The sequence below is a fragment of the Electrona antarctica genome (assembly GCF_951216825.1).
Source record: "Electrona antarctica genome assembly, chromosome: 8".
NCBI classification, from domain to species: domain Eukaryota; kingdom Metazoa; phylum Chordata; class Actinopteri; order Myctophiformes; family Myctophidae; genus Electrona; species Electrona antarctica.
In genome coordinates this window covers 37,797,410-37,867,409 of record NC_136789.1, presented here as the reverse complement: position 1 = coordinate 37,867,409, position 70,000 = coordinate 37,797,410, and the positions used below count along the sequence as shown (strand labels likewise).

Below are 70,000 nucleotides of genomic sequence, written 5' to 3'. Positions count from 1 at the left end.
CCAGATAAACTGTTTGAGGTATTGTGGATAATTAAAATAATGTAATAATGAACTGCACCAGTGCGGCTGTCGTGTCACCGAGGGAGAAGGCAAGTTACGGGTTTCATACATGATGCAATGATGAGTCATGTATGGACACTAGACAGCCTAGGATAAATCTGCATAAGCGCTTGTAAATAATATTGAGTGGAAGAAGGTTATTTTTAGGTGCAGTCTGGTAAACAACATTGGCATATAGTCCATGATGGTAGTATGAGTTGGAGAACCAGTCCATGATGGTAGTCTGAGTTGGAGAACCAGTCGATGATGGTAGTATGAGTTGGAGAACCAGTCCATGATGGTAGTCTGAGTTGGAGAACCAGTCCATGATGGTAGTCTGAGTTGGAGAACCAGTCCATGATGGTAGTCTGAGTTGGAGAACCAGTCCATGATGGTAGTCTGAGTTGGAGAACCAGTCCATGATGGTAGTCTGAGTTGGAGAACCAGTTCATGATGGTAGTATGAGTTGGACAACCAGTCCATGATGGTAGTCTGAGTTGGAGAACCAGTCCATGATGGTAGTATGAGTTGGAGAACCAGTCCATGATGGTAGTCTGAGTTGGAGAACCAGTTTCTTTCTGACTGTAAAGGTGGTTGCACACTGGACGCCTTTTTCGGAGAAACACTGCTAAAAATCCGAAAAACGCGCTCTGTGTGCAGGACCTTAATGGCTCTGTGTGCAGGACCTTAATGGCTCTGTGACTACTACTTCATAAAAGTTGCGTGTGTGTGTGTGTGTGTGTGTGTGTGTGTGTGTGTGTGTGTGTGTGTGTGTGTGTGTGTGTGTGTGTGTGTGTGTGTGTGTGTGTGTGTGTGTGTGTGTGTGTGTGTGTGTGTGTGTGTGTGTGTGTGTGTGTGTGTGTGTGTTTTCTCCAGGCCTGCAGGAACAGCCAGACTGAAGCAGCAGCTCTACAGGCCATCCGTAACGCTGAGGGGAACAACTTCTGTGTGGACTGTGAAGCACCCAGTGAGTTAACACACCTTTACACTGTGTAGCACCCAGTGAGTTTTAACAGACCTTTACACTGTGTAGCACCCAGTGAGTTAACACACCTTTACACTCTGTAGCACCCAGTGAGTTAACACACCTTTACACTCTGTAGCACCCAGTGAGTTAACAGACCTTTACACTGTGTAGCACCCAGTGAGTTAACACACCTTTACACTCTGTAGCACCCAGTGAGTTAACACACCTTTACACTCTTTAGCACCCAGTGAGTGACACGCTGCTTACATCCACTGTTGTTTTCGTCGACTAAAACTAAGACGAAAAATTTTCATCGACTACCTTTTTCTACTGATGGAAACTAAATGGAAACTAAATGAAGACTAAGCTATGATGACTAAAACTAAGAATAAATATACGACACTATCGTCAACAAATAAAAACTAGACTAAAATGTTAGGAAGGGACTAGTGGACAAGAGATCCAATATAAGTCATTTTACACTTGGTTGCATGCTGAAAATAGCAGATCTACAAGCTCACAACGAGTCGCGCTGCGCCTTGTGAGCTTGTAGATCTGCTATTTTCAGCAAGTAAAAAAACAGTCATTACTACAGTCACTACTCTAGTGGGTTTCAACCACTGGTCCTTGAGGGGGTTCCTGGTGGTCCGGGGACTGGTGGTCCGGGGACCACCAGGGGTCCTTGAGGGGGTTCCAGGTGGTCCGGGGACCACCAGGGGTACTTGAGGGGCTTCCAGGTGGTCCGGGGACCACCAGGGGTACCAGGGGTCCTTGAGGGGCTTCCAGGTGGTCCGGGGACCACCAGGGGTCCTTGAGGGGGTTCCAGGTGGGGTCCTTGAGGGGCTTCCAGGTGGTCCGGGGACCACCAGGGGTACCAGGGGTCCTTGAGGGGCTTCCAGGTGGTCCGGGGACCACCTGGGGTCCTTGAGGGGGTTCCAGTTAACACACCTTTACACTCTGTAGCACCCAGTGAGTTAACACACCTTTACACTCTGTAGCACCCAGTGAGTTAACACACCTTTACACTGTGTAGCACCCAGTGAGTTAACACACCTTTACACTGTGTAGCACCCAGTGAGTTAACACACCTTTACACTGTGTAGCACCCAGTGAGTTAACAGACCTTTACACTGTGTAGCACCCAGTGAGTTAACACACCTTTACACTGTGTAGCACCCAGTGAGTTAACACACCTTTACACTGTGTAGCACCCAGTGAGTTAACACACCTTTACACTCTGTAGCACCCAGTGAGTTAACACACCTTTACACTCTGTAGCACCCAGTGAGTTAACACACCTTTACACTGTGTAGCACCCAGTGAGTTTTAACAGACCTTTACACTGTGTAGCACCCAGTGAGTTAACACACCTTTACACTCTGTAGCACCCAGTGAGTTAACACACCTTTACACTCTGTAGCACCCAGTGAGTGACACGCTGCTTACATCCACTGTTGTTTTCGTCGACTAAAACTAAGACGAAAAATGTTCATCGACTACCTTTTTCTACTGATGGAAACTAAATGGAAACTAAATTAAGACTAAGCTATGATGACTAAAACTAAGAATAAATATACGACACTATCGTCAACAAATAAAAACTAGACTAAAATGTTAGGAAGGGACTAGTGGACAAGAGATCCAATATAAGTCATTTTACACTTGGTTGCATGCTGAAAATAGCAGATCTACAAGCTCACAACGTGTCGCGCTGCGCCTTGTGAGCTTGTAGATCTGCTATTTTCAGCAAGTAAAAAAACAGTCATTACTACAGTCACTACTCCAGTGGGTTTCAACCACTGGTCCTTGAGGGGGTTCCTGGTGGTCCGGGGACCACCAGGGGTCCTTGAGGGGGTTCCAGGTGGTCCGGGGAACACCAGGGGTACCAGGGGTCCTTGAGGGGGTTCCAGGTGGTCCGGGGACCACCAGGGGTCCTTGAGGGGGTTCCAGGTGGTCCGGGGACCACCAGTGGTCCTTGAGGGGCTTCCAGGTGGTCTCTGTCTGTATAGAGTGATAAGGTCTCTCTCTCTCTCTCTCTCTCTCTCTCTCTCTCTCTCTCTCTCTCTCTCTCTCTCTCTCTCTCTCTCTCTCTCTCTCTCTCTCCAGACCCCACCTGGGCCAGCCTAAACCTGGGGGCTCTGATCTGTATAGAGTGTTCAGGCATCCACAGGAACCTGGGTCCAGTGGGCCCGCCGCTGTCCCGGGTCCGCTCCCTGGACCTGGACCACCTGCCCCGTCAGACGCTGGCGGTGCTCAGCGCCATCGGCAACCACACGGTTAACTGCATCTGGGAGGGGCGCACCATGGGCCACCACAAGCCCCTCCCCCACGCCACCCGGTAAGACCACAAGCCCCTCCCCCACGCCACCCGGTAAGACCACAAGCCCCTCCCCCACGCCACCCGGTAAGACCACAAGCCCCTCCCCCACGCCACATGGTAAGACCACAAGCCCCTCCCCCACGCCACGCGGTAAGACCACAAGCCCCTCCCCCACGCCACGCGGTAAGACCACAAGCCCCTCCCCCACGCCACGCGGTAAGACCACAAGCCCCTCCCCCACGCCACGTGGTAAGACCACAAGCCCCTCCCCCACGCCACGCGGTAAGACCACAAGCCCCTCCCCCACGCCACGCGGTAAGACCACAAGCCCCTCCCCCACGCCACGTGGTAAGACCACAAGCCCCTCCCCCACACCACGTGGTAAGACCACAAGCCCCTCCCCCACGCCACGCGGTAAGACCACAAGCCCCTCCCCCACGCCACGTGGTAAGACCACAAGCCCCTCCCCCACGCCACGTGGTAAGACCACAAGCCCCTCCCCCACGCCACGTGGTAAGACCACAAGCCTCTCCCCCACGCCACGCGGTAAGACCACAAGCCCCTCCCCCACGCCACGTGGTAAGACCACAAGCCCCTCCCCCACGCCACGTGGTAAGACCACAAGCCCCTCCCCCACGCCACGTGGTAAGACCACAAGCCCCTCCCCCACTAAGACCCAAGCCTGTGAAGTGCAGCATAACTATTTTTTTCTTCCCATTTTATTTTATTAATTTATTCATGTATTTATTCTTGTCGTTTCGACCAATCAGAGAGCAGCGTGAGTCGTGGATCCGGGCCAAGTACGAGCTGAGGCTGTTCGTGGCGCCGCTGCCTGCAGGCCCCGCCCCCGGCCACGATGACATCACCAGCACCATGCCGGGCCGCCTCCTATTGGCCGTCATGGAGAGCAACCTGCCCCGCCTCCTGCTGCTGCTCGCCCACGCCTCCAAGGACGACCTCCAGACTCCGCCCACTGGCGCCGAGCGCCTGGCACTCTCCTCCCTGTGGTCGCCTCGCAGCCCTCCTCCCCCTCCTCCTCCCCCTCCCCCTCATCTTCATCATCTTCATCATCACCACCACCTGGCCTACAGGCTGCCTGCGTCCGCACTGCACGCCGCCTGCCAGCAGGCGGACGTGGTCATGACACAGCTCCTTATATGGGTAAGTTTAACTTCATGTCACTTTACAGTACAGTAGAGGGTCATGCCAAATAGCACTGAAAGCAGTCTTACTCCAATTGGCCAAAGGGGGGCGCTATAGCAATTTTTTGAAAATGAAACCTTTGAACAGGCATAACATTACATTACATTACATTACATTACATTACATTACAGTCATTTAGCAGACGCTTTTATCCAAAGCGACTTACAATAAGTGTATTCAACATAGGTAGGGAACAAAAACTACTAATCACCAGAAGTTTTTAGTGCATTTTCTGCAAAAACAAGCAACCAAGAGTATACCTAGCGCTAAGGTAAAAGTGCAATATATCAGCTACCTATTTCCTTAACCAGATGAGACAAAATAGCTAAATCAAATGAGCATGAGCTAAAACAATTAAGTGTATCGACTAAACAAGATCCAATAAACAATACAACAATAGAAAACAAGCGTTCGTACAACTAGTTAACAACAAGTAGGTCAGGCAGAGAGGAAGGGTAGTGTTTCCTGAAGAGGTGGGTTTTCAACCTGCGGCGAAATATGGGCAGTGACTCTGCTGTCCTAACATCAGTGGGGAGTTCATTCCACCACTGTGGGGCCAGAACAGAAAAGAGTCGTGACCGTGTGGATCGGCCAGAAGGACCCTTGAGTGACGAGGCAATCAGTCGCCCCGAGGTGGCAGACCGAAGTGGTCGGGCAGGGGTGTAGGCATCGACCATAGCCCGGAGATAGGAAGGAGCTGTTCCTTTCACTGCCCTATAGGCTAACACCAGGGTTTTGAACTGGATGCGGGCCGCTACGGGGAGCCAGTGTAGAGAACGGAGAAGGATGGTTGTGTGGGAGAACTTGGGGCGGTTGAACACCAGACGAGCCGCAGCTTTCTGAACAAGCTCCAGAGGTCTGATGGCAGATGCCGGAGCACCAGCAAGGAGGGAGTTGCAGTAGTCCAGGCGGGAGATGACGAGAGCCTGGATGAGCACCTGGGCTGCCTTCTCCGTGAGGAAGGGGCGAATCCTCCTGATGTTGTAGAGGAGGAATCTGCAGGACCTTGTCACTGATGCGATGTTTGCCGAGAACGTCAGTTGATCGTCCAGGGTCACACCCAGATTTTTCGCAGTCCGAGTTGAGGTCACCACAGCATTATCAATGGTGATGGCCATGTCTCGGTGCGGACAGCCCTTCCCCGGGAGGAACATCAGCTCGGTCTTGTCCAGGTTGAGCTTCAGGTGGTTTGTCGACATCCACGCCGAGATGTCAGCCAGACAAGCAGCAATGCGTGCCTCCACTTGGGTATCAGAGGGGGGGAATGAGAGGATCAGCTGGGTGTCATCGGCATAGCAGTGGTAGGAAAAGCCATGGGAGTGGATGACAGCACCCAGAGATGTAGTGTAGAGAGAGAAAAGAAGAGGACCCAGAACCGAGCCTTGGGGAACCCCAGTTGTGAGCCTGTGTGGTTCTGACACAGACCCTCTCAGCATCACCTGGTAGGAGCGACCCGTCAGGTAGGATGCAAACAGGGAGAGTGCAGAGCCTGAGACACCCATCCCCTCGAGGGTGGAGAGGAGGATCTGATGGTTCACCGTGTCGAACGCTGCAGACAGGTCCAGGAGTATCAGGACGGAGGAGAGAGAGTTCGCTCTAGCGGCATGGAGCGACTCCGTCACTGCCAGCAGGGCAGTCTCTGTCGAGTGACCCACTTTGAAACCAGACTGGTTGGAGTCCAGGAGGTTGTTCTGGTGGAGATAGGAGGACAGTTGTTTAAAGACAGCACGTTCGAGAGTTTTAGATAGGAAGGATAGAAGGGAAACCGGTCTGTAGTTCTTGATCTCAGAGGGGTCAAGTGTCGGTTTCTTCAGGAGGGGGGTGACTCTGGCAGTCTTGAAAGTAGAGGGAAAGTAGCCAGATGTCAGAGAGGTGTTAATAAGGTGGGTTAAGAAGGGAAGAAGTTCAGGTGCAATAGACTGCAACAGAGTGGATGGGACCGGGTCCAGAGAGCATGAGGTGGGGCGACTAGAGGTAACAAGGAGAAGGACCTCGTTAGGGGAGAGGGGAGAGAAGTGGGATAGAGAGGGGATGGGGGGGGGAAGAGGAGTAGATGAAGGTAGAGAGGGGGGGGTGGCAGGCAGACGGGTGTGGGCAGTGCGCAGGGCACCAGCCGGGGGAGGAGGGAAGGAGGATCGGATATCGTTCACCTTCTTGTCAAAGAAGTTGGCGAAATCGTCAGGGAGGAGGGACGAGGAGGGAGGAGGGGGTGGTGGTTGTAGGAGAGAGGAGAAAGTTTCAAAGAGTTTTTTAGGGTTGGAAGCAGAAGCCTGAATTTTAGTGCAGAAAAAAGCAGCTTTAGCAGCTGATAGAGAGGAGGAAAAAGTAGAAATGAGAGATTGGAAGGTGAGAAGGTCCTCCGGGAGGTTGCCCTTTCTCCATTTGCGCTCAGCCGCTCTCAGGCTCCGTCTCTCAGTCCGCACTGAGTCCGACAACCAGGGGGCAGGTGGAGTTTGGCGTGCAGGCCTGGTGGTGAGGGGACAGAGATGGTCGAGAGAAGAGGATAGAGTAGAGAAAAGAAGATCTGTGGCGGTATCAGGGGATAGAAGAGCAAAGGATTCAGGGGCAGGGAGAGCAGAGAGAACAGAAGAGGAAAGATCAGTGGAGGAAAGTGAGCGAAGATTGTGACGTGAGGAAATCATGTGGGTAGGGAGGGGCTGTGAGGGGGGAGAGGAGAGAGAGAGAGAGTAGGACATGAAGTAGTGATCAGAGAGTTTCTTACCCTTTTCACTGGAAAGAGGAGTGACAGACAGGTTAGCAATAGAGCAGCCTCTGGTGAAGATCAGGTCCAGTTGGTTGCCCGCCTCATGGGTAGGAGGAGATGGGGAAAGAACTAGGTCAAAGGCGGCGAGAAACGAAAGTAGTGGGTCTAGCTGCTTCTCAGTCGGGAGGTTGAAGTCACCCAGAAGGATGAATCCAGAGCCATCGACAGGGAAGTGGGAGACTAGATGGTCCAGCTCCTCCAGGAAGCCACCAGCAGGGCCCGGTGGGCGATAAACAGCTGCAATGGTGAGCTTGACTGGATGAGAAACAGTGACCACATGAAATTCAAATGAGGTAGGAGAGAATAGTGACAGTGAAACAGGAGAGTATTTCCATTTTCTGGAAATGAGCAGACCAACCCCACCACCTGTCCGCACGGCTCTGGGAGTGTGAGAGAAAGAGTACACATCTGACAGAGCCGCGGGCGTAGCTGTGTTTTCTGGTCTGATCCAGGTCTCAGTCAGAGCAAGGAAGTCAAGGGAGAGCAAGGACGCGTAGGCTGAGATGAAAGCAGATTTGCCTTCCACCACAGCTGAGTGGCAATTCCAAAGCCCTCCCGTTACCACTTGCTCGACGTGAGTGGAAAGAGTAGGATAGATGAGATTAGTTGTGTCGCGACATCTGGGTGGAACCCAGTGTTTGTGCGACCGCCAGGAAGAAGAGAGGACAGGAATAGGAAGAAAACACATTGTAGATCACTAAACATATACCACAATACACTACTATCACACTACTATATATGTCACTAATCAATGCTACAGCTTATCGTTCAGTGACGAAGTCGGACTTTGACAAAGTCGCCTGTCGCCTTTGTTCGAGTCGGACTTTGACAAAGTCGCCTGTCGCCTTTGTTCGAGTCGGACTTTGACAAAGTCGCCTGTCGCCTTTGTTCGCCTGGCCTTCGTTTGCTGGCCGCCGCTTAACAGCTGACGCTTTCACCTGGTGGTATAAGGCCACTCCAACTGATTGCTAATCGTCTGCCAGGAGTGCTGGCTAAAGCACTCACTTCACACTTCACAAGGAAATCAAGTGGCCTATACTACTTATCAAGTGGCCTATCACAGGGTGAAACTAGTTACACTAGTCCAAAGTGTCCAAAGCCTACTGCTTCAACACAAACAATACAACTATAAACTACTGACTACCACACAAGCTAATAATATAATACTAATACAAAAGTACTTAGAGTAACACTAACAGCAGTTTGCTAAAATACAAAAGAATGCTACTTACTCAACTAGACAGGGGCCAGGAGCTCCGTTCACTTCAAATGTTGGTTTGAAGTGGCCACATTGTGGCCAAACTCATTCTTTGTTTGGCCAAAATGCATGGTACATGTTCCTTGACTCATGGGGAACACATCTGTCACTTTGACAAGTAAGCTCCGCCCTCAGATTTTCCGCCATTTTGAGCAGTTGTCTGATTTTCTGCCTTGATTTTTGACCAATTTGCGTGAAACATCCTACACACAATGTATGGACCATTATCTGAACTCCCGGTTGAAGAGAGGTTTGTACGTCGTGAACACATGAACATCGAACACACTGGAGAAATGGATAATGACATGCCCAAAATGAGGACACACATACGTGTTACCAAAACACTGAGACCCCTTTTCCACCGGTTGGTTCCCAATGGGAACCGGTTCAGTTCTTTTTGGTTCTTAGTCCATGAGCCAGAGCTCCAAAATTGGTGGGCAAACTATACCCTATATTAAATTGTTTATAGGATCAATACAAGTAAATTAATACATGATAACCCTTCCGCAGTAGTAGCTTTTTCATATTTTCGATTATTTTGCATGTTTTCCTACATAATGCCTCATTTGCATATTTAAAAATGTAAATAACAATCTAATATAGGTATGGTTTTTATGGTTTTATACGTTCCAATTTTGGAGCTCTGGCTCATGGACTAAGAACCAAAAATAACTGAACCGGTTCCCATTGGGAACCAACCGGTGGAAAAGGGGCCTGAATGATGTTACTGTTTACATTGAAACAACTGACTGGGTCCAGATAGCTCTCTGTGTTCAAATCCGCATACCGACAACTCTGACCATGATTCTTATTTGTGCATATTGTTCTCCCCTCCCCTCCCCCTCCTCTCCTCTCCTCTCCCCTCCTCTCCTCTCCAGTATGGTTGTGACGTGCGGTTCCGTGATGCCCAGGGTCAGACTGCGTTGGCGTTGGCGCGCCAGGCGGGCAGCCAGGAGTGTGTGAACGTGCTGTTGCAGTACGGCTGCCCCAACGAGCCCTGCCCCCCCGCCCCCCCGGCGGTGCCCCCCTACCACCGGACCCCCCCGCCCCCCGGCCCCCCCCACGCGGCCAGGACGCCGGGCGCCTCGCATAGAGGGGGAGGAGCCAACACGCTCATTCACGTGGGCTCCAGGAGAGCCATGTCATAACCACGTCGAACTGTTGATTCTCAGTGGAACCCCCCCCTCCCCCCTCTGGTGGTCCCCCCCCCCCCCTGGTGGTGGACCCCCCCCCCCCCTCCCCCCTCTGGTGGTCCAACCCCCCCCTTCCCCCTCTGGTGGTCCAACCCCCCCCCTTCCCCCTCTGGTGGACCCCCCCTTCCCCCTCTGGTGGTCCCCCCCCCCCTTCCCCCTCTGGTGGTCCCCCCCCCCTGGTGGTGGACCCCCCCCTCCCCCCTCTGGTGGTCCAACCCCCCCCTTCCCCCTCTGGTGGTCCCCCCCCCCCTGGTGGTGGACCCCCCCCTCCCCCCTCTGGTGGTCCAACCCCCCCCTTCCCCCTCTGGTGGTCCCCCCCCCCTGGTGGTGGACCCCCCCCTCCCCCCTCTGGTGGTCCCCCCCCCCCCCTGGTGGTGGACCCCCCCCTCCCCCCTCTGGTGGTCCAACCCCCCCTCCCCCCTCTGGTGGTCCCCCCCCCCCTGGTGGTGGACCCCCCCCTCCCCCCTCTGGTGGTCCAACCCCCCCCTTCCCCCTCTGGTGGTCCCCCCCCCCCTGGTGGTGGACCCCCCCCTCCCCCCTCTGGTGGTCCAACCCCCCCCTTCCCCCTCTGGTGGTCCCCCCCCCCCTGGTGGTGGACCCCCCCCTCCCCCCTCTGGTGGTCCAACCCCCCCTCCCCCCTCTGGTGGTCCCCCCCCCCCTGGTGGTGGACCCCCCCCCTCCCCCCTCTGGTAGTCCAACCCCCCCCTTCCCCCTCTGGTGGTCCCCCCCCCCCTGGTGGTGGACCCCCCCCTCCCCCCTCTGGTGGTCCAACCCCCCCTTCCCCCTCTGGTGGTCCCCCCCCCCTTCCCCCTCTGGTGGTCCCCCCCCCCCCCCCTGGTGGTGGACCCCCCCTCCCCCCTCTGGTGGTCCAACCCCCCCCCCTTCCCCCTCTGGTGGTCCCCCCCCCCCGGTCCCCTGGGTACTGATGCTGAGAACCAGCCTGATGTCTTCAAGGAAGCCTCTTTGGCCTCTTTTCCACCAACTGAACTTTGGTTCCAGAACCGGTTGGTTCTGTTGAACCTTTGGTGCTTTGATTTACAGAACCGGCGGCGGACATTTTGGTTTTTTTGTTCCAGTTTCTCAACCGATTCATTTTCAGTGGAAACGCTCTGAAGCGGTTCAACGTAGGAAGGAACAAAGAACCGAACCGGTTTCAACCCGCCCGGTGGAAAAGGGGCCTTCCTTTGTGTGTGTGTGTGTGTGTGTGTGTGTGTGTGTGTGTGTGTGTGTGTGTGTGTGTGTGTGTGTGTGTGTGTGTGTGTGTGTGTGTGTGTGTGTGTGTGTGTGTGTGTGTGTGTGTGTGTGTGTGTGTGTGTGTGTGTTTACACCTGTTGTTGAAGCATCAAGTAGCTCTGTGTGTTCATATCTAGGCTCCACATGGAGGAATTAACGCCCCGCGATTTGTTGAGCAAGATGTCAGAAACACTAATAACACTATGTCACTGTAAATTAGGAGTAGGAGACAGCAGGCATTTTGTTTTCAAAGGGATTTTTTTTTTTTTTTTAAAGCCTGGTTGAGCCCAGCAGGAAACGTGGCGTAGTAGGAGTGGGAGTGAACCTTGTATTTCGCTAAAACCCAGAGCCATTGAAGTTCCACAGAGTTACGACAACTCCGCTCACTTCATGGGGCTTCAGTCCAATGGAGGCTCTCCTACATAGACTTATATTGGCTTCAGTCCAATGGAGGCTCTCCTACATAGACTTCTATTGGCTTCAGTCCAATGGAGGCTCTCCTACATAGACTTCTATTGGCTTCAGTCCAATGGAGGCTCTCCTACATAGACTTCTACTTGCGAAGAGGACTGGACGTTGGCAGAATGCACTGGACTCAGGGCAACAGTCCAGCTTTAATGACCTTAAATCCCTTTATTTTAAATCGGTTTTTTTTAGTAATAGTAGAACATAAACATTGCAGAGACTTTAGTCGTCACTGTACAATACTTTAAAACAGTCGTCATGTTGCACACATGCCTAGAATTGATGATATTTGCGCCGCCCTCGTTGAAAACAAGGTTGGTGAACCAATATGAAGTTGGCGGTTTCCAGCGCTAGTTTGTTTCCACCCCTCAAGCATAGATCTTCTCCAGGACGGGTAGAAAAGCATAGGGCTCATTCAGGCTACTTGTAAAGTGACATAATAGTGACATATCACATGGAGAAGCGATATCAAAGGATGATTGTCAAGGCCGGTGAGGACTACGTACCACTCGGTTGGATTTAAGGATTAAACCAACGACTCCAGAGAAAGTTTGCTAAAAAAAAAAAAAAAGCGGGTTATTGTATATTTGCCGCCAACACTGTCTGCGAATCAACGGACATCACGAACACGACTGACGACCGACCGACCGACTACCATACCATACCATACCGACCGACTACCATACCATACCGACCGACCGACTGGATGATGTGATTCTTGCATTCATCATAACTCTCTCAGCATAGAAGTAATTAAAGAACTGCAATAATTGTACTGATTTCTATACTCGTACGATGGCTGTTTCTGTGCAGTCTTACTGGACTGTCCCTCTGCTGTGTCTGTACTCGTATGCCATCGTTCAAAACACCCAGCTTCCTGTCTAGAGAGGAAGTTCAAAACACCCAGCTTCCTTTCTAGAGAGGAAGTTCAAAACACCCAGCTTCCTTTCTAGAGAGGAAGTTCAAAACACCCAGCTTCCTTTCTAGAGAGGAAGTTCAAAACAAACAGCTTCCTGTCTAGAGAGGAAGTTAAAAACACCCAGCTTCCTGTCTAGAGAGGAAGTTCAAAACATCCAGCTTCCTGTATTTATAGACGCTAACAGGAAGAGGAGCTACCTCCATGTTAAACTGGCTGTTCTTTCCAAAATGTTAAACTATTAAATATTTGGAAATGCTCCTAGGTAGCGATGTCCAATATTATCCACCTCTCGATATTATCGGCCGACATTTGCATAAGATGTTAATGTCGGAAAATACTGGTTTTAATTGATAGGTTTTAATTAATTAAAAGTTCTCCCCAATTGCATAATGTGTTAATTCCACATATATCGGTATCGGGTGATATCGGAAATTAGTTGGATCAATAAGTTGAAGAGTATACTTTACACTTCCTAAAACCATTTACCATATTTGTATTCGATATATTTCTAACATTGAAGTGCCCACTCCTGTGATATCCACCGAGACTAGCATTGTAAATGCATAGCGCTGTGATCAGTTCAGGCATTCTCCTGTCCTCCCGTCCATTCTCATCATCTGATGTTGTGCAAATCACTAAGGTAGACAAAAAAAAGAATATTGCTAAAAACAAATAGATATTAAAAAAATGTCATTGTAAAGAATTCCATTGTTGAAATACTATGGTTATTATTATAATTATGGGTATTAATATGAAGTGCTTCATGTTCCAGATTGTTATATCGTATGTTCTGATTTGTAATAGTAGCTTCGGTTTATATGAATACTCACCAGGAAACGTAGCTTTTCAGAGATAGAGTGAATTAGATTTCCTTTTTTATTTTATTTTCTCTCTCTTTGAAGTGAAAGACAGATTTGTAATGTATGTTTTAACAGGTGTGTGGACGATGCCATAAGCACTGAACATGTTGTCTCCACATCTAAGAGAATGTTTCAGACGTGTCGAGTGTTTGACACGTTGTGTAAAAAAATAATGAGAAAGTGAAAAGCCTTTGATTGTTGATGTGACTGAATGTGACTCGACTACCAATAGTCTCCGTCTCAGTTTCCCTCTCAGATCCATGTAGTGAAATGAGTGTATCATTTAAGAGCAGATTCACACGGAGTCCGATTGATTCCAACTGTTCCCGAATACGTTCGCCTGCCTGGTCCCCTGCTGGCCATGATTCACATTGGCCTTTCAGTACGGATGGCTTTCACATCGCATCGATCCGTACCCGAGTACACTACATTACAACTGTATTCAATGCTTTCACATTGCATCGATCTGTATCCCAGTACACTTCATTCAACTGTATTCAATGCTTTCACATTGCATCGATCCGTATCCCAGTACACTTCATTCAACTGTATTCAATGCTTTCACATTGCATCGATCCGTATCCCAGTACACTTCATTCAACTGTATTCAATGCTTTCACATTGCATCGATCCGTATCCCAGTACACTTCATTCAACTGTATTCAATGCTTTCACATTGCATCGATCCGTATCCCAGTACACTTCATTCAACTGTATTCAGTGCTTTCACATTGCATCGATCCGTATCCCAGTACACTTCATTACAACTGTATTCAATGCTTTCACATTGCATATCGATCTGTATCCCAGTACACTTCATTACAACTGTATTCAGTGCTTTCACATTGCATCGATCTGTATCCCAGATTCCCAGTACACTTCATTCAACTGTATTCAATGCTTTCACATTGCATCGATCTGTATCCCAGTACACTTCATTACAACTGTATTCAGTGCTTTCACATTGCATCGATCCGTATCCCAGTACACTTCATTACAACTGTATTCAATGGTGGTCCCGAATGCACATCTGGGACCATAGTGTGAATCCCCTATGAATCAATCAGACTCAGTGTGAATCTCTCTCTCTCTCTCTCTCTCACTGATCGAGCTCCGGTCTGCCGTCTCACACAACAGAAACCGTTGCCCAGTAACAACGTCAAGATTTGCATACTGTGATGATGACAGGCATTTCCATGTATGGGCGTATCATGTGCCAATGTAACGCTAACTTTTAGCCAGTCTGTTATGTGCTGGGCGTGTCTGTGCGTTATGGGCGTGTCTGTTATGTTCTGGGCGTGTGTGCATTCTGGGCGTGTCTGTTATGTTCTGGGCGTGTCTGTTATGTTCTGGGCGTGTCTGTCTGTGCGCCCGCAGCGGACACACGTCGCCTACATGGTCTCTGTCGGGTGGAAACCTCTACGTCCACCACGTTACTTTAATTTACACATATCTGTGTCGGTCAGTATCGCTATTGGCAAATAAACTGACATTAACCCAATAGCCGATAAATGTATCTGTTGTTGATAAGCATACACTTAGCGTTGGCTAAGTTGGTGTGTTGGTTATCTTTGGCCTACCAAGCTGTAGATTATATGTTGGTGTGTTGGTTATCTTTGGCCTACCAAGCTGTAGATTCTATGTTGGTGTGTTGATTATCTTTGGCCTACCAAGCTGTAGATTCTATGTTGGTGTGTTGGTTATCTTTGGCCTACCAAGCTGTAGATTCTATGTTGGTGTGTTGGTTATCTTTGGCCTACCAAGCTGTAGATTCTATGTTGGTGTGTTGGTTACCTTTGGCCTACCAAGCTGTAGATTCTGAACAAATTATTTCTTGTATTGAAGATGTATTTATGTCCCTGCTGGCATAAATTCAATACATTCAAATTGAAAAGCAGCAAAAGTAGCAGATCTACAAGCTCAAAACACGTTGCCCCGCGTTTCAAGCTTGTAGATCTGCTTTGTGTGGTGGGATAAAGTAGGACTTAGATCTACCAAACATCCGCACAGAGTTAGAATGTGGAGATCAGAGGTTTCTGCCGGACGGTAACGATGTTTAATAATTATGGATATTGAATGTTTTTATTTGACTGTCATTGAATGTATGAATAAACTATAGTAGACAGGAAGCCAGGTCTGAACATCCTGTGATGACAATGACCAAAGTTTTGCCCCCTGTCGCCACAAATGTGTTTCTTACAATATGAGGCTTGAATTTACAATATATAACAATTAAAATATTCTCAAGCATCTTATTATTATTATTATTATTATTTTCTTCTCCACAGATGTGATGTGAGCATATCGTGTTGCTGTTGCGGTTCAATCAGGACAACTCAAGAATGGATGGAATATATATGTATTGAATATAAGATGAGCAATATATTTATTATGGTTTGGCGATGTATTGGATCTGCTTTTTAGGTACTCAGATCAAGCGCATCAGTCCCGACCATAGGGACTCCGAATCCCCCGTAGGCTACCTAAACAGTAGATCCAAAACGACAGGTGGTAGCTGGGGTGGAGGTGAGTGTGTGTGTGTGTGTGTGTGTGTGTGGTGTGTGTGTGTGTGTGTGTGTGTGTGTGTGTGTGTGTGTGTGTGTGTGTGTGTGTGCGCTCGCGACAGACAGACAGACAGACAGACAGAAGAAAAGAGATGCAAATCAGAAAACAATCTTTATTAATAATCTTTGACATCAGAGATGCTGCTGGGTGGATGGGTACGTATTCAGCTACACTCTGCACATCCAACTCATTCCACCTCCCAGCTGACACCATGATGTGCATCTAGAATAATGATTATGGATTCACATTTAGAAACACATTTTGAATTGAATGCCGGCATACGGAAGAAATCAAACATTCTTGAATAAATGGTAAAATGGACTGTAATTCTATAGCACTTTTCTCCAAAGCACAGTGGTGGCAAGTGAACTTACAGTAAGTAATGTACTTAAGTACAAGTTAGAGGCCCTATAGAGTATAGGCTACAGTACATTTCGGTCATTTGAAAATATGTATCAAAAGTAGAAGATCTGCAAGCTGGAAATATATCCTGGGTGGAACATTAGCCAAAAATAACCAATACAAGCTTCATTTGTAGATTGGCTATTTCTTGACAAAGACAAGACCAACTCAGGTCCAGTTTACTGACTAGGTGATTGAAGTGGTTTTAAGGCTGTGGGTGGTTTTAATTAAGGCTGTTATTCACAGCTCTAGGTGAGAGTCAGGGCTGTGAATCAAAAAAGATATACTTTCTGGCCTCGACAGCCCATACATCCACACAGAAAAGTCACCAACATTGCAGGAAAGCTTGAATTATCATCTTTCTATCTGCAACGTGTTTGTTTCATAAAAATCCACCGTAGACATGTTATGACGTGCAGGTGATTGTTGTTCTAAGTATCGGAATTTGGAAGCGCTCGTTTTCAATAAGGCTGATGCATTATGTGACATTTAGAAACAGGTGGTACGCTGAAAAGTGATGCATGTGTGTACCATAGAGTATATAAAAGGATAGAGACTGAACTGGCGCGAAGCTCCGCCCCTCCAGCTATTCATGTCAGTGGAAGTTGCTCAGTGGCGTTTTGAAGCACCCGGAAGACTGCCGGAAGTACCGTCTCAGAACGTCTACTTCCGCATTTGACCACCACATTTTGGTGGTCAAATGCGGAAGTGCAACCGAGCGCTCAATGTTAAAGCCCAGCTGCACAGGGTTTCCCGGTCATGAATCCACGGGTCCGCCTGTAGTCCCTCCTCCTACCACTAGGCCCCAGAGCTTCAACGTTGAATAGCCTCACTGGCCCCTTGGTGCGTACTCTCTTGTAGAACTAGATTAGGGGGCGTGTCTAGTCTAGATGAGGGGGCATGTCCAGTCTAGATGAGGGGGCGTGTCCAGTCTAGATGAGGGGGCGTGTTCCCCTCATTGTGCGTACTCTCTCGTAGAACTAGATGAGGGGGCGTGTCCAGTCTAGATGAGGGGGCGTGTCTAGTCTAGATGAGGGGGCGTGTCCAGTCTAGATGAGGGGGCGTGTCCAGTCTAGATGAGGGGGCGTGTTCCCCTCATTGTGTGTACTCTCTCGTAGAACTAGATGAGGGGGCGTGTCCAGTCTAAATGAGGGGGCGTGTCCAGTTTAGATGAGGGGCGTGTCAAGTCTAGATGAGGGGGCGTGTTCCCCTCATTGTGCGTACTCTCGTAGAACTATATGAGGGGGCGTGTCCAGTTTAGATGAGGGGGCGTGTCTAGTCTAGATGAGGGGGCGTGTCCAGTTTAGATGAGGGGGTGTGTCTAGTCTAGATGAGGGGGCGTGTTCCCCTCATTGTGCGTACTCTCTCGTAGAACTAGATGAGGGGGCGTGTCCAGTTTAGATTAGGGGGCGTGTCCAGTTTAGGTGAGGGGGCGTGTCCAGTCTAGATGAGGGGGCGTGTCCAGTCTAGATGAGGGGGGCGTGTCTAGTCTAGATGAGGGGGCGTGTCCAGTCTAGATGAGGGGGTGTGTCTAGTCTAGATGAGGGGGCGTGTCTAGCCTAGATGAGGGGGCGTGTCCAGTCTAGATGAGGGGGCGCGTCCAGTCTAGATGAGGGGCGTGTCCAGTCTATATTAGGGGGCGTGTCCAGTTTAGATGAGGGGGCGTGTCCAGTCTAGATGAGGGGGCGTGTCTAGTCTAGATGAGGGGGCATGCCTAGTCTAGATGAGGGGGCGTGTCTAGCCTAGATGAGGGGGCGTGTCTAGCCTAGATGAGGGGGCGTGTCTATGAGGGGGCGTGTCCAGTCTAGATGAGGGGGCGTGTCTAGTCTAGATGAGGGGGCGTGTCTAGTCTAGATGAGGGGGCGTGTCTAGTCTAATTAGGGGGCGTGTCCAGTTTAGATGAGGGGGCGTGCCCAGTTTAGATGAGGGGGCGTGTCCAGACTAGATGAGGGGGCATGTCTAGTTTAGATGAGGGGGCGTGTTCTCCTCATTGTGCGTACTCTCTTGTAGAACTAGATGAGGGGGCGTGTCCAGTCTAGATGAGGGGGCGTGTCTAGTCTATATGAGGGGGCGTGTCCAGTTTAGATGAGGGGGCGTGTCCAGTCTAGATGAGGGGGCGTGTCTAGTCTAGATGAGGGGGCGTGTCCAGTCTAGATGAGGGGGCGTGTTCCCCTCATTGTGCGTACTCTCGTATAACTAGATGAGGGGGCGTGTCCAGTCTAGATGAGGGGGCGTGTCTAGCCTAGATGAGGGGGCGTGTCCAGGCTAGATTAGGGGGCGTGTCCAGTCTAGATGAGGGGGCGTGTCCAGGCTAGATTAGGGGGCGTGTCCAGTCTAGATGAGGGGGCATGTCCAGTCTAGATGAGGGGGCATGTCCAGTCTAGATGAGGGGGCATGTCCAGTCTAGATGAGGGGGCGTGTCCAGTCTAGATGAGGGGGCATGTCCAGTCTAGATGAGGGGGCGTGTTCCCTCATTGTGCGTACTCTCTCGTATAACTAGATGCGGGGGCGTGTCCAGTCTATATGAGGGGGCGTGTCCAGTCTAGCTGAGGGGTTGTGTCCAGTCTAGACGAGGGGGCGTGTCCGCCTCATCGTGCGTACTCTCTCGTAGAACTTAGGCGAAGATGTTGGCGATGAAGTGGAGGAAGCGCTTGGCGTACTGCTCCGGATGGACCGTAGAGATCTCGGCTCCGGCCTACAATGCATGATGGGAGGAGAACACAGTCTAGATGAGGGGGCGTGTCCAGTCTAGACGAGGGGCGTGTCCCCCTCATCGTGCGTACTCTCTCGTAGAACTTAGGCGAAGATGTTGGCGATGAAGTGGAGGAAGCGCTTGGCGTACTGCTCCGGATGGACCGTAGAGATCTCGGCTCCGGCCTACAATGCATGATGGGAGGAGAACACAGTCTAGATGAGGGGGCGTGTCCAGTCTAGACGAGGGGCGTGTCCCCCTCATCGTGCGTACTCTCTCGTAGAACTTAGGCGAAGATGTTGGCGATGAAGTGGAGGAAGCGCTTGGCGTACTGCTCCGGATGGACCGTAGAGATCTCGGCTCCGGCCTACAATGCATGATGGGAGGAGAACACAGACGTTGAATTCACAGCTTTAAGAGTTCAGTATAGGTTTTTAATAAACAGCTATAATGTTTAATGTTTGTGTTTTTGAGCCCCTCCCATAAACAGCTATAGTGTAGATTCTGTTTATAGGAGGGGCTCTTCCACGTGCTACGTCCTACCGTGAAAACTCCACCGTCACCTGCATGCAAAAGGACGCTCATGATTTATATTCAATCCATGTTTGACGGTCTTGTGGGGGTTTTTTTACTATTTTTTTTAGACCACAATTTTGTAACCCATTTTTTCACCCAGTGTCAATTATCTAATGCAATCCTGGGCGCTACACTTCCTTTGCCAACCTGGGGGGAAGCGGACTGACCTCATGCTTCCTTCAATGCATGAGGAGTCCAAGCTGCTTCTTTTGACCTGACAGGGGGGAGTTCCCCCGGCCGGACGTAGCGCGTGGAACCAGACGGTCTTTAAGGAGGCTACATAACTCACTCCATGTTTGATGGTCTTGTGTTCTAACTACAGAACTCACTCCATGTTTGATGGTCTTGTGTTCTAACTACAGAACTCACTCCATGTTTGACGGTCTTGTGTTCTAACTACAAAACTCACTCCATGTTTGATGGTCTTGTGTTCTAACTACAGCACTCACTCCATGTTTGATGGGCTTGTGTTCTAACTACAGAACTCACTCCGTGTTTGATGGTCTTGTGTTCTAACTACAGAACTCACTCCATGTTTGATGGTCTTGTGTTCTAACTACAGAACTCACTCCATGTTTGATGGTCTTGTGTTCTAACTACAGAACTCACTCCATGTTTGATGGTCTTGTGTTCTAACTAAAGAACTCACTCCATGTTTGATGGTCTTGTGTTCTAACTACAGAACTCACTCCATGTTTGACGGTCTTGGCAGCGTGAGCAGCTTTCTTCTTGGTGTCGTACTGCGTCAGCACGTCGATCAGCCCCATGAAGTACACCTCCCTCTGGGGCGCGCCTACAGGGGGCAGAGGTCAAAGGTTAAAGGTCCATCAGACCCATGAAGTACACCTCCCTCTGGGGCGCGCCTACAGGGGGCAGAGGTCAAAGGTTAAAGGTCCATCAGACCCATGAAGTACACCTCCCTCTGGGGCGCGCCTACAGGGGGCAGAGGTCAAAGGTTAAAGGTCCATCAGACCCATGAAGTACACCTCCCTCTGGGGCGCGCCTACAGGGGGCAGAGGTCAAAGGTTAAAGGTCCATCAGACCCATGAAGTACACCTCCCTCTGGGGCGCGCCTACAGGGGGCAGAGGTCAAAGGTTAAAGGTCCATCAGACCCATGAAGTACACCTCCCTCTGGGGCGCGCCTACAGGGGGCAGAGGTCAAAGGTTAAAGGTCCATCAGACCCATGAAGTACACCTCCCTCTGGGGCGCGCCTACAGGGGGCAGAGGTCAAAGATTAAAGGTCCAACAGACCCATGAAGTACACCTCCCTCTGGGGCGTGCCTACAGGGGGCAGAGGTCAAAGGTTAAAGGTTGTGGTGTCTTGTGTATACATAAGAGTAACGTATTACTTTTCGGTTTGGCTTTTCTTCAGGCAGAATACAAATATTGAAGGTGTTTCTAATTTGATGTTACTAGAGCGGTGCCCGTGTGGCCTCTACAGCGGTGCCCGTTGGGCACTGGCGTACTTGGAACGATGCAAGTTGGAAATGCATGCCCCGCCCAGATATTATGTCTGTGTCCCTTTTATGCCCAAATATGGAGTTATTTGTCAGGCATGCCCAAATATGGAGTCTATGCAGACGTCAGAATGATGTCAGAACAGACCCTGGGCAGGGGGCCTGTCCAGAGCCTGTCTCATAGGAGGGCTGTGGGCAGTTCAGAAACCAGTCTGTGTCTCATAGGAGGGCTGTGGGCAGTTCAGAAACCAGCCTGTGTCTCGTAGGAGGGCTGTGGGCAGTTCAGAAACCAGTCTGTGTCTCTGTGGGCAGTTCAGAAACCAGTCTGTGTCTCATGGGAGGGCTGTGGGCAGTTCAGAAACCAGTCTGTGTCTCGTAGGAGGGCTGTGGGCAGTTCAGAAACCAGTCTGTGTCTCATAGGAGGGCTGTGGGCCAATTATATGAAGATAAATTGAAAAGTGGTGAAGTGGTCCTTTAAAAGTAGATTTTCAGCTAAATAGTTTCATATTTTGATATAGCTTTATCTACTCTCGTAGATAGAAAGAATAAGAACCAGGTTCTCTACATTTGGACTCACCTACATCACTATGGGTGGTGTACACAGACTCACCTACGTCACTATGGATGGTGTACACAGACTCACCTACGTCACTATGGGTGGTGTACACAGACTCACCTACGTCACTATGGGTGGTGTACACAGACTCACCTACGTCACTATGGGTGGTGTACACAGACTCACCTACGTCACTATGGGTGGTGTACACAGACTCACCTACGTCACTATGGGTGGTGTACACAGACTCACCTACATCACTATGGGTGATGTACACAGACTCACCTACGTCACTCTGGATGTTGTACACAGACTCACCTACGTCGCTCTGGATGGCGTACACATCCACGTAGGGGTCGAACTCCCCGGCGCCCATGGGCTTGAAGGAGTTCATGTAGCCGGCGATGCCTTCGGGGGAGGAGCCGCAGGGGGCGGGGTGAGGGGTATCTGGCTCCTCCTCTTCCTCGTGGGAGGATGACTCCGCCTCCTCGTCCTCTAGCTGCTCCCCCTCCTCTAGCTCCTCCTCCTCAGCCCTCTCCACGTCATGGATCCCCAACAGCAAACTGTAGTCCATGATCCGCATGCGCACCAGGAACTGAAAGGGTTAATGTAGTCCATGACATGTGTGTGTTCAACAACACAGCCATGACGTTAAGCTGTGTGTGTGTTCAACAACACAGCCATGACGTTAAGCTGTGTGTGTGTTCAACAACACAGCCATGACGTTAAGCTGTGTGTGTGTGTGTTCAACAACACAGCCATGACGTTAAGCTGTGTGTGTGTTCAACAACACAGCCATGACGTTAAGCTGTGTGTGTGTTCAACAACACAGACATGACGTTAAGCTGTGTGTGTGTTCAACAACACAGACATGACGTTAAGCTGTGTGTGTGTTCAACAACACAGCCATGACGTTAAGCTGTGTGTGTGTTCAACAACACAGCCATGAAGTTAAGCTGTGTGTGTTCAACAACACAGCCATGACGTTAAGCTGTGTGTGTGTGTGTGTGTTCAACAACACAGCCATGACGTTAAGCTGTGTGTGTGTTCAACAACACAGCCATGACGTTAAGCTGTGTGTGTGTGTTCAACAACACAGCCATGACGTTAAGCTGTGTGTGTGTTCAACAACACAGCCATGACGTTAAGCTGTGTGTGTGTTCAACAACACAGCCATGACGTTAAGCTGTGTGTGTTTTCAACAACACAGCCATGACGTTAAGCTGTGTGTGTGTTCAACAACACAGCCATGACGTTAAGCTGTGTGTGTGTGTTCAACAACACAGCCATGACGTTAAGCTGTGTGTGTGTTCAACAACACAGCCATGACGTTAAGCTGTGTGTGTTTTCAACAACACAGCCATGACGTTAAGCTGTGTGTGTGTTCAACAACACAGCCATGACGTTAAGCTGTGTGTGTGTGTTCAACAACACATCCATGACGTTAAGCTGTGTGTGTGTTCAACAACACAGCCATGACGTTAAGCTGTGTGTGTGTTCAACAACACAGCCATGACCTTAAGCTGTGTGTGTGTGCCACTGACACTGAATTGAACTTTATATATATATATATATTATTTGATGCTTGATTCAAGTTGATTGATAATTGGTTGACTCCATTGCAGGGAGCAACTATCAGCTGTGCGGTGTGGGGAACATACCAACAGTATGAGGGTTTGTTTAGAGTTTATCGTTGTGTATATAATGTGTGGAATATTATGTAACACTTTAAATGTGTGTATATGAAATGTGATGTCTCTGACATTGAGTAACTGGGGAAATTGTGGAATCAATTTAGGGTTGGTATGGTCCGTGGGAGGGGCTTAGCCTATATAAGTAGGGAGACTTCCCACTGCCAGTGAGTCAATGCAGGACTGCAGAGGTGTGAGGACCTAGGGCCAACCTGCCCAGTTGCTATGTAAATACCTTTGTTCATTTTTGATGGTTCTCCAACTTTTGGCTGTTCTTCCTACATGTGCTTTATATTTTCGGCAAACACTACCCACACTATAGGGCAAAGTGTGACAAACAACACAGCCATGACGTTAATCTGTGTGTGTTTTCAACAACACAGCCATGACGTTAAGCTGTGTGTGTGTTCAACAACACAGCCATGACGTTAAGCTGTGTGTGTGTTCAACAACACAGCCATGACGTTAAGCTGTGTGTGTGTTCAACAACACAGCCATGACGTTAAGCTGTGTGTGTGTTCAACAACACAGCCATGACGTTAAGCTGTGTGTGTGTGTGTGTTCAACAACACAGCCATGACGTTAAGCTGTGTGTGTGTTCAACAACACAGCCATGACGTTGAGCTGTGTGTGTGTGTTCAACAACACAGCCATGACGTTAAGCTGTGTGTGTGTGTTCAACAACACAGCCATGACGTTAATCTGTGTGTGTTTTCAACAACACAGCCATGACGTTAAGCTGTGTGTGTGTTCAACAACACAGCCATGACGTTAAGCTGTGTGTGTGTTCAACAACACAGCCATGACGTTAAGCTGTGTGTGTGTGTTCAACAACACAGCCATGACGTTAAGCTGTGTGTGTGTGTGTGTTCAACAACAAAGCCATGACGTTAAGCTGTGTGTGTGTTCAACAACACAGCCATGACGTTGAGCTGTGTGTGTGTGTTCAACAACACAGCCATGACGTTAAGCTGTGTGTGTGTGTTCAACAACACAGACATGATGTTAAGCTGTGTGTGTGTTCAACAACACAGACATGACGTTAAGCTGTGTGTGTGTTCAACAACACAGCCATGACGTTAAGCTGTGTGTGTGTTCAACAGCACAGCCATGACGTTAAGCTGTGTGTGTGTGTGTTCAACAACACAGCCATGACGTTAAGCTGTGTGTGTGTTCAACAACACAGCCATGAAGTTAAGCTGTGTGTGTTCAACAACACAGCCATGACGTTAAGCTGTGTGTGTGTGTGTGTGTTCAACAACACAGCCATGACGTTAAGCTGTGTGTGTGTTCAACAACACAGCCATGACGTTAAGCTGTGTGTGTGTGTTCAACAACACAGCCATGACGTTAAGCTGTGTGTGTGTTCAACAACACAGCCATGACGTTAAGCTGTGTGTGTGTTCAACAACACAGCCATGACGTTAAGCTGTGTGTGTTTTCAACAACACAGCCATGACGTTAAGCTGTGTGTGTGTTCAACAACACAGCCATGACGTTAAGCTGTGTGTGTGTGTTCAACAACACAGCCATGACGTTAAGCTGTGTGTGTGTTCAACAACACAGCCATGACGTTAAGCTGTGTGTGTTTTCAACAACACAGCCATGACGTTAAGCTGTGTGTGTGTTCAACAACACAGCCATGACGTTAAGCTGTGTGTGTGTGTTCAACAACACATCCATGACGTTAAGCTGTGTGTGTGTTCAACAACACAGCCATGACGTTAAGCTGTGTGTGTGTTCAACAACACAGCCATGACCTTAAGCTGTGTGTGTGTGCCACTGACACTGAATTGAACTTTATATATATATATATATTATTTGATGCTTGATTCAAGTTGATTGATAATTGGTTGACTCCATTGCAGGGAGCAACTATCAGCTGTGCGGTGTGGGGAACATACCAACAGTATGAGGGTTTGTTTAGAGTTTATCGTTGTGTATATAATGTGTGGAATATTATGTAACACTTTAAATGTGTGTATATGAAATGTGATGTCTCTGACATTGAGTAACTGGGGAAATTGTGGAATCAATTTAGGGTTGGTATGGTCCGTGGGAGGGGCTTAGCCTATATAAGTAGGGAGACTTCCCACTGCCAGTGAGTCAATGCAGGACTGCAGAGGTGTGAGGACCTAGGGCCAACCTGCCCAGTTGCTATGTAAATACCTTTGTTCATTTTTGATGGTTCTCCAACTTTTGGCTGTTCTTCCTACATGTGCTTTATATTTTCGGCAAACACTACCCACACTATAGGGCAAAGTGTGACAAACAACACAGCCATGACGTTAATCTGTGTGTGTTTTCAACAACACAGCCATGACGTTAAGCTGTGTGTGTGTTCAACAACACAGCCATGACGTTAAGCTGTGTGTGTGTTCAACAACACAGCCATGACGTTAAGCTGTGTGTGTGTTCAACAACACAGCCATGACGTTAAGCTGTGTGTGTGTTCAACAACACAGCCATGACGTTAAGCTGTGTGTGTGTGTGTGTTCAACAACACAGCCATGACGTTAAGCTGTGTGTGTGTTCAACAACACAGCCATGACGTTGAGCTGTGTGTGTGTGTTCAACAACACAGCCATGACGTTAAGCTGTGTGTGTGTGTTCAACAACACAGCCATGACGTTAATCTGTGTGTTTTCAACAACACAGCCATGACGTTAAGCTGTGTGTGTGTTCAACAACACAGCCATGACGTTAAGCTGTGTGTGTGTTCAACAACACAGCCATGACGTTAAGCTGTGTGTGTGTGTTCAACAACACAGCCATGACGTTAAGCTGTGTGTGTGTGTGTGTTCAACAACAAAGCCATGACGTTAAGCTGTGTGTGTGTTCAACAACACAGCCATGACGTTGAGCTGTGTGTGTGTGTTCAACAACACAGCCATGACGTTAAGCTGTGTGTGTGTGTTCAACAACACAGACATGATGTTAAGCTGTGTGTGTGTTCAACAACACAGACATGACGTTAAGCTGTGTGTGTGTTCAACAACACAGCCATGACGTTAAGCTGTGTGTGTGTTCAACAGCACAGCCATGACGTTAAGCTGTGTGTGTGTGTGTGTGTTCAACAACACAGCCATGACGTTAAGCTGTGTGTGTGTTCAACAACACAGCCATGAAGTTAAGCTGTGTGTGTTCAACAACACAGCCATGACGTTAAGCTGTGTGTGTGTGTGTGTTCAACAACACAGCCATGACGTTAAGCTGTGTGTGTGTTCAACAACACAGCCATGACGTTAAGCTGTGTGTGTGTGTTCAACAACACAGCCATGACGTTAAGCTGTGTGTGTGTTCAACAACACAGCCATGACGTTAAGCTGTGTGTGTGTTCAACAACACAGCCATGACGTTAAGCTGTGTGTGTTTTCAACAACACAGCCATGACGTTAAGCTGTGTGTGTGTTCAACAACACAGCCATGACGTTAAGCTGTGTGTGTGTGTTCAACAACACAGCCATGACGTTAAGCTGTGTGTGTGTTCAACAACACAGCCATGACGTTAAGCTGTGTGTGTTTTCAACAACACAGCCATGACGTTAAGCTGTGTGTGTGTTCAACAACACAGCCATGACGTTAAGCTGTGTGTGTGTGTTCAACAACACATCCATGACGTTAAGCTGTGTGTGTGTTCAACAACACAGCCATGACGTTAAGCTGTGTGTGTGTTCAACAACACAGCCATGACCTTAAGCTGTGTGTGTGTGCCACTGACACTGAATTGAACTTTATATATATATATATATTATTTGATGCTTGATTCAAGTTGATTGATAATTGGTTGACTCCATTGCAGGGAGCAACTATCAGCTGTGCGGTGTGGGGAACATACCAACAGTATGAGGGTTTGTTTAGAGTTTATCGTTGTGTATATAATGTGTGGAATATTATGTAACACTTTAAATGTGTGTATATGAAATGTGATGTCTCTGACATTGAGTAACTGGGGAAATTGTGGAATCAATTTAGGGTTGGTATGGTCCGTGGGAGGGGCTTAGCCTATATAAGTAGGGAGACTTCCCACTGCCAGTGAGTCAATGCAGGACTGCAGAGGTGTGAGGACCTAGGGCCAACCTGCCCAGTTGCTATGTAAATACCTTTGTTCATTTTTTATGGTTCTCCAACTTTTGGCTGTTCTTCCTACATGTGCTTTATATTTTCGGCAAACACTACCCACACTATAGGGCAAAGTGTGACAAACAACACAGCCATGACGTTAATCTGTGTGTGTTTTCAACAACACAGCCATGACGTTAAGCTGTGTGTGTGTTCAACAACACAGCCATGACGTTAAGCTGTGTGTGTGTTCAACAACACAGCCATGACGTTAAGCTGTGTGTGTGTTCAACAACACAGCCATGACGTTAAGCTGTGTGTGTGTTCAACAACACAGCCATGACGTTAAGCTGTGTGTGTGTGTGTGTTCAACAACACAGCCATGACGTTAAGCTGTGTGTGTGTTCAACAACACAGCCATGACGTTGAGCTGTGTGTGTGTGTTCAACAACACAGCCATGACGTTAAGCTGTGTGTGTGTGTTCAACAACACAGCCATGACGTTAATCTGTGTGTGTTTTCAACAACACAGCCATGACGTTAAGCTGTGTGTGTGTTCAACAACACAGCCATGACGTTAAGCTGTGTGTGTGTTCAACAACACAGCCATGACGTTAAGCTGTGTGTGTGTGTTCAACAACACAGCCATGACGTTAAGCTGTGTGTGTGTGTGTGTTCAACAACAAAGCCATGACGTTAAGCTGTGTGTGTGTTCAACAACACAGCCATGACGTTGAGCTGTGTGTGTGTGTTCAACAACACAGCCATGACGTTAAGCTGTGTGTGTGTGTTCAACAACACAGACATGATGTTAAGCTGTGTGTGTGTTCAACAACACAGACATGACGTTAAGCTGTGTGTGTGTTCAACAACACAGCCATGACGTTAAGCTGTGTGTGTGTTCAACAGCACAGCCATGACGTTAAGCTGTGTGTGTGTGTGTTCAACAACACAGCCATGACGTTAAGCTGTGTATGTGTTCAACAACACAGCCATGCAAAATAACATTGACAGCTACGAGGTGACGGAAGCGTATCATCCTTAGCAACAGTTGCTATACTATTTGGATTGGCGTTGGACAGTCGCTTTTTTGGGTGGGGTTTAGCAAAGGGCTAATTAGAATACCAGTTCTCAAACGTTTTAATTTCACTCTGAGAAAGTACACATGGAATCAAACTCCACTTTGTGTGTGGAACTGTACATTTAGTCTACTAAAATCGCATGGTAACTCAAACTAGACTCAAACTAAAACATTTCAGATGACAAACTGTAAATGGAAATGTATTCAAAAGAATAGGCACGCACGCACGCACACACACACACACACACACGCACGCACGCACGCACGCACACACACACACACACACACACACACACACACACACACACACACACACACACACACACACACACACACACACACACACACACGTCCTCACCTCTACGTCTCTGTTGAGCTTCTCCATCAGTCTCGCTCTCTCCTCCTCATTTACATAAATCTTTTGCATTTTATTCCTGAAGTCCACGTCTTTGTACGTGGGCAACTCTTTACCCTGAAACACACAACAACGATGAAGATCACAACAACAACAACGATGAAGATCACAACAACAACATCTTCGCTTCTGCCTTCAGCCGCCGCTCTGGCGTAAGTTCTCAACTTCACTTTCAGTCTGCTTATAATCACGTCCTCCATCCTCGTGTACTGCTCAACGTCATGTATTCTTTGCTCTAGTTCTTCTATTATTTTGTCCCTCTCTTTGATGTTTGATGTTTTTCAATGATTTGACTTCATCCATCAACTTGTTGCTCGATCAGGGTGCTCAGATCAGCCGTGACAAAGTTGAGTGAGTTTTTAATTTCCTCAATGTCCTCCATTGACTTTTGGACGTCATTTTTCTTATAGTGGCATCTTCACGTAGTTAGCTTTCCACTGGATTTGGTGGTTACATTTAGTCTGGACTGCAGATCGTTCCGTGACCACCAGGGGGCCAAAGAAAGCATTTAGTCTGGACTGCAGGTCGTTCTGTGACCACCAGCTGGTAGGCTACTACACCGTAGCTACACCGTAGGCTACTACACACCGTAGCAGCCAAGCATCTCATCTGAGGTTTAGAGTAGACCATTTTTAACCACATTTAATTTGATAGGCTTTTTAACCGGGGCCAGTTTGGAGTTGCAGCCTAACCTAAAGACTTCAGGCAACGGAATATAAATCAGTTAATAGTCGTTGAGTTTCCCTCAAACTATAGCATAGGCCTGTAGCCCAGGCCTTTAGGCTACACTAATACTACACACGTGTAAAAGAGAGTCACTATAGCACAGGCCTGTAGCCCAAGCCTTTAGGCTACACTAATACTACACACGTGTAAAAGTTATTTAAAAACAACATAAAACTAACAACTGAAAACATTTTTTTGTGTGATCTCACCTTCTCTTTGAAACTTGCTTCACGTGACACCAAGGAGCCCTGTGTAATAAGACAACATTTCAATATGTTACTGTACAAAGACAACACCAATCTACGCTATAGCTCAGGGGCTAGCGCCCCTAAAAATATCAGATATCACTGAGCTGACAGAGACAGACTTCCTGTTTACCTTGAGGTCGTACTTCCTGTTTACCTTGAGGTCGTACTTCCTGTTTACCTTGAGGTCGTACTTCCTGTGTACCTTGAGGTCGTACTTCCTGTGTACCTTGAGGTCGTACTTCCTGTGTACCTTGAGGTCGTACTTCCTGTGTACCTTGAGGTCGTACTTCCTGTGTACCTTGAGGTCGTACTTCCTGTGTACCTTGAGGTCGTACTTCCTGTGTACCTTGAGGTCGTACTTCCTGTTTACCTTTAGGTCGTACTTCCTGTGTACCTTGACGTCGTACTTCCTGTGTACCTTGAGGTCGTACTTCCTGTGTACCTTGAGGTCGTACTTCCTGTGGACGGTCAGTCTGTGGCTGAACATGTTCCTCATGACCAGCAGGTAGCTGTCCTCGCCGTCCACCGTCACTCTGTACATGGCCAGGAACTGAGGCAGCAGCGTGCTGCCGTGGCACGTCACAATGTGCTGCAAAACACAGGCCGTAAACCGTCACAATGTGCTGCAAAACACAGGCCGTAAACCGTCACAATGTGCTGCAAAACACAGGTTGTAAACCGTCACTATGTGCTGCAAAACACAGGCCGTAAACCGTCACAATGTGCTGCAAAACACAGGCCATAAACCGTCACAATGTGCTGCAAAACACAGGCCGTAAACCGTCACAATGTGCTGCAAAACACAGGCCGTAAACCGTCACTATGTGCTGCAAAACACAGGCCGTAAACCGTCACAATGTGCTGCAAAACAAGGACTCGGCCAGCATGCTATTTTCAATGGACACTAACTATTGAACCCCCTCCCCCGGCCCCTCCCCTCAACGTAAGGTGCACTAGCATGCCCTAACTGCCATAAGAAACACAGGAACCCCACAGTCAATACCTGCCCCATGCACAACAATATCTCTCCCACTGATATGACTGTGATCCCAGTTAGCCTCTCAGTCTCTCCCACTGATGTGACTGTGATCCCAGTTAGCCTCTCTCCCACTGATGTGACTGTGGTCCCCAGTTAGCCTCTCTCCCACTGATGTGACTGTGATCCCAGTTAGCCTCTCTCCCACTGACTGTGGTCCCCAGTTAGCCTCTCTCCCACTGACTGTGGTCCCCAGTTAGCCTCTCTCCCACTGATGTGACTGTGGTCCCCAGTTAGCCTCTCAGTCTCTCCCACTGATATGACTGTGATCCCAGTTAGCCTCTCAGTCTCTCCCACTGATGTGACTGTGATCCCAGTTAGCCTCTCAGTCTCTCCCACTGATGTGACTGTGATCCCAGTTAGCCTCTCAGTCTCTCCCACTGATGTGACTGTGATCCCAGTTAGCCTCTCTCCCACTGACTGTGATCCCAGTTAGCCTCTCTCCCACTGACTGTGATCCCAGTTAGCCTCTCTCCCACTGATGTGACTGTGGTCCCCAGTTAGCCTCTCTCCCACTGATGTGACTGTGATCCCAGTTAGCCTCTCAGTCTCTCCCACTGATGTGACTGTGATCCCAGTTAGCCGTTAGGGCCGCTCCAACACCAACACTATCTGTGAGCGGAGCTGTTTCTGCATGCCAGCCCACTCTGGCCCGGCCCGCCGCCCGTCTGGCTTCTGCTGGGATGTCCAGATGGCCAGACGTCAGTCTGAGTCTGAACACTGTGATATGGAGGAGTGGAGAGGAGCACACGCCCTCCTCCCTCCCTCCCTCCCTCCCTCCCCCCTCCATCCCTCCTCCCTCCCTCCCACCCTCCCTCCCCCCTCCCTCCCTCCCTCCCTCCCTCCCTCCCCCCTCCATCCCTCCTCCCTCCCTCCCACTGCCCAGGACTCTTCTCTGTGATATGGAGGAGTGGAGAAGAGCGCCCTCCCTCCCCCCTCCCTCTCTCCCTCCCTCCCTCCCCCCTCCATCCCTCCCTCCATCCCTCCCTCCCTCCCCCCTCCCTCTCTCCCTCCCTCCCTCCCTCCCCCCTCCATCCCTCCCTCCATCCCTCCCTCCCTCCCTCCCCCCTCCATCCCTCCCTCCCTCCCCCCTCCATCCCTCCATCCCTCCCTCCCTCCCCCCTCCCTCTCTCCCTCCCTCCCTCCCTCCCCCCTCCCTCCCTCCCTCCCTCCCTCCCCCCTCTCTCCCTCCCTCCCTCCCTCCCTCCCTCCCCCCTCCCTCCCTCCCTCCTCCCTCCTCCCTCCCTCCCCCCTCCCTCTCTCCCTCCCACTGCCCAGGACTCTTCTCTGTGATATGGAGGAGTGGAGAAGAGCGCCCTCCCTCCCTCCCTCCCCCCCTCCCCCCTCCATCCCTCCCTCCATCCCTCCCTCCCTCCCCCCTCCATCTCTCCCTCCCTCCCTCCCCCCTCCATCCCTCCCTCCATCCCTCCCTCCCTCCCTCCCTCCCCCCTCCATCCCTCCCTCCCTCCCTCCCTCCCCCACACTGCCCAGGACTGTTCTCTCCCTCTCTCCCTCCCTCCCCCCTCCATCCCTCCCTCCCCCCTCCATCCCTCCCTCCCTCCCTCCCTCCCCCACACTGCCCAGGACTGTTCTCTGCATCACTGCTTCTCAACCCCACCAAAATAATAACATGAGAAACCAAAAATACACAGAGAAGACAAGACATATTTCAATATTCTAACTACGTAGCATTATAGCAAGAGGCCGATGCACACCTCAGAAGGCTGGTGACAGGTGAGAGGCCGATGCACACCTCAGAAGGCTGGTGACAGGTTATAGCAAGAGGCCGATGCACACCTCAGAAGGCTGGTGACAGGTGACAAGAGGCCGATGCACACCTCAGAAGGCTGGTGACAGGTTATAGCAAGAGGCCGATGCACACCTCAGAAGGCTGGTGACAGGTTATAGCAAGAGGCCGATGCACACCTCAGAAGGCTGGTGACAGGTTATAGCAAGAGGCCGATGCACACCTCAGAAGGCTGGTGACAGGTGACAAGAGGCCGATGCACACCTCAGAAGGCTGGTGACTTATAGCAAGAGGCCGATGCACACCTCAGAAGGCTGGTGACAAGAGGCCGATGCACACCTCAGAAGGCTGGTGACAGGTGACAAGAGGCCGATGCACACCTCAGAAGGCTGGTGACAGGTTAGCAAGAGGCCGAGATGCACACCTCAGAAGGCTGGTGACAGGTTAGCAAGAGGCCGATGCACACCTCAGAAGGCTGGTGACAGGTTAGCAAGAGGCCGATGCACACCTCAGAAGGCTGGTGACAGGTTAGCAAGAGGCCGATGCACACCTCAGAAGACTGGTGACAGGTTAGCAAGAGGCCGAGATGCACACCTCAGAAGGCTGGTGACAGGTTAGCAAGAGGCCGATGCACACCTCAGAAGGCTGGTGACAGGTTAGCAAGAGGCCGATGCACACCTCAGAAGGCTGGTGACAGGTTAGCAAGAGGCCGATGCACACCTCAGAAGGCTGGTGACAGGTTATAGCAAGAGGCCGATGCACACCTCAGAAGGCTGGTGACTTATAGCAAGAGGCCGATGCACACCTCAGAAGGCTGGTGACAGGTGCACACCTCAGAAGGCTGGTGACAGGTGCGTAGGGCAATAGAGCATACAGTGACAGGTGCGTAGGGCAATAGAGCATATAGTGACAGGTGCGTAGGGCAATAGAGCATATAGTGACAGGTGCGTAGGGCAATATAGCATACAGTGACAGGTGCGTAGGGCAATAGAGCATACAGTGACAGGTGCGTAGGGCAATAGAGCATACAGTGACAGGTGCGTAGGGCAATAGAGCATATAGTGACAGGTGCGTAGGGCAATAGAGCATATAGTGAAGGGTATCTTAAGACAAAGAAGATATCCTGCACACTGTCAGACACTTGCCAAAATGTTGCTCTTTATTAGGTCGACGTTTCGCTTAGACCTTCATGGCGGTCTAAGGGCGTAAAGCCCAGACGGTCAACGTGCGGTCGGTTCTCTCACAGAGCGTAAAGCCCAGACGTTCAACGTGCGGTCGGTTCTCTCACAGAACGTAAAGCCCAGACGTTCAACGTGCGGTCGGTTCTCTCACAGAGCGTAAAGCCCAGACGTTCAACGTGCGGTCGGTTCTCTCTCAGAGCGTAAAGCCCAGACGTTCAACGTGCGGTCGGTTCTCTCACAGAGCGTAAAGCCCAGACGTTCAACGTGCGGTCGGTTCTCTCACAGAGCGTGAAGCCAGAGCAAAGCAAGAACGTCAGAGGAGCTGCTGTCTGCCTTCTGAGGCTTGGATTCTGTCAGAAGAGTTCATTTGGGTTTAACCCATTTTTGACGGGAACCCCATTTTGGTGTTTTAAGGATTTAGATTATGTTAAACTTTAGCTATTGAAAAATAGCAGATCTACAAGCTCATAGCTCATAGCTCATACTCGTAGCGCGGCACCGCGCTACAAGCTTGTAGATCTGCTATTTTTTGAAAAGTCTTGAAAATGTGGCACAAATCTTTGAATATAATTATATTCTTTCAGAGCGAACGTTTTTAACTCAAATCTTTGCTTCTGGCCAAATACAGATAATTCCAGCAGTCCTTGACATGGAAAAGGTTGAGAACCACTGACACATAGAACCACTGACACATAGAACCACTGACACATAGAACCACTGACACATAGAACCACTGACACTTAGAACCACTGACACAAAGAACCACTGACACATAGAACCACTGACACATAGAACCACTGACACATAGAAACACTGACACATAGAAACACACTGACACATAGAACCACTGACACATAGAAACACTGACACATAGAAACACACTGACACATATAACCACTGACACATAGAACCACTGACACATAGAACCACTGACACACAGAACCACTGACACATAGAACCACTGACACATAGAACCACTGACACATAGAACCACTGACACATAGAAACACACTGACACATAGAACCACTGACACTTAGAACCACTGACACTTAGAACCACTGACACATATAACCACTGACACATAGAACCACTGACACATAGAACCACTGACACATAGAACCACTGACACATATAACCACTGACACATAGAACCACTGACACATAGAACCACATAGAACCACTGACACATAGAACCACTGACACTTAGAACCACTGACACACAGAACCACTGACACATAGAACCACTGACACATAGAACCACTGACACATAGAAACATACGTTTTTCAGAAAACTGCCTTTTTTTTCTCATTCCAAAATGGGTTAAGCCCAGACTTCAGAGGAGCTGCCTGCGTTCTGAGGGTTAAGCCCAGACTTCAGAGGAGCTGCCTGCGTTCTGGGGGTTAAGCCCAGACTTCAGAGGAGCTGCCTGCGTTCTGAGGGTTAAGCCCAGACTTCAGAGGAGCTGCCTGCGTTCTGAGGCTTGCATTCTGTCAGAAGAGTTCATTTGTTTTTGAGGTGTTTAAAAGTCAGTCTCATCTTTCTGCTTTGATCTCGAACAAGGAGTTGCTATGGCAACGACCAAGTCTATCATATACTGTAGGCCTGACATCGAAATGTAAAAAAATGTCTTCTAAATCATGACAGTTTTCTGAAATACCTCATGTTTATTGTCGGTGGTTCTCAAACTATCAACGACCCCAAAAACTATATGTAATTTGCCGCCGACCCCCATTGGAAAATATGTTGTTCCAGGGACCCCCAGAAGCAAAGATTTGAGTTAAAAATGTTCACTCTGTAACGATATATATTCAAAGATTTCAGGCACATTTTCACGATTTAAAAAAAATAGAAGATCTGATATTTTCCAACAGCTAAAGTATAACATAATGCTTAAAACACCAAAAGGGGTTCCCGCCCAGAATGGGTTTGCAACGCTTCCCTTTTAAAGATTTAGGTCTTTGTCGTGTTTGTTTTTACTTTGAAGTGAAATGAGGAAATGGAACTGCACAAATGGGACACATCTCTGGAGATCTGCTGAGACTAAAACCACAAACCAAATACAAACATTGTTATTAAGGATGAGTCGATAAGTATAGACCTTCAGTCAAAACCAACAATGTAATAAAGCAGAATTATTGAATCCTATCCTACTATAAATGCTCTCCGTCTGTCTGTCTGTCTGTCTGTGTGTGTGTGTGTGTACGGTTGTAATGCACGTAACTCGAGAACCGTTCGCCCCACCGACTTCACATTCGACACACACGTTCCACACCCCCAGAGGGATCGAGTCCGGTATCGAGTCGGTCGGACCCACGGTTCTCCAGAACCACCACAAAAGGCTCTGGCCATGCTCTGCCAGTGGGCCTAATGAGGCCAACTTCTTTCACCTGGTCAGGCTCTGCCAGTGGGCCTAATGAGGCCAACTCCTTTCACCTGGTCAGGCTCTGCCAGTGGGCCTAATGAGGCCAACTCCTTTCACCTGGTCAGGCTCTGCCAGTGGGCCTAATGAGGCCAACTCCTTTCACCTGGTCAGGCTCTGCCAGTGGGCCTAATGAGGCCAACTCCTTTCACCTGGTCAGGCTCTGCCAGTGGGCCTAATGAGGCCAACTCCTTTCACCTGGTCAGGCTCTGCCAGTGGGCCTAATGAGGCCAACTCCTTTCACCTGGTCAGGCTCTGCCAGTGGGCCTAATGAGGCCAACTCCTTTCACCTGGTCAGGCTCTGCCAGTGGGCCTAATGAGGCCAACTCCTTTCACCTGGTCAGGCTCTGCCAGTGGGCCTAATGGTTTACTGTTAGTCTAGTTTTAGTCGACTAAAATGTGTTTTGGCGGGCCTTGATGCCGTCGTAATGACTGATTTTACACTTACTGAAAATAGCAGATCTACAAGCTCACAACTTCTTCGCCTGGAAAGGAGGCAGCTTAGGTGGTTGAGCTTGTAGATCTGCTATTTTCAGCATGAAACCAATTGTAAAATGACTTTTATTTATACTGGATCTCTTGTCCACTGTTAGTCCCTTCCTAACATTTTAGTCTAGTTTTTATTTGTTGACGAAATTGTCAATATATTTAGTCTTAGTTTTAGTCGTCATGGCCAGTGAAAAATGCTGTTCTTGTGGTACCTCTACACCTTGTGGTACCTCTACACCTTGTGGTACCTCTACACCTTGTGGTACCTCTACACAAAAATGCTGTTCTTGTGGTACCTCTACACCAAAATGCTGTTCTTGTGGTACCTCTACACCTTGTGGTACCTCTACACCTTGTGGTACCTCTACACCAAGTGGTACCTCTACACCAAATTGACACTAATCAGCCCGCGGACCCCCATTTGAAGAGATATGCCAGGGACCCCCATGACCTTTGAACTCTGACCTCATGGTGACCTTTGAACTCTGACCTCATGGTACTGGTTCAGGATGTGGTGCATCTCCTCCACTTCCTCACTGGAGATGTTCTTCACCAGGAGGGTGTGGTCACATGATGTCCGCAGGTCCCTGTCTCTCATTGGTGGACTGCGGGTCAGAGACACCTGTCCAGAGGGAGGGGCAACACATAGATGATTCTCATTGGAGGACGCAGCTTCTAGAAGCTGCTTCTAGCCAATCAGAGCACAGCGTGGTTTGAGGAGGCGGAGTTTAGCTCATTTGACAAGAGCAGAACACCTACGAACCGAAGCTAAGCACGATGTGCTGGATATGTACATTTTTATTTCTTTCCATAAATACGTTATGCTCTTGCCAAAATAACATTAACAAAATACATACACATGGCGTTATTTCAAACATTTAATTTAATTCGATCTCGGTGCTTCAGCTGCGCTCGGAGGGTTTCAGCGGAGTGCGTGCGTGCGTGCGTGCGTGCGTGCGTGCGTGCGTGCGTGCGTGCGTGTTCTAAATAAACTTAATGTTCTCAAAGCACAGCAGACGACTGGGCTCCACCGGCCACCTGGCATATGCAAATTATTATACAAAGATATGCAAATTCAGAGAGGCACACACACACACACACACACACACACACACACACACACACACACACACACACACACACACACACACACACAGAGACTCTGAGAGTGTAAAACACGGGGCTCACCCAAGTTAAGATCATGAGGATGAATTCACATCATGTTGACAAAAAACATCACACCTTCTTTAAAGAATGTAAAGTTCCGTTCGGCTAGATTATGAATTTGAATTTGTTAGCCTGCACATCATTCTCACATCTCAATCAGTAGCCTGTAGGATTTCACCTGAAGAAATCATAACATCTCAATCAGTAGGCCTACAGTATATGATTTCAAACAATTAAATACCAAATAATTCAAATTAATGAATTAAATAAATAGGCTTTCATACCTGATAATCCTGATCTTCAATTCCAAATCGTTCCCTCAGGTTTCTGAACACCTGTGGGCAGTACTCCTTGAACTTGAACTGTCCTGGGAGGTTCTCCCTGAGGGAGAATTAATGCAACGCTGTTACATTCACTGAAATATGAAGAATACCATTAATACGTGCACGCGTCCGCCTGGGTGACAGCAGACTGCTGGGCGAGCGCTGGCGCTTTGGCATGGGGAGTCAGATCTTCATTTTCAGGCCTGTTGAGAACTCTAGTTTCCGCCGGCTGCACTAATAACTTTGGGGCAGGCCCGTCTAGAGTTTAAATGGACAGGTATCAGTCAACAGGCCCGTCTAGAGTTTAAATGGACAGGTATCAGTCAACAGGCCCGTCTAGAGTTTAAATGGACAGGTATCAGTCAACAGGCCCGTCTAGAGTTTAAATGGACAGGTATCAGTCAACAGGCCCGTCTAGAGTTTAAATGGACAGGTGTCAGTCAACAGGCCCGTCTAGAGTTTAAATGGACAGGTATCAGTCAACAGGCCCGTCTAGAGTTTAAATGGACAGGTATCAGTCAACGGGCCCGTCTAGAGTTTAAATGGACAGGTATCAGTCAACAGGCCCGTCTAGAGTTTAAATGGACAGGTATCAGTCAACAGGCCCGTCTAGAGTTTAAATGGACAGGTATCAGTCAACAGGCCCGTCTAGAGTTTAAATGGACAGGTGTCAGTCAACAGGCCCGTCTAGAGTTTAAATGGACAGGTATCAGTCGATCAACAGGCCCGTCTAGAGTTTAAATGGACAGGTATCAGTCAACAGGCCCGTCTAGAGTTTAAATGGACAGGTATCAGTCAACAGGCCCGTCTAGAGTTTAAATGGACAGGTATCAGTCAACAGGCCCGTCTAGAGGTATCAGTCAAAAGGGAGACATCGAAGAGGAAGGACGGATGGGGAAGGATCAACATATGGAATGTCAGAACAGGTCAGCTCCATATATGGAGATCTAAGGATTTTTAGGTTTGAGTTCAGATGTAGAGTTGCTGGACAATATTGACATTGTCAATATTCCTGTAGTGTAATACTGTACAGTACAGTATTACACTACAGGACTCACAAACATACCAGAGAGTCTTACATTCCTAGATGGATGGATTAAAGGACTTGGCTGAAATCCGTCCCTCAGTGACGTTGCTGTACATTGTGACCATATACTGTACCAACACACACTCTGTCCCTCAGAGACGCTGCTGTACATTGTGACCATATACTGTACCAACACACACTCTGTCCCTCAGAGACGCTGCTGTACATTGTGACCATATACTGTACCAACACACACTCTGTCCCTCAGAGACGCTGCTGTACATTGTGACCATATACTCTACCAACACACACTCTGTCCCTCAGAGACGCTGCTGTACATTGTGACCATATACTACTCTGTCCCTCAGAGACGCTGCTGTACATTGTGACCATATACTGTACCAACACACACTCTGTCCCTCAGTGACGCTGCTGTACATTGTGACCATATACTGTACCAACACACACTCTGTCCCTCAGAGACGTTGCTGTACATTGTGACCATATACTGTACCAACACACACTCTGTCCCTCAGAGACGCTGCTGTACATTGTGACCATATACTACTCTGTCCCTCAGAGACGCTGCTGTACATTGTGACCATATACTGTACCAACACACACTCTGTCCCTCAGAGACGCTGCTGTACATTGTGACCATATACTACTCTGTCCCTCAGAGACGCTGCTGTACATTGTGACCATATACTGTACCAACACACACTCTGTCCCTCAGAGACGCTGCTGTACATTGTGACCATATACTGTACCAACACACACTCTGTCCCTCAGAGACGCTGCTGTACATTGTGACCATATACTACTCTGTCCCTCAGAGACGCTGCTGTACATTGTGACCATATACTACTCTGTCCCTCAGAGACGCTGCTGTACATTGTGACCATATACTGTACCAACACACACTTACTCTGGACCTCATATAGGCTACCATGCATAATAAACACCGATAGGCATAGACGGAGTTCTCAGTCCTATGGAATAGTAACGTCCAGCGCTCAGTTAGTAACGTCCAGCGCTCAGGACGGAGATTTATTGATATCAAGCGTCTGATATTGAGCGTCTGTTGGGCAACATTCAACTCAATGGTTGGGACGTCATCCAAAATGTTACCCCCCCATTTTAGCCGATCAGAATGAAAATCTTAAAACGTGAATAACTCATTGATCGAAATCATTCCGTCCAATTCTAAGCAAAGATTATGTTTTAATGATAGCTAATAGGGCTCTGAGCTAACCCGACTGGTCACTGTGCTCATAACAACAGCCCCCACCTTCCTGAATAACCCGACTGGTCACTGTGCTCATAACAACAGCCCCCACCTTCCTGAATAACCCGACTGGTCACTGTGCTCATAACAACAGCCCCCACCTTCCTGAATAACCCGACTGGTCACTGTGCTCATAACAACAGCCCCCACCTTCCTGAATAACCCGACTGGTCACTGTGCTCATAACAACAGCCCCCACCTTCCTGAATAACCCGACTGGTCACTGTGCTCATAACAACAGCCCCCACCTTCCTGAATAACCCGACTGGTCACTGTGCTCATAACAACAGCCCCCACCTTCCTGAATAACCCGACTGGTCACTGTGCTCATAACAACAGCCCCCACCTTCCTGAATAACCCGACTGGTCACTGTGCTCATAACAACAGCCCCCACCTTCCTGAATAACCCGACTGGTCACTGTGCTCATAACAACAGCCCCCACCTTCCTGAATAACCCGACTGGTCACTGTGCTCATAACAACAGCCCCCACCTTCCTGAATAACCCGACTGGTCACTGTGCTCATAACAACAGCCCCCACCTTCCTGAATAACCCGACTGGTCACTGTGCTCATAACAACAGCCCCCACCTTCCTGAATAACCCGACTGGTCACTGTGCTCATAACAACAGCCCCCACCTTCCTGAATAACCCGACTGGTCACTGTGCTCATAACAACAGCCCCCACCTTCCTGAATAACCCGACTGGTCACTGTGCTCATAACAACAGCCCCCACCTTCCTGAATAACCCGACTGGTCACTGTGCTCATAACAACAGCCCCCACCTTCCTGAATAACCCGACTGGTCACTGTGCTCATAACAACAGCCCCCACCTTCCTGTGCTCATAACAACAGCCCCCACCTTCCTGAATAATAACAACAGCCCCCACCTTCCTGAATAACCCGGAAAGGAAACATGGATGGTAGAGTTAGTGGACGGGTGGCATTCCTTAGGTGTGCTAATGCTGCCCCCTAGTGGAAGTAATAAAGATAAAGAAGTATGGGAGACAATGTGACCAACAGTGTTGGAATCAGATTACTTGTTTGGTTGAACAGGTGGTGTAATGTAATCAGATTACTTGTGAACAGGGGGTGTAATGTAATCAGATTACTTGTGAACAGGTGGTGTAATGTAATCAGATTACTTGTGAACAGGTGGTGTAATGTAATCAGATTACTTGTTGAACAGGTGGTGTAATGCAATCAGATTGCTTGTTGAACAGGTGGTGTAATGTAATCAGATTACTTGTTTAACAGGTGGTGTAATGTAATCAGATTACTTGTTGAACAGGTGGTGTAATGTAATCAGATTACTTGTTGAACAGGTGGTGTAATGTAATCAGATTACTTGTTGAACAGGTGGTGTAATGTAATCAGATTACTTGTTGAACAGGTGGTGTAATGCAATCAGATTGCTTGTTGAACAGGTGGTGTAATGTAATCAGATTACTTGTTTAACAGGTGGTGTAATGTAATCAGATTACTTGTTGAACAGGTGGTGTAATGTAATCAGATTACTTGTTGAACAGGTGGTGTAATGTAATCAGATTACTTGTTGAACAGGTGGTGTAATGTAATCAGATTACTTGTTGAACAGGTGGTGTAATGCAATCAGATTGCTTGTTGAACAGGTGGTGTAATGTAATCAGATTACTTGTTTAACAGGTGGTGTAATGTAATCAGATTACTTGTTGAACAGGTGGTGTAATGTAATCAGATTACTTGTTGAACAGGTGGTGTAATGTAATCAGATTACTTGTTGAACAGGTGGTGTAATGTAATCAGATTACTTGTTGAACAGGTGGTGTAATGTAATCAGATTACTTGTTGAACAGGTGGTGGCTGACTTTGATCTTGCTGTTGGCTTTGAAGTCGTCTGGAAGCAACATGACGGGCACAGGCAGCTGGCTGAGGTCGTTGATCTGAGAGGCAACACGCACGCGCACACGCACACACACACAAGACACACACACGCACGCGCACACGCACGCACACGCATGCACGCACACACACACAAGACACACACACGCACGCGCACACGCACGCACACGCATGCACGCACACACACACAAGACACACACACGCACGCGCACACGCATGCACACGCATGCACGCACACACACACAAGACACACACACGCACGCACGCACGCACATGCACACACCCGTACGCACATGCACAAACACGCACACACACATGCACGCACACACGCGCACGCACGCACACAAACACGCACACACATGCACGCACACGCACGCACGCACATGCACACACATGCACGCACACGCACACACATGCACACGTGCACACACACGCAGATTGGGAGTGAGTCTGTAGTTCTGACTGCGATGGGAAGTTCATTCCATAGTTTAGATTGGGAGTGAGTCTGTAGTTCTAGCTGCAATGGGAAGTTCATTCCATAGTTTAGATTTAGAGTGAGTCTGTAGTTCTGACTGTAATGGGAAGTTCATTCCATAGTTTAGATTGGGAGTGAGTCTGTAGTTCTGGCTGCAATGGGAAGTTCATTCCATAGTTTAGATTGGGAGTGAGTCTGTAGTTCTGACTCATGGGAAGTTCATTCCATAGTTTAGATTGAGAGTGAGTCTGTAGTTCTGACTGTAATGGGAAGTTCATTCCATAGTTTAGATTGGGAGTGAGTCTGTAGTTCTGACTGCAATGGGAAGTTCATTCCATAGTTTAGATTGAGAGTGAGTCTGTAGTTCTGACTGCAATGGGAAGTTCATTCCATAGTTTAGATTGGGAGTGAGTCTGTAGTTCTGACTGCAATGGGAAGTTAATTCCATAGTTTAGATTGGGAGTGAGTCTGTAGTTCTTACTGCAATGGGAAGTTCATTCCATAGTTTAGATTGGGAGTGAGTCTGTAGTTCTGACTGCAATGGGAAGTTCATTCCATAGTTTAGATTGGGAGTGAGTCTGTAGTTCTGACTGCAATGGGAAGTTCATTCCACAGTTTTGGAGCCAGAAGGGAGAAGAGTTTGGGACGTGTGGAGCGCTGTCCCAGCGTTTTTAGTGAAGGTACTTCCAGCTTCACTGCGTTGGCTGATCTGAGGCGCGGGAGGGTTTGTAGGGTTCGATCATACGGATATGGAGGAGCCATACCTTTGGTTGCTTTGAATGCCAGCATCAGAGTTTGTATTGTGGCAGCGACCGGGAGCCAATGGAGGGAGCGGAGAAGGGGGGAGACATGTGAGAATCAGATAGGACTTTTCTGATTGGATGTATGGGCTGTCAATCAGATAGGACTTTTCTCATTGGATGTATGGGCTGTCAATCAGATAGGACTTTTCTGATTGGATGTATGGGCTGTCAATCAGATAGGACTTTTCTGATTGGATGTATGGGCTGTCAATCAGATAGGACTTTTCTGATTGGATGTATGGGCTGTCAATCAGATAGGACATTTCTGATTGGATGTATGGGCTGTCAATCAGATAGGACTTTTCTGATTGGATGTATGGGCTGTCAATCAGATAGGACTTTTCTGATTGGATGTATGGGCTGTCAATCAAGGCCAGAAAGTAGTTTTTTTGCCACTCAGTGGGCGTTCCTGCATAACTTCCGGGTATGATGATGATGTCACACGCATATAGAGCGTCGCAGTCCCGCCTCCTACCCTGGACCAGGAAATGAAACCCAATGCATTATTCTCATAGACATTTCTTAAAGTATTTATTTAAAGACGGTTACGCCGCGGACAAAGCCAACTCGAGTCGTGACAACTCATGACAACACAAACAATATTTTGGACCAAACAAATAATTAGAAAGAAGAAAAAAACGGCAGGTTACAACACTTTTTTTGTTGTTTTTCTTCTTTGTAATTATTTGTTTGGTCCAAAATATTGTTTGTGTTGTCATGAGTTGTCACGACTCGAGTTGGCTTTGTCCGCGGCGTAACCGTCTTGCATTGGGTTTCATTTCCTGGTCCAGGGTAGGAGGCGGGACTGCGACGCTCTATAGCCCAGCTCTGAGATGGTATGCGCACACACACACACACACACGCACACGCACACGCACACGCACACGCACACGCACACACGCGCGCACACGCACACAAACACATATACCTACGGAATGATTGACGCCCCACATGAGCACGCTGGTCACCGGGTCACCAGCCCTGTGGAACACCTTGACCTTCTGCTGAACGAAGTGCTTCTTCTTCGAGGTCTTCCTCTTGGGCGTCAGGTGGGCGGGGCTTACACCACGGTGGGCGGGGCTAACACAACGGTGGGTGGAGCCACTGGCAGAAGAAGCCATCATCACACTACCGGTTTGACTGACCTGATTCTTTCTGAAAGAAAGAAAGAAAGAAAGAAAGAAAGAAAGAAAGAAAGAAAGAAAGAAAGAAAGAAAGAAAGAAAGAAAGAAAGAAAGAAAGAAAGAAAGAAATTAAAATCAGTGGTAAATAGTTCTGTAGGTTTTCAACCTTTTTCATAACATATTTTCGCCATTTTACTATTTTGCAAAACATTTTTGAATAGTTCAAATGTAGATTGGCTAGTTGAACTATTCAAATGTAGATTGGCTAGTTGAACTATTCAAATGTAGATTGGCTAGTTGAACTATTCAAATGTAGATTGGCTAGTTGAACTATTCAAAAATGTTTTTCAAAATAGTAAAAAAAAAAATCACACCCGTGTGAACTGAGTGGTGTAAGGTCTTATATAGCCTGTCTGACGTAATGAAATCATGTCTGACGTAATGAAATCACACCCGGGTGAACAGGGTGAACATAGCAACCATGCTCATTTTTTCTGCACAGACTAACAAAGCCAGTTGTAGGAGTGGTTTACACCACTCAAAAAAAGGGGTTTAGCGGTGAGCCCTTAGCGGCGCCTCTCAGACCCAACGGAGCCCTTAGCGGTGCCTCTCAGACCCAAACGGAGCCCTTAGCGGCCCCTCTCAGACCCAACGGAGTCCTTAGTGGTGCCTCTCAGACCCAAACGGAGCCCTTAGCGGCCCCTCTCAGACCCAACGGAGCCCTTAGCGGCCCCTCTCAGACCCAACGGAGCCCTTAGCGGCCCCTCTCAGACCCAACGGAGCCCTTAGCGGCCCCTCTCAGACCCAAACGGAGCCCTTAGTGGTGCCTCTCAGACCCAACGGAGCCCTTAGCGGCCCCTCTCAGACCCAAACGGAGCCCTTAGTGGTGCCTCTCAGACCCAAACGGAGCCCTTAGCGGCGCCTCTCAGACCCAAACGGAGCCCTTAGTGGTGCCTCTCAGACCCAAACGGAGCCCTTAGCGGTGCCTCTCAGACCCAAACGGAGCCCTTAGTGGTGCCTCTCAGACCCAAACGGAGCCCTTAGCGGCCCCTCTCAGACCCAAACGGAGCCCTTAGTGGTGCCTCTCAGACCCAAACGGAGCCCTTAGCGGCCCCTCTCAGACCCAACGGAGCCCTTAGTGGCGCCTCTCAGACCCAACGGAGCCCTTAGCGGCCCCTCTCAGACCCAACGGAGCCCTTAGCGGCCCCTCTCAGACCCAAACGGAGCCCTTAGCGGCCCCTCTCAGACCCAACGGAGCCCTTAGCGGCCCCTCTCAGACCCAACGGAGCCCTTAGCGGCGCCTCTCAGACCCAAACGGAGCCCTTAGCGGCCCCTCTCAGACCCAACGGAGCCCTTAGCGGCCCCTCTCAGACCCAACGGAGCCCTTAGCGGCGCCTCTCAGACCCAAACGGAGCCCTTAGCGGCCCCTCTCAGACCCAACGGAGCCCTTAGCGGCCCCTCTCAGACCCAACGGAGCCCTTAGCGGCCCCTCTCAGACCCAAACGGAGCCCTTAGTGGCCCCTCTCAGACCCAAACGGAGCCCTTAGCGGTGCCTCTCAGACCCAACGGAGCCCTAAGTGGTGCCTCTCAGACCCAACGGAGCCCTTAGCGGCCCCTCTCAGACCCAACGGAGCCCTTAGTGGCCCCTCTCAGACCCAAACGGAGCCCTTAGCGGTGCCTCTCAGACCCAACGGAGCCCTTAGTGGTGCCTCTCAGACCCAACGGAGCCCTTAGCGGTGCCTCTCAGACCCAACGGAGCCCTTAGCGGCCCCTCTCAGACCCAACGGAGCCCTTAGCGGCCCCTCTCAGACCCAAACAGAGCCCTTAGTGGCCCCTCTCAGACCCAAACGGAGCCCTTAGTGGTGCCTCTCAGACCCAAACGGAGCCCTTAGTGGTGCCTCTCAGACCCAACGGAGCCCTTAGCGGTGCCTCTCAGACCCAAACGGAGCCCTTAGCGGTGCCTCTCAGACCCAAACGGAGCCCTTAGTGGCCCCTCTCAGACCCAACGGAGCCCTTAGCGGTGCCTCTCAGACCCAAACGGAGCCCTTAGCGGCCCCTCTCAGACCCAACGGAGCCCTTAGTGGCCCCTCTCAGACCCAACGGAGCCCTTAGCGGCCCCTCTCAGACCCAACGGAGCCCTTAGCGGTGCCTCTCAGACCCAAACGGAGCCCTTAGCGGTGCCTCTCAGACCCAAACGGAGCCCTTAGCGGTGCCTCTCAGACCCAAACGGAGCCCTTAGCGGTGCCTCTCAGACCCAAACGGAGCCATTAGCGGCGCCTCTCAGACCCAAACGGAGCCCTTAACTTTGTGAGAGGGTTTTGATGTCGTTGGATAAGATTTTGTCCAGAATTCCTGTTGTCACTGCATGAAAAGAGGAGTTAACGGGCAAACGTTGATCAAAATAACAATTATTTTATATTCTCTAATTGTGTCGACTTCTTGTAAATTAAGTAATGCAGATGTTTAACAATTATTTAACTCTTGAGAGTGTAAAATGAAACCAAATGGACCCGTACGGGTCCAAACAAATAACTCCAGGAATAAAAAATAAATACAAAAACAAACGCGTAATAAGTAGTGAAACTTTATAGTGAAAATAGCAGATCTACAAACTAAACTAGTTAGTACGAAGTAGGAAATACAACATATGTATCTGTTATTTATATATATATTTAACACTGTTACTGAACACACTCTATAGCAATGATTACTGTCACAATATAGAGCTATTTAACACTGTTACTGAACACACTATAGCAATGATTACTGTCACAATATAGAGCTATTTAACACTGTTACTGAACACACACTATAGCAATGATTACTGTCCCAATATAGAGCTATTTAACCCTGTTACTGAACACACACTATAGCAATGATTACTGTCACAATATAGAGCTATTTAACACTGTTACTGAACACACTATAGCAATGATTACTGTCACAATATAGAGCTATTTAACACTGTTACTGAACACACTATAACAATGATTACTGTCCCAATATAGAGCTATTTAACACTGTTACTGAACACACACTATAGCAATGATTACTGTCACAATATAGAGCTATTTAACACTGTTACTGAACACACTCTATAGCAATGATTACTGTCAATATAGAGCTATTTAACACTGTTACTGAACACACTATAGCAATGATTACTGTCACAATATAGAGCTATTTAACACTGTTACTGAACACACTATAGCAATGATTACTGTCACAATATAGAGCTATTTAACACTGTTACTGAACACACTCTATAGCAATGATTACTGTCACAATATAGAGCTATTTAACACTGTTACTGAACACACTCTATAGCAATGATTACTGTCACAATATAGAGATATTTAACACTGTTACTGAACACACTATAGCAATGATTACTGTCACAATATAGAGCTATTTAACACTGTTACTTAACACACTCTATAGCAATGATTACTGTCACAATATAGAGCTATTTAACACTGTTACTGAACACACACTATAGCAATGATTACTGTCACAATATAGAGCTATTTAACACTGTTACTGAACACACTATAGCAATGATTACTGTCACAATATAGAGCTATTTAACACTGTTACTGAACACACTCTATAGCAATGATTACTGTCAATATAGAGCTATTTAACACTGTTACTGAACACACTATAGCAATGATTACTGTCACAATATAGAGCTATTTAACACTGTTACTGAACACACTATAGCAATGATTACTGTCACAATATAGAGCTATTTAACACTGTTACTGAACACACTCTATAGCAATGATTACTGTCACAATATAGAGCTATTTAACACTGTTACTGAACACACTCTATAGCAATGATTACTGTCACAATATAGAGATATTTAACACTGTTACTGAACACACTATAGCAATGATTACTGTCACAATATAGAGCTATTTAACACTGTTACTTAACACACTCTATAGCAATGATTACTGTCACAATATAGAGCTATTTAACACTGTTACTGAACACACACTATAGCAATGATTACTGTCACAATATAGAGCTATTTAACACTGTTACTGAACACACTATAGCAATGATTACTGTCACAATATAGAGCTATTTAACACTGTTACTGAACACACTCTATAGCAATGATTACTGTCAATATAGAGCTATTTAACACTGTTACTGAACACACTATAGCAATGATTACTGTCACAATATAGAGCTATTTAACACTGTTACTGAACACACTATAGCAATGATTACTGTCACAATATAGAGCTATTTAACACTGTTACTGAACACACTCTATAGCAATGATTACTGTCACAATATAGAGCTATTTAACACTGTTACTGAACACACTCTATAGCAATGATTACTGTCACAATATAGAGCTATTTAACACTGTTACTGAACACACTATAGCAATGATTACTGTCACAATATAGAGCTATTTAACACTGTTACTTAACACACTCTATAGCAATGATTACTGTCACAATATAGAGCTATTTAACACTGTTACTGAACACACTCTATAGCAATGATTACTGTCACTCTATTTGCTTACCCTATTAAGCAACACACTTTGTCATAAGTAATTAAGTCCTGCACTGCAATTTTAAATACTTTCTAAAGAACTAAAGAACTCAAAAAGTGTGACATGTTCAAGTAATTGTTCCAGGTTTTTTTTTTTTACGAAAAAGAAAAAATCACAAAAAGTGAGAGTATGCGATGCTACCTGTAGCCTACTTTACGTTCATCCCCTGATAGTTTATCTCTTCAGATGCTCAGCCTCAGGAGGACAGGAGTCAGGACCTGTACCTGCTGCATGCATTGAGGTGGTAGTGTGTTGTTTAGCATCAGTCCTGTGTTCAGGTGGTAGTGTATTGTTTAGCATCAGTCCTGTGGTGAGGTGGTAGTGTGTTGTTTAGCATCAGTCCTGTGGTGAGGTGGTAGTGTATTGTTTAGCATCAGTCCTGTGTTCAGGTGGTAGTGTATTGTTTAGCATCAGTCCTGTGGTGAGGTGGTAGTGTATTGTTTAGCATCAGTCCTGTGTTCAGGTGGTAGTGTATTGTTTAGCATCAGTCCTGTGGTGAGGTGGTAGTGTATTGTTTAGCATCAGTCCTGTGGTGAGGTGGTAGTGTGTTGTTTAGCATCAGTCCTGTGGTGAGGTGGTAGTGTATTGTTTAGCATCAGTCCTGTGTTCAGGTGGTAGTGTGTTGTTTAGCATCAGTCCTGTGGTGAGGTGGTATTGTATTGTTTACCATCAGTCCTGTGTTCAGGTGGTGGTGTATTGTTTAGCATCAGTCCTGTGTTCAGGTGGTAGTGTGTTGTTTAGCATCAGTCCTGTGTTCAGGTGGTAGTGTATTGTTTAGCATCAGTCCTGTGTTCAGGTGGTAGTGTGTTGTTTAGCATCAGTCCTGTGGTGAGGTGGTAGTGTGTTGTTTAGCATCAGTCCTGTGTTCAGGTGGTGGTGTATTGTTTAGCATCAGTCCTGTGTTCAGGTGGTGGTGTATTGTTTAGCATCAGTCCTGTGTTCAGGTGGTAGTGTATTGTTTAGCATCAGTCCTGTGGTGAGGTGGTAGTGTGTTGTTTAGCATCAGTCCTGTGTTCAGGTGGTAGTGTGTTGTTTAGCATCAGTCCTGTGTTCAGGTGGTAGTGTATTGTTTAGCATCAGTCCTGTGGTGAGGTGGTAGTGTATTGTTTAGCATCAGTCCTGTGTTCAGGTGGTAGTGTATTGTTTAGCATCAGTCCTGTGTTCAGGTGGTGGTGTATTGTTTAGCATCAGTCCTGTGTTCAGGTGGTAGTGTATTGTTTAGCATCAGTCCTGTGTTCAGGTGGTAGTGTATTGTTTAGCATCAGTCCTGTGTTCAGGTGGTAGTGTATTGTTTAGCATCAGTCCTGTGTTCAGGTGGTAGTGTATTGTTTAGCATCAGTCCTGTGTTCAGGTGGTAGTGTATTGTTTAGCATCAGTCCTGTGTTCAGGTGGTATTGTGTTGTTTAGCATCAGTCCTGTGGTGAGGTGGTAGTGTGTTGTTTAGCATCAGTCCTGTGGTGAGGTGGTAGTGTATTGTTTAGCATCAGGACCACAGAGAAGAGGACCTTACCTACTGCATGCGTCCTGTGCTGAGGTTGTGATGTGTTGTTGTTTAGCATCAGTCCTGTGTTGAGGTGGTAGTGTGTTGTTTAGCCTCGAACAAAGCACAAGAGTTCAAACAGCCTCTCTCTCTCTCTCTCTCTCTCTCTCTCTCCCCTTCTCTCTCCCCTTCTCTCTCTCTCTCTCTCTCTCTCTCTCTCTCTCTCTCTCTCTCTCTCTCTCCCCTTCTCTCTCTCTCTCTCTCTCTCTCTCTCCCCTTCTCTCTCTCTCTCTCTCTCTCTCTCTCTCCCCTTCTCTCTCCCCTTCTCTCTCTCTCTCTCTCTCTCTCTCTCTCTCTCTCTCTCTCTCTCTCTCTCTCTCTCTCTCTCTCTCTCTCTCTCTCTCCAAGGGCACTTCTGTTCTGGTCTGTTTTCCCCCTTTATCCTTTCTTTTCTTTTCTGTTTTTCTTCGTAATCCTTTAGGCTATACTAAGCTTTCACTAATTGGTTATAGTGGTATGGCCTGTGTGGGTCTCTCTCTCTCTCTCTCTCTCTCTCTCTCTCTCTCTCTCTCTCTCTCTCTCTAATGTTTGTAGGCTAGGCTGCTTAAGGCTCACTAGGTCGTCATGGCAACATGCAAATGTGAGCGCCACATCACCATTTATATTTGTATGTGTCGTTAATGTTGTGATGAATTGAGCATGAAGGTGAAGGACCCCAGGACGTAGTGCTTTCTTGGGTTATTAATCCTCTCAGCAGACCTTGTATTGAACTGTTAATAAAGTATTCAATAAATCAATAAATCAATCAATCAACGTGAAAATACTTGGAACTGAGAAAGTGCATGTAAAAATACTTGGAACTGAGAACGTGCATGTGAAAATACTTGGAACTGAGAACGTGCACGTGAAAATACTTTGAACTGAGAACGTGCACGTGAAAATACTTTGAACTGAGAGTGCACGTGAAAATACTTTGAACTGAGAACGTGCATGTGGCCCAGGCGGTGGCGTAACTGTCTGGGCACCCGACTGGTAATCCAGTCGCAGTGTGCCGCGGGTTCGACTCCCGAGCCCGACACGGCCTTTACTGCATGTCTTCCCCCATCTCTCTCCCGTTTCCTGTCAGCCTACTGTCTGTCCCTTCAAAAACCAATAAAAGGCGTGAGCCGCAAAAAAAATATCTTTAAAAAAAAAAAAGAGAACGTGCATGTGAAAATACTTTGAACTGAGAACGTGCATGTGAAAATACTTTGAACTGAGAACGTGCATGTGAAAATACTTTGAACTGAGAACGTGCACGTGAAAATACTTTGAACTGAGAACGTGCACGTGAAAATACTTTGAACTGAGAGTGCATGTGAAAATACTTTGAACTGAGAACGTGCACGTGAAAATACTTGGAACTGAGAACGTGCACATGAAAATACTTGGAACTGAGAACGTGCACGTTTCACTCATTTGCACGTTCTCAGTTCAAAGCACAGCTTTGGAAAAAAGCAAAGTTCACCACCATTTAATTTGAGCTCCAATTTCAAAATATGTGAGCTCGGATTTAATACCGAGAAAAGCTCTCTTTAGCAACCGGAGAAATGCTAAAAGGATTATTGACGGTCACTGCTTTCATATAAATGGTAAATAGTGCATTTATATAGCGCCTTTCTCCAAGGCGCTTTACATAGATTGTGCATTACATTCACCCATTCACACACACATTCACACACCTTTACATAGATTGTGCATTACATTCACCCATTCACACACACATTCACACACCTTTACATAGATTGTGCATTACATTCACCCATTCACACACACATTCACACACCTTTACATAGATTGTGCATTACATTCACCCATTCACACACACATTCACACACCTTTACATAGATTGTGCATTACATTCACCCATTCACACACACATTCACACACCTTTACATAGATTGTGCATTACATTCACCCATTCACACACACATTCACACACCTTTACATAGATTGTGCATTACATTCACCCATTCACACACACATTCACACACCTTTACATAGATTGTGCATTACATTCACCCATTCACACACACATTCACACACCTTTACATAGATTGTGCATTACATTCACCCATTCACACACACATTCACACACCTTTACATAGATTGTGCATTACATTCACCCATTCACACACACATTCACACACCTTTACATAGATTGTGCATTACATTCACCCATTCACACACACATTCACACACCTTTACATAGATTGTGCATTACATTCACCCATTCACACACACATTCACACACCTTTACATAGATTGTGCATTACATTCACCCATTCACACACACATTCACACACCTTTACATAGATTGTGCATTACATTCACCCATTCACACACACATTCACACACCTTTACATAGATTGTGCATTACATTCACACATTCACACACACATTCACACACCTTTACATAGATTGTGCATTACATTCACCCATTCACACACACATTCACACACTTACATAGATTGTGCATTACATTCACCCATTCACACACACATTCACACACCTTTACATAGATGGTGCATTACATTCACCCATTCACACACACATTCACACACCGATGCCGGGGAAACCATGCAAGGCCCCAACCTGCACATCAGGAGCAATCAGGGGTTCAGAGTCTTGCTCAAGGACACTTTGACACTAACTCTGGGGGAGCCCACAGGTATCAAACTGGCAACTTTGCGGTTCCCATCCATCCAGCCACTCTACCGCTGAACCACCGCCGCCCCTATACGAACATGTCCGTAGATGGCTGATGCCGTACCCTAGCCTAGGGGGTACCGCTGAGCCACCGCCGCCCCTATACGAACATGTCCGTAGATGGCTGATGCCGTACCCTAGCCTAGGGGGTACCACTGAGCCACCGCCGCCCCTATACGAACATGTCCGTAGATGGCTGATGCCGTACCCTAGCCTAGGGGGTACCGCTGAGCCACCGCCGCCCCTATACGAACATGTCCGTAGATGGCTGATGCCGTACTCTAGCCTAGGGGGTACCGCTGAGCCACCGCCGCCCCTATACGAACATGTCCGTAGATGGCTGATGCCGTACCCTAGCCTAGGGGGTACGACTCGAGTATAGTCGTAGATAGCACATAAATAATTAACCACTTTCAACCTGGCATTCCTATTCAGGGCGTTCATAACCCTAACCCTGGGTTTTTTGGGTGTTGTCCCACTACCTATCAACTCCATGTTAAATCACCCAAGTAACCCCCAACGGCCACTAGCCCTAACCCTAACCCTAACCCTAACCCTAACCTGGCATTCCTATTCAGGGCGTTCATAACCCTAACCCTAACCCTAACCCTAACCCTAACCCTTCAACCTGGCATTCCTATTCAGGGCGTTCATAACCCTAACCCTAACCCTAACCCTAACCCTAACCCTAACCTGGCATTCCTATTCAGGGCGTTCATAACCCTAACCCTAACCCTAACCCTAACCCTTCAACCTGGCATTCCTATTCAGGGCATTCATAACCCTAACCCTAACCCTAACCCTAACCCTTCAACCTGGCATTCCTATTCAGGGCATTCATATGATTAAAGGAAGTTCCTATTCCTATTCCTATTCCTATTCCTATTCCCATTCCTATTCCTATTCATATGATTAAAGGAAGTGTGCACGTCTGCAATGACACACATTTTAAGTCAAGTCAAATTTTAATACAGCCCAATATCCCAAATCATGTCCCAAAGGACTGCCGTGCACATCAAATCATGTCCCAAAGGACTGCCGTGCACATCAAATCAATAATGCAAACAGTAATGAGTAGCAATAAGCAAATACAAAGGAATGCACGCGCACGCATGTGCACGCACAAACACAGGCACGCACACACAAAACAATGATGAAAACAATGAAACAGATGAAGATACAACTGACAAAACAACTGTAATTTAAGTTTGGTTCAGATTAGATGATGTCGTATATATATATATATATATATATATATAGGCCTGTGTGTATTAGTTTACTCTTGAATAAGTAGACTGAGCTATAGAGTCTGTGGCTAGGGAGAGACCAGGGGCTTGATAAGAGAATGGTCTGGCTGCCAGGCTACCATCTATACTGATAGAGAATGGTCTGGCTGCCAGGCTACCATCTATACTGATAGAGAATGGTCTGGCTGCCAGGCTACCATTTGATCTTTATTTATCTTGAACATAAAAAGTACAAATAACAGTACATCAACACAATATCAATCACCAATTATGTTGTTCAAGAAGGGACAGAGAGAAGCAATGCTTATATTGTCCAGCCCCCTTCTTACCTTTACATATATTGTAAAACAATATATTATAATACAAACAAAATTATATATAATAATGTAATTATAAATCCATCTTATTGAAAGTAATAATTTAACTTATATGTAAATATGTGATGTTTCATTTAGAGAAAGGTCTGGCTGCCAGGCTAACATCTATAAGGAGTATGACGAGGAGTATGGTAAGTAGGGGAGGTGCATCGTTGTGTAATATTTTAGGAGTATGGTAAGTAGGGGAGGTGCATCGTTGTGTAATATTTTAGGAGTATGGTAAGTAAGGGAGGTGCATCGTTGTGTAATATTTTAGGAGTATGGTAAGTAGGGGAGGTGTATCGTTGTGTAATATTTTAGGAGTATGGTAAGTAGGGGAGGTGCATCGTTGTGTAATATTTTAGGAGTATGGTAAGTAGGGGAGGTGCATCGTTGTGTAATATTTTATTTGAACTATGACCCATTTCTCATCTCTTATTAGTCCACCATCACACAGAACTATGACCAACAATGAATAAAAAATGTGGAACGCCCTACCAACAGTCATTAAGACATGCAAATCCCTTGACTCCTTCAAACCTACGGACGGCTGCAATTGGAAACTGGCCCCACGTAAAATCTGAATCCCCCCACCCCTTTTCCCCCTCACTGTAGCCTATATGTTTTTTCCCCTTTTTACCTCCTTTATGATGATTTCCTGTTTTTGGCTTTATAGAAGTGTATATTCGTACGTCTCTAATTGTTATGATGAATTGAACAAGGTGGACCATCTTGTAAACAAGTGTAATGCTTTATGGTGTCGTCCACTCACAGTTAACAGTCTTTGTATTGAGTTGTGCTTGACATGTACTGTAATTCTGCAAACTGTTAATTAAATACTTCAATCAATTAATCAATCAATCAATCAATCAATCAATCCAAGAAAGTAGCCTAAACTTGTAGATCTGCTATTTTCAGCATGCGACCAAGTGTAAAACCCGCCATCAAGGCCCGCCAAAATACGTTTTTTTTGTCAACGAAATCACCTGTAGATTTAGTCGAGTAAACTCTTACGATATTTAGTCGACTAAAACTAGACTAACACTAAAACATTTCAGATGACTAAAATATAACTAAAAATACCTGGTATTTTATTCAAAAGACTATTACAATCCCTGAGTTCTTCAGTATTTAATATTATATGTTATTGTGTTCAGTTCTCTGTCACATCCTCCACATCAATACATTTAAAGGTTTCCTCAGTGCTCTGTCACATCCTCCACATCAACACATGTAAAGGTTTCCTCAGTGCTCTGTCACATCCTCCACATCAACACATTTAAAGGTTTCCTCAGTGCTCTGTCACATCCTCCACATCAACACATTTAAAGGTTTCCTCAGTGTTCAGTGCTCTGTCACATCCTCCACATCAACACATTTAAAGGTTTCCTCAGTGCTCTGTCACATCCTCCACATCAACACATTTAAAGGTTTCCTCAGTGCTCTGTCACATCCTCCACATCAACACATTTAAAGGTTTCCTCAGTGCTCTGTCACATCCTCCACATCAACACATTTAAAGGTTTCCTCAGTGCTCTGTCACATCCTCCACATCAACACATTTAAAGGTTTCCTCAGTGTTCAGTGCTCTGTCACATCCTCCACATCAACACATTTAAAGGTTTCCTCAGTGCTCTGTCACATCCTCCACATCAACACATTTAAAGGTTTCCTCAGTGCTCTGTCACATCCTCCACATCAACACATTTAAAGGTTTCCTCAGTGCTCTGTCACATCCTCCACATCAACACATTTAAAGGTTTCCTCAGTGCTCTGTCACATCCTCCACATCAACACATTTAAAGGTTTCCTGACATTCAGTTCATTTTTAATTTTACGTTTTTCTTTGAGGTTTTATGACCTCAATCATATTTAAAAAACCTGAACTTTGGTCTAGGATTTTTTCTGTGTCTGAAGCCTTTTTGAGCTGCAATGAAAACAGGCAAAACAATGAAAACAGGCAAAACAGTGAAAACAGTGACATCTGCTGGCAAATCCCATTTACATTATATGGGATTTGCAGGCTGTGACATCACAAACAGCAGGAAAATCAGAGCACTTGTTTGAGCCAGAAAACCCCAGACCACAGAAAATCTACTGAATGTTAAAAGTTCAGGTTTTGTGGGTGCAATTTATAATATTCATTCTATATGCAAAACAACCTGCCTTTAAGATGAAGTACAGTACAGTACAGGATACAGTACAGTACAGGATACAGTACAGTGCAGTACAGGATACAGTACAGTACAGTACAGTACAGTACAGTACAGTACAGGATACAGTACAGTACAGTACAGTACAGGATACAGTACAGTACAGTACAGGATACAGTACAGTACAGTACAGTACAGTACACAGTGCAGTGCAGTGCAGAGCAGTGCAGAGCAGTATACAGTACAGTGCAGTACAGTACACAGTGCAGTACAGTGCAGTACAGTACAGTACAGTACAGTACAGTACAGTACAGTACAGTGCAGTACAGTACAGTACAGTACAGTACAGTACAGTACAGTACAGTACAGTACAGTGCAGTGCAGAGCAGTGTACAGTACAGTACAGTACAGTGCAGTGCAGAGCAGTGTACAGTACAGTACAGTGCAGTACAGTATACAGTGCAGTGCAGAGCAGTGCAGTGCAGATCAGTATACAGTACAGTGCAGTACAGTACACAGTGCAGTACAGTGCAGTGCAGTGCAGTACAGTACAGTACAGTACAGTACAGTACACAGTGCAGTGCAGTGCAGAGCAGTATACAGTACAGTGCAGTACAGAGCAGTATACAGTGCAGTGCAGTACAGTACAGTACAGTACAGTGCAGTACAGTACAGTACACAGTGCAGTATACAGTGCAGTGCAGAGCAGTATACAGTGCAGTACAGTGCAGAGCAGTATACAGTGCAGTGCAGTACAGTGCAGTTACAGTTACAGTTACAGTTACAGTTACCGTTACAGTTACAGTTACAGTTACAGTTACAGTAACAGTAACAGTAACAGTAACATAACAGTAATGTAACATTGTCTCAGGGTGGCTCTGACACACAATTAACATAAATAATAACAATAACATAAATAATGTATTACATTCAATCATTCAGAGGAACCAATACAATGTTAATACAACAGTAAGAGCCTATATTGCATATAATTAGGCCCGCAGGGCGAGTTCCGAAAGCAACGCAGAAGTGCCTTAATGACACCTGACTCCGCCAGAGGGGGCAGCAGAGAGTTCACTGGGTTCCCCCCCCCCCCCAGTGTACCACCCCTTCGACAGATGTCACTACGACCACAAATGTCCCAAGAAACTAGCTAGCCTAGCCACCCAGTTTGCTGCGCTCTGGGAGAACAGAACAGCTGAATTCTTTGTTTTGATTAGGTGTGGAGTGGTGCTCGTTTGAACCACGGCTAGAAGGCTGTTTCAACCAATCAGATTGCTTCCTCGAAACGACCTGTTGTATAATATTAAATTAAACTTACAAAAATGTTGTCAAAGATATAGAAAACACAAGATCAGCATGAGGTTTCTTTTTTGTATAGAGATGCAAAATGTCACAAAATATACCAGGGATTTAAAAATCCACTATAAGGCAATTGTTTTTTTTATTAATAAACAGAAATACAAACCCCAACCTTACTGCCTGTATAGGTTCTGGAGGTTGAAATAAGGCACACTGTGTTATTTATTATGCCCAGTAGGGGGCATATGGACACTTTGAGCTGTCATTGTAGCTGATTATTTAGATCCAGGATACAATAAGAGGTTCTGTTTTCTACTGTGTATTTTCCACCAAATGCATAACATGAGTTATTTCTTATGTCCAGTAGGGGGCGTATGGACACTGCTTATATACTTATAGACCTACATTAAATAACAGTAAAGTCCACACTATTGATCCATAATGTATAAATGATAGATAAGGTTTCAGGACAACGAGGCCTTTTCGTGGAGGGGTCAGAATGACATTTGGACTTAGACTGTTTTTCGTCTGTGGTACTCATTTGTAGAAAAGTGTCCAGCACTTTATTGTCAACTGTATTCAGGCCACCAATTAACCTGGAAGAGAGATGAACCCCTCCCCCACCCTTTAGCCTGGAAGAGAGATGAAGCAGGGACCCCCCCACCCCACCCTTTAGCCTGGAAGAGATATGAAGCAGGGACCCCCCCCCCCCCCCCACCACCCTTTTGCCTGGAAGAGAGATGAAGCAGGGACCCCCTCCCCCCCCCCCCCCCCCCCGCCCCCCCACTACATATTGCATAACATGATGTTTTAGATGAATGCTCCATAGTTCAGTTTTCCTGTGGTTGTGATGATGCTCCAGTCCACTTGAATTCCTCTCTCTCTCCTCATGTAGCATCATGTGTCACACACACACACACACACAAGCGCACACGCACACGCACACACGCACACGCACACGCACACGCACACGCACACGCACACGCACACACGCACACGCACACGCACACGCACACGCACACACGCGCACGCACACACACACGCACACGCACACGCGCACGCACGCACGCACGCACAAACACACACCATCATGTGTCACACAGGACGCTGCTTCCATTCCGATCCACACACCAGCACCTCCCCGCTGCTCGCTGCCTCCCCGCTGCTCGCTGCCTCCCCGCTGCTCGCTGCCTGCTGCCTCTGAGCGTCTGACACTGAGGAAGGAGGGAAGGAAACATCAGGCTTTGATTGATTGATTAATTGATTGATTGAAGTATTTATTAACAGTTTGCAGAATTACAGTACATTTCAAGCACAACTCAATACAAAGACTGTTAACTGTGAGTGGACGACACCATAAACCATTACACTTGTTTACAAGAGGGTCCACCTTGTTCAATTCATCATAACATTTAGAGACGTACAAATATACTCTTAAACAGAAATCAAAGGAGGTACAAAGAGAAACACTGGAAACACTGAAGGAAGGAATGCAACATCATGCTTAGGAAACACAAGGAGTGATGCAACACACTGCAAGTGTGACTGATGCCTGTACACACACACACACACACGCACACGCACACGCACATGCACATGCACATGCACATGCACACGCACACGCACATGCACACGCACATGCACATGCACATGCACATGCACACACACCGAGAGAGAGAGAGAGAGAGGGGAATGAAACATCACAAGAGAAAGATGCAAACATGATCTTATATTATAATGCATTATGTTTGTATTTAGGTCCAGAAATGGTTTTATATTAACACACCTGTTTACTTGTAGAAATGGTTTTATATTAATTAACACACCTGTTTCCTTCTAGAGATGGTTTTATATTATTTAACACACCTGTTTCCTTCTAGAGATGGTTTTATATTAATTAACAAACCTGTTTCCTTCTAGAGATGGTTTTATATTAATTAACAAACCTGTTTCCTTCTAGAGATGGTTTTATATTAATTAACAGACCTGTTTCCTTCTAGAGATGGTTTTATATTATTTAACACACCTGTTTCCTTCTAGAGATGGTTTTATATTAATTAACAAACCTGTTTCCTTCTAGAGATGGTTTTATATTAATTAACAAACCTGTTTCCTTCTAGAGATGGTTTTATATTAATTAACAAACCTGTTTCTTTCTAGAGATGGTTTTATATTAATTAACAAACCTGTTTCCTTCTAGAGATGGTTTTATATTAATTAACAAACCTGTTTCCTTCTAGAGATGGTTTTATATTAATTAACACACCTGTTTCCTTCTGAAGAAGCCGTTCTTGTCACAGTTGGGGATGTAAATATCCTGATGGCTCTGGAACACCTGGGAGGGGTCCAGACCTTCCAGAACTCTCACCAGCATTTTACCACATGGAGCCTAGTGGAAAGAAAGAAAGAAAGAAAGAAAGAAAGAAAGAAAGAAAGAAAGAAATTATTTAAAATTATCGAGTATCCAGATTTCTTATAATATGACATTCATTAGGTTCTCCAAAAGTTACAAATTACAATTAGTCATAACAATTGATTATTTTATTTGTTTACCTTCTCTAGTTCCTTGCTTGGTACAGCAGAGTCTGGTGATCAAACACATATATACATTAGGCACTGATTTTAACTTCATAACTACAGTGTAAATAACATGCTGTTGTGATTTTAACTTCATAACTACAGTGTAAATAACATGCTGTTGTGATTTTAACTTCATAACTACAGTGTAAATAACATGTTGTGATTTTACCTTCATAACTACAGTGTAAATAACATGTTGTGATTTTACCTTCATAACTACAGTATAAATAAAATGTTGTTGTGATTTTACCTTCATAACTACAGTATAAATAACATGTTGTGATTTTAACTTCATAACTACAGTATAAATAAAATGTTGTTGTGATTTTAACTTCATAACTACAGTATAAATAACATGTTGTGATTTTAACTTCATAACTACAGTATAAATAACATGCTGTTGTGATTTTACCTTCATAACTACAGTATAAATAACATGTTGTGATTTTAACTTCATAACTACAGTATAAATAACATGCTGTTGTGATTTTACCTTCATAACTACAGTATAAATAACATGTTGTGATTTTAACTTCATAACTACAGTATAAATAACATGTTGTTGTGATTTTAACTTCATAACTACAGTATAAATAACATGCTGTTGTGATTTTACCTTCATAACTACAGTATAAATAACATGTTGTGATTTTAACTTCATAACTACAGTATAAATAACATGTTGTTGTGATTTTAACTTCATAACTACAGTATAAATAACATGCTGTTGTGATTTTACCTTCATAACTACAGTATAAATAACATGTTGTGATTTTAACTTCATAACTACAGTATAAATAACATGTTGTGATTTTAACTTCATAACTACAGTATAAATAACATGTTGTGATTTTAACTTCATAACTACAGTATAAATAACATGTTGTGATTTTAACTTCATAACTACAGTATAAATAACATGTTGTGATTTTAACTTCATAACTACAGTATAAATAAAATGTTGTTGTGATTTTAACTTCATAACTACAGTATAAATAACATGTTGTGATTTTAACTTCATAACTACAGTATAAATAACATGCTGTTGTGATTTTACCTTCATAACTACAGTATAAATAACATGTTGTGATTTTAACTTCATAACTACAGTATAAATAACATGCTGTTGTGATTTTACCTTCATAACTACAGTATAAATAACATGTTGTGATTTTACCTTCATAACTACAGTATAAATAACATGTTGTGATTTTAACTTCATAACTACAGTATAAATAAAATGTTGTTGTGATTTTAACTTCATAACTACAGTATAAATAACATGCTGTTGTGATTTTAACTTCATAACTACAGTATCAATAACATGCTGTTCTGAGACCAGATCCAGTTGAGATGTAAATTATTTTCTATTTGGATTATGATTAAGTGACAAAGTGTCAAAGTGACTCAGAAGAGTTTAGAAATGTAACCAAATGGACCCAATCAATCAATCAATCAATCAATCAATCAATCAATCAATCAAACTAACCCTAACCCTAATCAATCAAACTAACCCTAACCCTAATATCAGGGGTCCATTAAAAACAAACACTATAAGCCTACTGTACATACATGGGGAAATAACTCTATACACTATAAAAACATCAGCTATTACAAGAGACAATCATACCAGTGTCAACATCCGTACGCGGACAGAATGTGTCAAATTCTAGATGTTCTGTTTTACACAGCATTATAGGCCTAATGTTCTTATTTTGACCATAACGCTCACTTACTGAATGTCAGTCTCCAGGTTTTATGTAGCCTACAATATGTATGACATTTATTTACTATGACTCTGTGGGACACTATAGTAGGCCTACCTATGGTTCTCACATGTTTTATTTGCAAGGAACCCCCTTAACTCTGAGAGTGTTCAAATGGAACCAAACGGACCCATAAGGGTCCGTTTGGTTCCATTTCAACACTCTCAGAGTTACAGAGCTGCTATTCGGGGATATGTGTTTATGTGTTTCTGGTAAAACTATTGTCCACCACAAGGTGGCGATGAGCCCTGGTTAGACAGCAGCATAACGGTATAATTCTCAGTCGACACATTATAATTTTGTGCATCACGTTTCTCAAAAAGGACATGAAAAGTAACTGACTCTCACATGGCACATGATGGCAGAACAACTCACTTGCACTGCATCACCTTGGCTTTCTCATACGCATGCAGTGATCCTTTATAGGCTACACGCTTGCTTGCCTTCCTGAATTTAACCCACAGGGGAACACTATACAGGGGAGTATAAGGTGACATTCACACCAGAAAGCTTTGCTGCGATTAAAACGAATCATGCTGCGCATTGTCAGAAAGTGCACTTCGTTTGGCAGGTGTGAAGGCTCATTCGAATCATAATGCGTATCAAAGAACCGCATTCTTCTCCGAGCAAAAACGGGGGTTTCGCTTCGCTACTTGATTACGATTCGGTGCAGGTGTGAATGCAATCCGCAGTAAATAAAGGAAATGAAGCAAACAATGTGGCGGGTGAGGAGCTGAACACAGTTGGAGACGGAGAAGGCATATTTTACGCAGCGCAAAGATGTCCCGTTACCGTGGATAGACGTGGTTTGATTGATTGATTGATTGAAGAATTTATTAACAGTTTGCAGAATTACAGTACATTTCAAGCACAAACTCAATACAAAGGCTGTTAACTGTGAGTGGACGACCCAATTAAGCATTACACTTGTTTCCAATAGGGTCCACCATGTTCAAATCATCAAAACATTTAGAGACGTACAAATAGACACTTCTATAGACAGAACAGGAATTCATCATAAAGGAGGTAAAAAGGGAAAAGAAACATAAGTGAGGGGAAAAAAGGGGTGGGCGGTGGGGGGGATTCACGTTCAGCTCCGTTAATTTGTTTGTTTTCCTTGGAGGAGCTGCGTTGGGTCCCCAAGTTGGCTCAGTGGCCATACCTTGAGTTGGCTGTGTGGCCGCGACCGTCTCTAGTGTTGTCCTTGCGTTCGTGTTTGAGGGATTCCAATTTTACAGGGGCCAGTTTCGAATTGCAGCCGTCCGTAGGTGCCCTTTGAGAGCGGTTTTGAAAGAGTCAAGGGATTCGCATGTCTTAATGACAGTTGGTAGGGCGTTCCACATTTTGGTGGCATAGGAGCGAAAATAATTTAGTCCCTTGTTTGTGCCGAATCTGGGTTGTACATGGTTCGTTGCACTCCCTCTGGTGTTGTGGGTGTGGACTTCGTTAACATTAAGGAAGTATCTAGACAGGTACATGGGTATCTTGGTGGTGTATCGAATCTTGTGGACCAGACCCATTGCAAGATGCTGTACTCTGTCGTCGACCCTAAGCCATTCCAGCCTGTTGAAGTGGGCAGGGGTGAGGTGGGTTCGGGGGGCTAGGTCAAGTAGGAGCCTGACCAGTTTGTTTTGGGAAGTCTGGAGCCTGGTTTTAAGGGCCTTTGAGGTGCTGTGGTACCAGGAGGTGCATGCATAGTCGAATGAGGAGACTGAAGCCCTGATCGAAATGAGCCTACATTATTGCTTAAGGAAACACATAAAAACACTGCAGTGTATTATAGCCTACAGAATATTCTGTCTGTCTGTCTGTCTGGGACTGGGGAGTAGGGACTTTCATCTCGATAAACTTTTTTGCGCTGCTGTCTGTTATATCAGTGCACTCAGCGCTGTGCCTCCATGCCCAAAAGAACAGTGCGTGGCTGCGCAGAGAGAGAGAGAGAGAGAGAGAGAGAGAGAGGGGTCCAGTCCCAGACAGACGGCACGACACATGCACGTTATGAGTATAATTTTATCACCATAGATTTCACTGTGTAGGCTTATGAATGGAACACATTGATAAAGGTCCCCCCTGCTGCGTTTCCAATTGCTGCGGATGACAGTGTGAAGGCAAATTAAATATGCAAGAATCCCAAGTTCTCCGCCCATTCGCATCGAGTCTACCGAAGTATTAGGTGGAAATGTGACCTTGCATATTTAATTTACTGCGGTTTGCCTTCACACTGTCATCCGCAGCAATTGGAAACGCAGCAGTGGGGACCTTTATCAATGTGTTCCATTCATAAACTAGCCTACAGCCTCCTTGACATGAAAAATACATTGTATTAATCTGGGGGTCCTTGACATGAAAAATACATTTTATTAATCTGGGGGTCCTTGACATGAAAAATACATTGTATTAATCTGGGGGTCCTTGACATGAAAAATACATTGTATTAATCTGGGGGTCCTTGACATGAAAAATACATTGTATTAATCTGGGGGTCCTTGACATGAAAAATACATTTTATTCATCTGGGGGTCCTTGACATGAAAAATACATTTTATTAATCTGGGGGTCCTTGACATGAAAAATACATTTTATTAATCTGGGGGTCCTTGACATGAAAAATACATTTTATTCATCTGGGGGTCCTTGACATGAAAAATACATTTTATTAATCTGGGGGTCCTTGACATGAAAAATACATTGTATTAATCTGGGGGTCCTTGACATGAAAAATACATTGTATTAATCTGGGGGTCCTTGACATGAAATACATTTTATTAATCTGGGGGTCCTTGACATGAAAAATAAATTGTATTAATCTGGGGGTCCTTGACATGAAAAATAAATTTTATTAATCTGGGGGTCCTTGACATGAAAAATACATTTTATTAATCTGGGGGTCCTTGACATGAAAAATACATTTTATTAATCTGAGGGTCCTTGACATGAAATAAATTTTATTAATCTGGGGGTCCTTGACATGAAAAATAAATTGTATTAATCTGGGGGTCCTTGACATGAAATACATTTTATTAATCTGGGGGTCCTTGACATGAAAAATACATTTTATTAATCTGGGGGTCCTTGACATGAAAAATAAATTGTATTAATCTGGGGGTCCTTGACATGAAATACATTTTATTAATCTGGGGGTCCTTGACATGAAAAATACATTTTATTAATCTGGGGGTCCTTGACATGAAATTTTTTTTTTATTAATCTGGGGGTCCTTGACATGAAAAATAAATTGTATTAATCTGGGGGTCCTTGACATGAAAAATACATTTTATTAATCTGGGGGTCCTTGACATGAAAAATACATTTTATTAATCTGGGGGTCCTTGACATGAAAAATAAAATTTATTAATCTGGGGGTCCTTGACATGAAAAATACATTGTATTAATCTGGGGGTCCTTGACATGAAATACATTTTATTAATCTGGGGGTCCTTGACATGAAATACATTGTATTAATCTGGGGGTCCTTGACATGAAAGATACATTGTATTAATCTGGGGGTCCTTGACATGAATTTTTTTTTTATTAATCTGGGGGTCCTTGACATGAAAAATACATTGTATTAATCTGGGGGTCCTTGACATGAAAAATACATTTTATTAATCTGGGGGTCCTTGACATGAAAAATACATTTTATTAATCTGGGGGTCCTTGACATGAAAAATACATTTTATTAATCTGGGGGTCCTTGACATGAAAAATACATTTTATTAATCTGGGGGTCCTTGACATGAAAAATACATTTTATTAATCTGGGGGTCCTTGACATGAAAAATACATTTTATTAATCTGGGGGTCCTTGACATGAAAAATACATTTTATTAATCTGGGGGTCCTTGACATGAAAAATACATTTTATTAATCTGGGGGTCCTTGACATGAAATTGTCTGGAAGTGTGATCATAGAAGTAATGCTCCTGTGATCACGCCAGAGTCAAAGTCATATGATTTGTCACACACGTTACTGCAGTGAAATATGTTCTCCGCATTTGACCCATCTCTCTTGGAGCGGTGAGCTGCAGCCGTGCTGCGCTCGGGAATCATTTTGATTAGTTGATTTGACCCCCCAATCCAACCCATTGACCTCCTAGTTTCAGGGCGGACACTCTAACCACAAGGCCACTGTCTGGTCAGGGCGCTGCCGCTATCCCACAGCGAGAACCCGAGGGAATATTGGATTAGAAAAGCCAATGGTTTATAATCAATATCGATCGATATACAAACCACAAACGTGCAACTAATGTTTTCAAGTAACTTTACAGATACACAAAGCCCAAAGTGGCGGACATGTCTACCAGTGGATCCTACCTGCGGTGTGGACCCTCTGAGTGGGAGTGGGGGTCCTCAGGGGTCTGCAGACCCCCCTGCCATCCAGCAGGGCCCTCAGGGGTCTGGGGTCCTCGTCCGGAGGCGTGCAGCGCAGGCCGGGCGCACAGCGCCGCGTGTAGACCCCGCACGTGGCTCCCACCACGGCTGGAGAGGAGGAGGACCCTGGGGGGTGGTGGTGTCTGGTAGGGGGCTCGGATCCCCGCTGGTCCCCCTGAAGATGAGATGGTGGTGGTGGTCCCCCTGGTCCCTCCTTACAGGTGGGACAGTGGAGGATGGGAATCCCCCCTGTGGAGGAGGTCAGTGGAGATGGTCTGGAGGTCAGTGGAGATGGTCTGGAGGTCAGTGGAGATGGTCTGGAGGTCAGTGGAGATGGTCTGGACAGAGGGGTCAGCTGCACTAACATCATGGAGGCTAGGATGACCATGCTGCTGAGGCAGACAGCAGGCATGATGTTAGAACTAGACTAAATATATACTAATTATTATTAACAAATAGATCCAAGTCCACATGGATAAGTACGGAAAATATTATAAAGCAAAATGACTGTTCCTTGCGGCCGTTTTTCTTCGAAATATCCATTAAACATGAACAAAAAGTCTACTTGATATAATTAAGGAAAAGAAAAAAGTGAGATATAAGTGAGAAATATAATACTGTTTAAAATAAAATAAAATGAAAAAAAGTTTTTGTTCAAATATCCATTAAATTAAAGTCCACTCTCTTAAGGCCTATTATAATAATTTAAAAAAAAAGAAGAAACTAAATATAGTTTGTTTCAGATCAATTTCTCTGTCCTTTTTATCCGATCTCCTCTCTGCGTCAGCCTGTGCATCCGATCTCCTCTCGATCTCCTCTCTGCGTCAGCAGGGAAGTTAAATCACAGTTAAGACTTAATAATGGCAGCGACCAAAGTGACAGCAGCTTTATAAGAGAGAGAGAGAGAGAGAGAGAGAGAGAGAGAGAGAGAGAGAGAGAGAGATTCAATCTAAAGGGAGGGGAGGGGGAGGGGGGTGATGATGGAGAATCTTACTCTCCCCTCTCATTTCCAGTTTGTCAAGCACACCCCCGATTTCACCTTCTTCTCTCTGACACACACGCGCGCGCACACACACACACACACACACACACACACACACACACACACACACACACACACACACACACACACACACACACACACACACACACACACACACACACACACACACACACACACACACACACACACACACACACATCCCCTTGCTTGTGTCAGTTGGTAGAACAGTAATTGTTTGTACATCTGATTGAATCAGCATCCGTAGCTGTAGGGCTGCTCTGTGCTCCACTGTGTCACATGGAGAATGCAGCATGTGGGCGGCTGTGGCTCAGGAGGTAGAGCGGGTCGTCCAATGATCCCTGGGTCGGCGGTTCGAATCCCGGCTCCTCCTGTCCACATGCCGAAGTGTGTGAACCCCACACTGCCTCCAATGAGTCGGTCGGTGTGAGCTCGCCATCGTCGGTGTGTGAATGTGGGAAGTGAGGACGCTGGCGTCGACTGTTCACCGCTTCACCTCCCAATGTATGAATGAATGAACCTTCACCTCCCAATGAATGAACCTTCACCTCCCAATGTATGAATGAATGAACCTTCACCTCCCAATGTATGAATGAATGAACCTTCACCTCCCAATGTATAAATGAATGAACCTTCACCTCCCAATGAATGAATGAATGAACCTTCACCTCCCAATGTATGAATGAATGAACCTTCACCTCCCAATGAATGAACCTTCACCTCCCAATGTATGAATGAATGAACCTTCACCTCCCAATGAATGAACCTTCACCTCCCAATGTATGAATGAATGAACCTTCACCTCCCAATGAATGAACCTTCACCTCCCAATGTATGAATGAATGAACCTTCACCTCCCAATGTATGAATGAATGAACCTTCACCTCCCAATGTATAAATGAATGAACCTTCACCTCCCAATGAATGAATGAATGAACCTTCACCTCCCAATGTATGAATGAATGAACCTTCACCTCCCAATGAATGAACCTTCACCTCCCAATGTATGAATGAATGAACCTTCACCTCCCAATGAATGAACCTTCACCTCCCAATGTATGAATGAATGAACCTTCACCTCCCAATGTATGAATGAATGAACCTTCACCTCCCAATGTATGAATGGACCTTCACCTCCCAATGTATGAATGAATGAACCTTTACCTCCCAATGTATGCATGAATGAACCTTCACCTCCCAATGAATGAATGAATGAACCTTCACCTCCCAACGTATGAATGAATGAACCTTCACCTCCCAATGTATGAATGAATGAACCTTCACCTCCCAATGTATGAATGAATGAACCTTCACCTCCCAATGTATGAATGAATGAACCTTCACCTCCCAATGTATGAATGAATGGACCTTCACCTCCCAATGTATGAATGAATGAACCTTCACCTCCCAACATATGAATGAATGGACCTTCACCTCCCAATGTATGCATGAATGAACCTTCACCTCCCAATGAATGAATGAATGAACCTTCACCTCCCAACGTATGAATGAATGAACCTTCACCTCCCAATGTATGAATGAATGAACCTTCACCTCCCAATGTATGAATGAATGAACCTTCACCTCCCAATGTATGAATGAATGAACCTTCACCTCCCAATGTATGAATGAATGGACCTTCACCTCCCAATGTATGAATGAATGAACCTTCACCTCCCAACATATGAATGAATGGACCTTCACCTCCCAATGTATGAATGAATGAACCTTCACC

General features: G+C 46.3%; 2 protein-coding genes across 2 annotated transcripts in view; one reads left to right on the top strand and one right to left on the bottom strand.

Moving 5' to 3' along the window:
* The window catches only part of LOC306928753 (arf-GAP with GTPase, ANK repeat and PH domain-containing protein 2-like), a gene marked incomplete at its 3' end in the record, with an annotated part of 34,199 nt that extends 24,500 nt beyond the window's left edge, over nucleotides 1-9,699 (top strand). Inside the window, exons 12-16 of the mRNA XM_079509025.1 lie at nucleotides 916-1,006; nucleotides 3,113-3,344; nucleotides 4,097-4,330; nucleotides 4,418-4,487; nucleotides 9,430-9,699. Coding sequence (XP_079365151.1) covers nucleotides 916-1,006; nucleotides 3,113-3,344; nucleotides 4,097-4,330; nucleotides 4,418-4,487; nucleotides 9,430-9,699 — 897 coding nt within the window. The remainder of the gene's footprint in view (nucleotides 1-915; nucleotides 1,007-3,112; nucleotides 3,345-4,096; nucleotides 4,331-4,417; nucleotides 4,488-9,429) is intronic.
* Nucleotides 9,700-19,166: 9,467 nt separating this feature from the next.
* Nucleotides 19,167-44,656, bottom strand: LOC306928752 (phosphatidylinositol 5-phosphate 4-kinase type-2 gamma-like; the record flags this gene model as incomplete). The annotated part of the gene is made up of 10 exons (XM_079509024.1): nucleotides 19,167-19,247; nucleotides 20,146-20,249; nucleotides 21,790-22,066; nucleotides 28,664-28,777; nucleotides 29,656-29,694; nucleotides 30,137-30,283; nucleotides 37,059-37,190; nucleotides 38,020-38,116; nucleotides 42,201-42,298; nucleotides 44,468-44,656. 10 exons carry the CDS (start codon nucleotides 44,654-44,656, stop codon nucleotides 19,167-19,169), a joined length of 1,278 nt encoding a protein of 425 aa, XP_079365150.1.
* Between the last annotated feature and the right edge of the window lie 25,344 nt (nucleotides 44,657-70,000).